Source organism: Camelus ferus, chromosome 4 (assembly GCF_009834535.1).
Source record: "Camelus ferus isolate YT-003-E chromosome 4, BCGSAC_Cfer_1.0, whole genome shotgun sequence".
Lineage (NCBI taxonomy): Eukaryota > Metazoa > Chordata > Mammalia > Artiodactyla > Camelidae > Camelus > Camelus ferus.
The window spans coordinates 69228540-69300329 of record NC_045699.1 but is presented as its reverse complement, the minus strand read 5'-3'; the positions used below and the strand labels follow the sequence as shown (position 1 = coordinate 69300329).

Here is a 71790-nt window from a genome sequence, read left to right as displayed (position 1 = left end):
TGGAGAAAGATGACTCCCCATCAACTGAGGCCACTGGTTGCTGGAAGCCTAGGCAGTGTGGCCACGGTGGCTTCTGCCTCCTCTTGCATCAGGGGTCTGTTGTCTCACATCCTGAGGGGCTCTGGGCTAGGCCCTTGCCAAGCCTGTGGTTCCTGCCCTTACAGGGCTCACAGGCCTATGTGAGAAGCAGATAATCAGGGCCTGAGCTTGAGGTGAGACACCCAGGATGGCAGGAGAGGACCTGCTGTGGCATCAGGGCGGGCTTCCCAGAGGAAGAGGCACTGAAGGAAAGGCCACACCCTGGCAAAGTGTTGAAAGGGAAAAAGTGTTGGGTTCGAGAAGCTGCAAGAAGTTCTCTCCCACCTGCCCCACCAGGTACAGTTTGCTGAGTTCTGTCACCTACACCTTCTCACTTGGTGCCTCCGTCCCTCAGTCCCCCAGAGGACAGAGGGCAGGAGCTCTGACTCCCAGCTCACAGATGGGGAGCCCAGTCCCAAGAGCGAAAGTGACAATTCCTGGCTGGGACTAGAGCCCGCATCGCCTGACTCCTGGGTCAGGTGACAGAACTTACATGCAAATCTGGACCCAAAGCACCCCTGGACTCTGCCTATGATCACCATCCCCATTTTACAGTTGAAGAAACTGAGGCTTAGTGAGACCACAACATCCCTCCAGTCCTGCCGTTTCTGTCTCTCTCTGGGGACCTAGGACAAGCCTGAGGTGCCCAGATACCCTCCCCAGGTGGGGCAGGAAACAGCCCGGAGCAGGTGATTCGGGTGAAGGAAGGACAGGAGCGTGGATGGGTTTCCAAAACCAACATCAGGCAGGGAAAGGCGGAGGAATGTGGGTGGGGTTAGGGGTGGGCCTCAATGGGAGGCCAATCTGGGAGGGGCCCAGGGCCCCAGGTAGCCCCCTCACTCACCGGGGCGGGTGAGACCCTGACTTCCGGGAAGATACACCACCACCACCACCCCCCAGCTGGGCGGGGAGAAGGACCACTGCCTCCTGGCCGCCCAATCAGACGCACGCCCAGTCTGATGGGGGAGGCGGCCTGGGCGGAGGGCTCCCAGGGCCTGCCTGGAGGAGCGCCCCCCATCCCCGGGACCTGCCCGGGACTCGGCCGCCCACTGCCCACCGCCCACCCCCAGCCTCATTAGCACCGACGCCCGGCGTCCTCCCCTCGGCTTTCGGTGGCTCCAGAATTTAAAGGTTAAATCCTAACCTCGTCTCAGCAGTTTCTCCCGGCTTTGCCTACCCAGCGCCAGTTGCTGGTAATTATATGCATCTCCGAGCAGCCAATCAGCTGTCAGGCTGACAGATACTGATCTTTTCGTTTTATTTTTAGCTCTGTGCTTCCCCCTCTAGTTGCAAAAAAAAATTCTGTTTGTTCTGTGTGCTGCTGCTTGGCTCTCAGCTCTGCAGCCGGCTCTCATCTCCACCAGCCAGGCGGGCGCAGGAAGCCGGAGGGGCTGTGTCCCTCCAGAAAGGGGGGAACAAAACGCACCCGCTGCCCCCCAGCTGCAGACCCTGGGCTGCGATGGGAAAGGGAGGAGGCTGGTGCTGCCCAGAGGCGCCCTTGGAGGCCCAGGGAGCAAGAGAGGAGCCGAACTTGGCTCGGAAGGGGAGCAAGTCCTCACCTGCAGGCTGGAGGCTAGGAGAGACAGAGACACAGAGATAGCCGAGAAACAGAGAGACATGCAGGGGCAGAGACAAAGCTAGACTGAGAACAAGAAAGAGAAGGCAGTAGAAGAGGAAAAACAAGCTCTAGACCCCTGGAAATATTCTCCCCCTAGAACCGAACAGAGCGTGGCTGTCAACCCAGCAAGCACTGGAGTGGGAGTCAAGAGGGGGCTTCCCAGCCAAGCCTGGGGCTCAGGCAGGGGACCTGGGTGGCCCTTCACAGGCCTGCATGCCTCCCCGACCTGGTGAAGGGCAAGTGAAATGCATTTCAGAGTCCTAATGTGGAACATTCTGGAAGGTTCTGGGACCTCCCTGGGGGCACCAGGAGGAAGGCAGGTGTGGGGCCTGGCCGGCAGGAGTCCCCTGTTCACTCAAGGTCTTTAGAAGGAGAGGAGGAATCTGAGGACCATGCAGGCCTATAGGGCCCAGAGAGCCTCCCAGTCAAGGGCCCAGATCCAGGAGGAGTCAGCAAATGATCGTGCTGTTTCCTTCCATCATGACAGCACTCTGCAGTTACAGAGCACCTCCCCATGGGGAGGGCCTCCATTCCTTCCCCATGGTTAGCCTCAGGATGAAGTGACATAGGGGCCAGGAGGCCTGGTGAAGATCACCTCTATTCTGATTGGCCCTGGGGGAGGGGAGGCAGTGTAGCCTAATGGTTTGGGGTTGAGGGGGCACAACCATCTGGGGTTCAAGCTCCATGAGGCCGAGTGAACGCCCCAAGCTCTCTGGGTCCCAGCATCCCTCTCAGGAAGGTGGGCCCCATGCCACCCCCACCTCACAGATGCCCAGGTGCCCCTCACGGCCCCAGCACCCACGGGGCCCTGCGCACTTGTGAGCAGGTATGATTCACATCTCTGTTTTGCTGATGGGGAAACTGAGGTTCATGTGACTCGTAATTGGCAGAACTGGGACTAGAACCCGCCCACCCCCCTTCTTGGCTTCTCTTTCTCTGACACCACAGATGGCGCGCTGAGAAAAAAGAGAGCGGAGAGCGGGGAGAAGGGAATTCGGAGACCAAGAGAGATGGAGGGAGGCAGCAGCGCCGTGATCAATTACTTGGGCTATAAATTTCTGCTGTTTTGCAAAGTGAGCACACAACCTCGGAGAGGCATCTCTCCCTCGTCTGCTCGGGAGAAACCAAACAGCCAAGCCCACGGCAGACCCTCCGATGGCGGGAGCCAGAGAGAGAGGAGCACTCCAGGGTGGGGTCCAGCTGGTGGACAAGGGCCCCAGAAAGGGGCAAAGGAGGGCGAGCTTGGGAGCTGCCCAGAGCTTCCTTGGGAGGGGACTCACCTTCCTCTTCTCTTCCCAGCAGCTTCCTCTCCCACTGTTGGGAGTGGGAAAGCCAGTCCTGGGCAGCCCTGTCTCCCAGCACACCCACCCCCTGGCCAGACCCTGGCCACTGCCTTCACAGCTGCTCCTGGGGGGCTACTGGAATGGGGACTTGGGGGAACTTCAACTTCCTCATCTGTAAAATGGGGCTGTTGATATCATGGCCTTGACCTGTCTCCATCTCCCAGCATGGAGGGGCAGGGGGCGCCGACCAGGGTGCAATTTGTGCTTAGGACCTGAGGCCAGAGCAAGGCAGCCCAAGCCCAGACTCCTGGCCTCCACCGTCCAGGAGTCTTGTTATAGTCCATTAGGAGATGAGCCACAGGCAGAGTCCGCCTTCTCCCTCTGGAATCCAGGTGCTCCAGGAAAATGGGATTCTAGCAACTTCGCTCTCAGGGCTTTCCACGTGGTGGAATTGCAAAGACCACAGGCATTTCAGAATCACCCCGTGCACGCTCATCTTCTCCCAGGCACCAGGAAATTCAGCAGTGAACCATCCCCAGACCCTGCCCTTAAGGAGCTATTTGGGAGAAAAACAAATAGATACAGCTGACTCTGAACCCTGATCTTTGGACTCCAGACAACAGCCCAAGTAATGAGAGGCCACGTGGTGGAACAGGGAGATCACAGACTGCAGACATCGTGAAATGAGGAAAGCAGGGCTGGTGGGGCCTGAGGGCAAGGGGTGAGGCCAAGACTGACAGTAAATCAGGGTCCTGGAGAAGATGCTTTGAGTTCAGGTGGGCACCAGGCACAGGGTCCTCGGTGCACACTCTCCAGGCTTGGGGATCAGAGGCGGAGGCAATAGAGAAGCTTGCTACTTTAAAGGAAACTTAAGATGGATTCCTTTAAGACGAAGAGCAGTTCCCCTGGATGGAGATAATAAAACGTTATATTAGTCACGATGGGCTAACAGATGTAACAAATAACTCCCAAATAAAAGTTTATTTCTTATTCACGTTACAGTCTACTGTGGGCTGGTGGAGGGTAAGGGCTGGGGTCCTGCTCCAGGCAGTCATTCATGGCCAAGTCTCCTTCATCTTGTAGTTCACCATCTTCTAGGGCCTTTTCCTCCTCTGCAGTAATCTTGTGGAAAGGTAAAGAGAGACTGTGGAGGTCAGCACGGGAGGAATTTTATGGACCAGGCTAAAAGCACATCAGCTCACATTGCATTGGCCAGAGGTCAATCACGTGACTACACCTAACCACAAGGGAAGCTGGGAAATGTAGTCCAGCTGCATGCCCAAGAGGAAAATAATGAACCAGGCTATGTTTGCTGAAAACATAGCCATCTCTACTACAAATGCTATCCTCTTCAGGTGGATGAGCTGATGCTCACAAAGCACCCGGTGTAGGGCCCAGACCCTGTCTTGTGTGCCAAAACTGGTTATTTGTCCTCTAAATCCAGGGGCTTCTCACCTGAGGGTCAGGACAGGCATCTTGAGCCTGTTCCTAGTTCTCCTCCTGAAACTGTACACTGAAGTGTGTGTGTGTGTGAGAGAGAGAGAGAGGAGATGGAGAGATATTTTTTGGTCCAAGGAGAGCATCCAAAGCTTTCACCAGACTCTCAAAAATTTGAGCATAATGGCTTAAATAGAGGTGGACAGCTCTCCGATTAAAGCAACCGCTTAGCTGTGCAAAGTTGACATTATTTGGGATTTAGCAAGGCCTTGGTACCAAGTACATTGATTTTTATGGCCCCACTATTCAGTAGCAAGTAGAACCAAGGATTCTACAGCTACCATGTCTCCTCTTCCTCTAAACACATCCCAGAGACCCCAGGGTCAAGGCAGAGAACGCCTCAGCTGATCCACGACAATGGACACATCTGTTCCAGTCGGCTGCAATGGCCAAAGCAGCTGTGGGGTCATGGATGTCAGTACTGGAGGCCAGCTGAGATGTACAGGTGGAGAAACTGAAGCCAGAGAGGGGCCATCCTGCCCAGGATCACACAGTAAATCGGGGCAGAGCCAGGACTGACATTCAGATGCAGTTGGTCAGGTTTCTGTGGTTGTAAGCAACAGAAACGGGCTCTGTCTGCCTTGAGCAGAAAAAGGCTATATCACTAGATTGAGGTGGGGAGTTCAGAATGAAAGAAAATTTGGGAGAAGCAGGCAGGCCTCAACGAGGACGCAAGCAGAGCATCTTGGAGAGCAGGGACAACTCGGTGACCACCCTCAGGGCTGGCCATCAGGATGAGGGGTGAGTGCCCCATCCTCAGGAAAGGAGGATTGCTGATCCAGCCAGGGCTACAGGCCCATCCCTTGGCCCAGAAGGATGGAGCATCTGGACTGACAGCCCACTCCCCAGGCTGCACACGTAGGGGGAATTCCCCATGAGGCAACTGGGGGACTTTTGCCAGAAAGAAGTGGGGCATGGGTGCTGGGCGGCCAAAACAGCAGATGTCCACTCTGGCCTCCTGCTCCAGGGTTGTGCAATCGAAACAAAACAACCATGGGGTTGGTTTCCTGCAACCCAGAGCTACAGCCTAACCTGGGAATCCAGCCCAGAGCATGGCCTGGAGGCCCGGAAAACAGGCGCTCAGCAGACTGCTGTCCTGGGCTCTGACGGCTCCCCCAGGAGACCAGCAGCTCCCTGAGGGCAGCAGGCAGACTGGTGGCTCCATATCAGGCTGGGCTCACATGGGGCTTGCCCAGGCTGGTTAAGGGAGATTTCACAAGCAAGGCTGGAGGAGGAGCTGGGCCGAGGGCTGAGGGTCCAGGAGGGTTCATCACAGGAGAGCTGGGAGCACTGCCCATCTCACCCCTGCCCCTGGTGGGTGCTGTTTGAGAGTGGTACTCAAGCTGGAAGGGGCTAGAAACCATTGACAGAGGAAGAATATGTATGATGGTTGGTGTCAACTTGGTGAGGCTGCAGACCCCAGTTCTTCAATCAAACACTAATCTCAGTGTCACTCTGAAGGTGGATGTGATTACAGTTCATAATCGGTTGACTTGAAGTAAGAGAGATTGTCCTAGATATTCAGAGTGGGCCTGATTCCACCACTTGAAAAGCCTTAAGAGCAGACCTGAGGCTTCCCTGCTGGGGAAGAAGTTCCTCCCGTTGGCGGCAGCATCAGCCCCGGCCCAGAGGTCCAGCCTGCCCTTCAGATTTCGGACTTGTCTAGCCAGCTCCACGACTGCATAACCAGTTCCTTGCAGTAAATCTGCTCACATGGGTCTCCTGCTGGTCCTGTTCCTTGAGTGGAAGCCTGAGTGGGGCAGATGGAGGTAAGTAGGCTGCAGGGGTGCACAAGGAGGCTCCCAGGTCTCTCTTGGGGTAGGGGCACCCACGTCCTTACAGATGAGTGCTAGCTGGGTCGGGTCCTAATGCCCCGGAGGACAGGCACAGTGCTGCCTGGAGGGGCCACACAGCCCCTGGGTGTCGGTGTGCGAAAGGCAGCTCAGAGCCCCGGGGCTGGCCTCACACCCAGTCCCCCCTGTCCCTTGCCCCCTGCCCCCTTGTATAGCAAACGCATCACTGAGCTCAGGCTTGCAGAGCTCTGTTTTCTTGAGCTTTCAGAACCAAGGGGCAGGGAGGCAGCACTAGCCTCTGGGATAGATGAGGAGGCTGAGGCCCAGACTTGCTCAGATGGTCCTGAGCTCTTTGTGCCCCCACCTCTCTCAGTGCAGCCCCTCCCAGCCCACCCCACGGGTGCCACGGGTGTGGACAGAGGCAGAGGTGCCCAGGGGACCCGCAGCCCCCTCACAGTGGTGCCAGGGGCTCTGAACTGCCTCAGCGGAGGGATCGCTGCAGAGGGACTTCCACACTCCCACGGGCAGAAACCGGCCCGGCCAGCTGATGGTCCTCCCGGGTCCTGGTGGGGAAGAGACCCCGTCACTGTCACTGTCAGCCTCTCCCCACCAGGCCAGGGGTTTCCGGAGACTTCAGGCCCCATAAAAGCTCACCCACACCTGTTAGTAGGAGATCACAGGCAGGGGCTTACAAAGCACCCATTCCACCTTCGAAGGACCTCAACCATCACCAGGATGGGTGCAGTGGGGGTAATGCTCTGCTTAGCCTCCCTTCCCCCTGTGACAAAGGGTGGGGGTAGGGGAGAGGATAAAAAAAAAAAGGGACACTCCCCAACTTGAGCCGCAGGCCTGCTCCAACAAGCAGCTGGGCAGGCAGGCTGGCTTTGGGGACACGCCCACAGGTGGGCGGGGCTTTCACTCATTTACCCATGAAACGTGAATGCAGAGCCCACCCTGCCAGGCTCAGCGCCAAGTGCAGATGGCTGTTCACTCCTTTCATCCTCACGACCACCCTGAGAGGGAGACAGGCTACTAGTATCTTCATCGCCCCCGTTTTACAGAAGGGGAGACTGAGGCACCAGGAGGTTAACTTCTTACCCAAAGCCCCACCGCCGGCAAATGGCAGGGGAGCTCCGCTGCCCTCTGGCTCAGCCCTGTCTCACTCACCCCAAGGTCTGGCCCACCTCTCCTTCTCAGGCCTCCCAGAGACCTCCCCCAGGAAGTCACCCCTCCCCTGGGGCATCACCTAAACCCCCCCGGGGTCAAGAGCATTCTCTCTGTCTTCTGTTATAGCACATGCACAGCCCTGGCCCCGTTGTCTCTCTCTTTCTCATCATGCTGTCTGTTTGGTCTTTTGGGCTCCCACCCCCCATTATCAGAGCAACAAACACTCATGATGGTAAGTTTGGAAAGCACAGAGACCTCACACTGTGGTGTAATTGATCTGTTCCCACACCCACCGGTTCCCTCCAGAATACAGTCACACCCGTGGCTGCTTCTGGTGGGTGGGGGGCCCAGCCCAAACAGGGGCGGGAGTGTCCCTGCCGCCCACCGAGGCTTTGCAAATCTTGGGTTGGTTTGTTAACCCAGCACCCAGTGACATCCGTCATAGCTGTCATCTGGGACATCTGCTGTGTGCCAGTGCCGGGCCGGGCGCCTGCCTCCCCTTGTCCTCCCAGCCCGCTGAGATGTGCTGTTGTTACCATCCCTACTTTTCAGATGAGGAAACTGAGGCTCGGGGATGCTGGGCAGTTTGCCCAAGGTCGTATGTCTGCCTGGTCTCAGCACCAGCGCTTGTCAGCAGCCCGGCCTCCCAGGGAGAGGCGCTTGCAGGGCCCTGTTAGTTACTTATCGCCGGCTTAGTGCAGACGCATTCTGCCCAAGACCTCACAAGGCTCAGACAGAAACAGGAGGCTGCACTGAGCAACATCCGCTCGCTACAGAAAACAACCATGGGCAAGTGGTACCCCGAGATGAATGCACCCAACAGACCCTGAGGCTAACCAGTATTCTTACCTTAACTGTGATCCCAAAGATTCCCATAAACCCGGTTTGCTGGAAGCAAGGGAAGTGGGGATTAACTGGGTCTGGGCGGTTTCCATGGAGCCCAGATTGCACAAAACAACATTTAGCCTCTCCTGGGGGTGCAAGGACCACAGGTTGGAGCGGGAGCCCTCCCATAAGAAGGAACCTGGGAGATCACCCCACTGCCAATTGCCAGCATCAACAAGATGTCTGGGTCCATGGACCATCTCAGCAGGTGACACAGGGGCCATTGGGCACTGGCTGTATTTTCTGAGCACTTTCTTGGGCCAGGAGAACATGGTTTTCATCGGCATGCTGGCTCCTGCCCTCCCCTGGCTGCAGCAGCTCTGCCCAGGGCTCTGTTCCCCAAAACCTGTCTAGGGTGCCAAGGAGACAGAATTTCACTGTCAAGCCAGGAATTCCTCAAGGTCTCCAATGCAATCATTCATTCATCTATTCATTCATTCTTTCATTCATTCCATGTATTCATCACAAAGCCTTTAATTGTTAGTTTCTTTCTCATCAGTGCCTAAAGGGTTGAGGGCAGTCATTCCCTGCTCCCTAAATCCCCCAAACCATCACTGACCCTCCATACCCTCTAATTCACAGGGGCAGGGCTGATGGGTGTAATGAATCGCAGGCTTACACAACACCTTCTCCGGGCATTAGATTCTATTAGACAGCATCCTCTGTGGTAACAGCAGAGGCTGGTGCAGAGCTCTGACCGTGGGCTCAGCGCGTCCTGCGTTAGCCCATTTACAGTGGCCCAGGAGGTAGGTGCTATTAATATTAGACACTGTATTCATGATCGTAAGATATTGTATTCATTCATTACTTCTTCCAACACATTCTTATTGAGCATGGGTTCCACCCACTACCCAGATCTGTGCAAGGCCCTGAGGAAGCCCAAGGTGAATAAGGCATGGCTTGCCCTCAAGGGGCTGCGGGTACAGAGGCCAGCTTCCAAGATGGCCCTTCCAGGTATTCATGCCCTTGAGTCACGACCAGTAGAATGGAGGTAACCATATGTGATAACACGTGACTTCCAGGGCTGAGTCACAGAGGACACTGTGGCTTCCGCCTTGCCCCCGTGGATGGCTCACTGTGGAGGAAGCTAGCCGCCATGCTGGGAGGACACTCAAGCAGCCCTGTAGAGAAGTCACAAGCTTGCCAGGCTGTACACAAGCCACAGTGGACATAGCTTCTCCAGCCTCATCCAGCCTTCAATGACTGCAGTCCCTGAGGACACCTGACTGCAAGTTCCTAGGAGACTCTGAGCCAGAACTACCCAGCTAAGCTGCGGCCAAACTTCTGACCCATGGAAACAGTGAGATAATAAGTATTTATTGCTATTCTAAGCTGTTGTGTGTTTGGGAGTTATTTGTTACACAGCAACAGATGAGTAAGTCTGTGTGACAGACTTATAAGCAAATCAAGTGCAAACACATAGGAAGGGGACTATCCAGGGAAGGAAGCATCCCTGCAAGCTGAGTGAGGTTGCATTCCTGACCATGGTCTCCTCAGAGTACAGCAGAGGAGACACACAGGAAGTAACGATTCACAAACTGTTTTCTTCGTTCCAAAAACACAACTGTGAATTTGTTGTGGACTTGACAGTATTAGGAGTTCCAGAGTCAAGATTCTTAACTTAATCACATCGGCAAAATTCCTTTTGCCCCATAAGGTCACATAGAATTGAGTGCCTTCCACTCTTTCACTCTGCTGTCCCTGGGTTTTTTGTTTTTTGTTTTTTTTAAATATCAAATTTGTCACCTCATGGTTGCAAGATGGCTGCCACAGCTCCAAGCATCACATCCTCACACACCAACATCCAGAACAGCTCTCTCTATATTTGTGAAGTTGGGGAAGAGACTCTTTCCAGAAGCCCCCAGAAGACTTACCTTTCTATCTCGTTGACCAGAGTTGGATCACATGCTCACCCCTGTCCCAGTTACTAGAAAAGGGGAACAAGATTGCCATAAGTGGCTTGAACTGATCATGATTGATCCCTTGAGGCTGGCCTCAGTGTTCCTCAAAATAAGCCTGAGATTTGTGAGCAAGAAGAAGTGACATAATTATGTAACTGTTATGAATTCTTCAAAACAGAAGTACCTGACATCTTCCTAAATTCTGCACGTGTTTGTCCTGCACAGGCTGCGTCCAGTGGTGGGAGAGAGTGAGCCCCTGAACCAAGGAGCCTGCAGAGGTCGTAAGCAGCCTGAGGAAGTGAATGATTCCTGAGACCCACATCCACATCTGAGCAGATTCAGACCCTCCATCATCCAATTGGCCTCTCCAAACACTGGCTCCAGCTTCTGGCTCCCATTGCAAGCAGGGAGTTCAGGGGACCCCGCCACCCTTCCTTGGCAGGGTGAAAATGGCAGGTTGATGCTATTGCTCTCCTGGTCACTCTGATATGAGAAGACAGCCATACCTTGTACTCCCAGGTCTTTGCCAGGTCATACCTGCTTCCCACGCCCTTGTCCCCTGCCTCCCAGAGAGATCAGTGTTTCTCTAAAACATTCTTGGGAGCCTCCACTTGCAGCTGAGGAAACCATCATAGCTGAGATGATATCTGTTCTTCTCTTTGTGGTTATAAGAATTTCTACTGAGCCCCTGGCCACCCAACTGAAGACCACATTTCCCAGCTTTCCTCGCAACTTAACAGTGCTCGTGTGACCAGGTTCTGGTCAGTGGCATGTGAATGGAAGTGATATTTGCAACATCCTTTCCTGCCCTTAAAATAAAGGTGGACCCTCTTTCTTATCTCTCCTTCCTGCTGGCTGGAGGAGGGCACAATGGCAGGAGCCAGAGCAGCCATTTCATACCATGAGGTGGAAGCTGTGTGTTGAGGATGGCAGAACAGTAAGCTGGCGGGAGGCTGGGTCCTTGACACTGCTGAGTCCTGTATCACCCCTGAGTTGTGTATGGTGGGAAGTGGCTATTATGTTTAGGTTAACACTCTGGGGTTTTGTTAAAACAGTTGAACCTCCATCATAAGAGTCAAGCAACAAGTTTGAGTCCAGTTTTGCCTTCAAGTCACAAAGCCGAGTGTCATCCACATACACAGCACCCTCCACTTGGCTTCGCAGAGAGTGGGAGGCAGGACTGCTGCTTGCAGATAGTACCCAATACAACTGAGCAGATACAATACGTGTGCGGCCACGCCAGAAAGGCTGTGATGTTTCCAGGGGATGCTGAGAGCCAGGAGGCTGAGAAGCATCGTGAGCCATGGAGGTGGCAGGGCTAGGCTCCAGTGGGCTCACCCTTCCCTCCAGCTTGGGCAGCCCGATGCCAGTAGCACACTCAGGCCGGGAAAGGTGTGTGAGCCAGCACGGTACCTTTTTTTTGGAGTGCAAGAGAGAAACTCTGACTTCCACGTGGAGGGGAAACCCAGACCAAACTGCCAGGCAAGTGGTGGCAGGGAGCCACCATCTCACCACATAGCTGTGAGTCAGGTTGCTGTTCCCTCTCATGCCTCAGTCTCTCCACCTGGTAAGTGGGAGTTTTCTATATATGATCATTTGCATATTTTGCATTCAATGCAGATACATTCAATGCATTTCACTTGCATACTATGACACTCTAAGTACAAAGCCCTCCACCAGAAATTACACTTTCCTTTCTGGATTTTACTCTTACTTAAGTGCAACAGGATTTTATCACTGTGGCTAGGGACTCTCCTATCAATAAACAAAAAGCTTTTTTAGAGAGGAACTCAAAAAATGTTCAAGCGCTAGGTGCCCAATTACTATGTATGCAATCAGACATGCATCCCAAGAGCCATCTCCCTCTAAGGCAAAGAAGAGCCCAGGCTTATTGGCCCATCTCCTTCTAACACATCACAGATCTGCTTACATGTTAGGTTTGTTGTTGAACTCAGTGTATTAGTTTCTTATGGCTGCTGTAACAAATTACAGAAAACTTGCTGGCTTAAAACAACACAAATGTATTATTTTATGACTCAGGGAGGCAGAAGTTTGAAATGGGTCTCACTGGGCTAAAATCAAGGTGTTCCTTCTAGAAGCTCTCAAGGAGAATTCATTTTCTTGCCTTTTTGAGCTTCTAGAGGCTTCCTGTGTTCCTCAGCTCATGGCCTCCTTCCATCAAAAGCATCATTGCAACATCTAGTTCCATCATCACATGGCTCTCTCTGACCTTGACCCTCCTGCCTCCCTCTTATAAGGACCCTTGTGATGACATTGGGCCAACCCAGATAATCCAGGAGAATCTCTCCATCTTGGGATTCTTAATTTAATCATACCTGTGAAATTCTTTTGCCACATAAAGGTCATTATAAGACAGGATAATAAACAGGGTCATTATTCTAAACAGCATCATTATTCTGCCTTCCACAGTCCGTGTCCTGTCACTAGAATGTAAGCCCCTGAGGACAAAGGTATTTCCCTGATGTGCTCACTCACATATCCTAAGAATCTTCAGGGCCTAGGACATAATAGTTGCTCAATGAACATTTGGTGACTTATGAACACAGGAATGAAAGTGCTCCAAATTTCCCAAGGAAATCTTTACAGAACTGTGTCTGGAACCAAGAAGCTCCATTCCCAGGCCAGCTCTGATTGTGGGGAGCAGGTCAGTGGTCCTCAGGGAGAGGGCAATTGAGGCACAACATTTGTCCTTGGCACGGCAGAGGACGGCCTATCAGAGGACACATGAATCAAGCCAGTTGTGCCAGTGATGGAGAGAGAGCAGGTGTGAGCTGGCGTCCAGCTACCAAGAGGCAAAGCAATGCTGTGGCAGTGCCAAAGGGCGCCTCCCATCCCTGGAACGTGGGAGAGCTTTGCCTTGACTCTGTGAGCAATTACAGTCAGGGCAGCAAAGAGCCCATCCCTAACCAAGCGAAGTAAAAAACCTGTGGGTCCTTCATAGAGCTGGGGGACGTGCATGTTGGCCAGGATTCTGCTGTAATGCCTGCTGACCTGTTCAGTGTTATTCTGAATCTTTGTTTACAGTTCAGGGTTTTTTAAGGTAAAATTTGCATATAGTGAAATACACAAATCTCACACGTCCAATTCTATGAGTTTTCACAAATACATAAACCTGTGTAACCCACACACTTATCAAGACGTTGAACCTTTCCATCACCCCCAAAAGTATCTTTGTGACTTCCTAGCCAATCCTACACCTCCAAAGACAACCCATATTTTGATTTTTTTTTTCCACTATTGAATAGTTCTGCTGGTTCCAGAGCTTCATATAAACGGCGTCATACAGTTTGTGCTCTTTTGTGTCTGGCTTTTTTCGCTCAACATAATGTCTGTGCGATTTGTCTGTATTGTGTATATTGATAGTTCATTCCTGCTTTATTAATGAGTAGGATTGCATAGTACAGATACGCCAGAGTTTGTATATCCATTCTCCTGGTAATGGACATCTGGGTTGTTTCCAGTTGGAGGCATATTATAAATAAAACTGCTATAAACACTCACATACACATCTTTTTTGTGAACATAGGCACTTATTTCTTTCAAGAAAATACCTAGAAGTGGAATTACTGGGTTATGGGGTAAACGTGTGTTTTACATTATAGGATACTGCTGAAACATTTTCCAAAATACTTGTAACGTTGCGTGTTCCCAAGAGCAATTTAGGAGAGTTCTGGTTGTTTCACGCCGTTACCAACATTTGGTGTTGTCAATCTTTTAAAATTTTAATCATAAAATATCTTAATTGTGATACTGTAGTAGTATCTCATGGACTTTAATTTGCATTTCCCAGGTAGCCAATGATGTTGAGCACGTTTAAATGTTCTCACTGGCCGTTCGTATACATACTTCTCTAAAGAGTCTGTCAAATCTCTTGACCAGAGATTCTGGCCTGCTCGTATGTCATGTCGACTTTTTTTTTTCTTATGTTTTCTTCAAGAAGCTTTAGAGTTTTGGTTTTCACATTTAGATCTATGATGCATGTTGAATGTTGTGGATAATGTGAAGTCAGAGTCAAGTTCCATTCTTCTCAATATGGACTCCGTTTATTCAAAAGACTTCTTTTCCCCATTGAAATGCTTTGTCCCCTTTGTCGAAAATCAGCATGCCGTGTAAGTATACGACTACTTCAGGACTCTCTAATTAGCTACATTAATCTATTTTTCATGTCTTGATTCCTTAGTTTTCCATCCCTTTTTAAATAATTTTTTATTGAAGTATAAATTTCTTAGTCTTGAAATCAGGTAATGTAAGTTGATTTGATTTGATTCCTTAGTCTTGAAATCGAGTAATGTAAGTTCTCCAACTTACAGCAAGTTTTCTGGTTGCCATAGGCCCTTTGCATTTCCGTATAAATATTAGAATTAGCTTGACAATGTATATATTTTCCCAAAACTGCTGGGAATATAATCGGGATTGTGCTGAATCTATTGATCAATTAGGGAAAACTGACTACTTAACAGCACTGAGACTTCCAATCCATGAACACATTATTTCTTTCCATTTATCTTAGAACCTCTTTAATTTTGTTCTTTTGTTAAATTTATTACTATTTCATGCTTTTTGTGTTATTACAAAAGGAATTCTAAAGTTTTTCATTTTCACCACTATACACCTATCAAAATGGCCAAAATCCAGACCACTGACAACACCAAAGGCTGGTGAGGATGTGGAGCCACGGGAACTCTCCATTCATCGCTGGCAGGAATGCACAAGGGTACAGCCACTTTCGCAGACAGTTTGGCAGTTTCTTACAAAATTAAACATACTTTTCTCATATGATCCAGCAATTGCACTCCTTGGTATTTATCCAAAGGAGTTGAAAACTTATATCCACACGAAAAAACTTGCACATAGATGTTTATAACTTCATTCATAATTGCCAAAACTTGGAAGCAACCAAGATGTCTTTCATCAAGTGAATGAATAGATAAACTGTGGTAATCCAGACAATAGAATATTATTCAGTGATAAAAAGAAATGAGCTATTAATGAAAAGACATGGAGGAAATGTAAGTGTGTGTTACTAAGTAAAAGAAGCCAATCTGAAAAGGTTGAATACTGTATGATTCAAACTATATGACATTCTGGAAAAGGTAAAACTATGGAGACAGTAAAAAGATCAGTGGTTGCCAGGGGTTAGAGGGACACAGGGTATAGAGAGAGCATTTTTAGGGCAATGAAAATATTCTATATAAAGAATACCCTTTATGTATCTGATGGTAGACATATGTCACTGTGTATTTACCCAAATCCATAGAAAATACAGCACCACGAATGAGCCATAATGTAAGCCATGGACTTTGGGAATAATAATGAGTCAATTTTGAGTCATCAATTGTAATAAATGCACCACTGTGGTGGAGAATGTTGATAAAGGCAAGGGATGTGTGGGAAATCTCAGCAAATTTGAAAGAAATGAAATCAGAGTATGGTCCCTGACCATAAGAGAATCAAAGTAGATATCAATAACAGAAAGACAACAGGAAAATCTCCAAACACTCGGAAACCAAACAACACACTTCTAATTTAGCCATAGGTCAAAGAAGAAGTCTTAAAGGAAAATTTTAAAAAACATAGAACTGAATGAAAACAAAAACACAGAATATCAAACTTTGTGGGATGCAGCTAAAGCAGTGTGATGAGGAAAATTTATAGCACTAAAATACTTACATTAGAAAGAGAGAAAGTCTTAGATCAGTCATCTAATCTCTTACTTTAAGAAACTATTCTTTAGAATAGTTTTATGTGAATGAACTGTCCCACTCCCAAAGTATAAACTTTAAATCCAGTGTTACATTGGGGGAAAATTGTAAAGATGAAGCTAGAAAAAGAAGAGCAAAATAAACCCAAAGCAAACAAAAAGAAGGAAATAATGATATAAAGAAAAAAATCAATAAAATTAAAATGATAGAAACAGTAGAGAAAATTATAGAAGCAAAAATCTGATTCTTTGAAATGGTCAATACAATTGAGAAAAGGATTGACAGAGAAAAACACACACACACACACACACAAGTCACCAATATCTGGAATGGAACAGAGGATACTCTACAGACTCTGAAGACATCACAAGGATAAAAAAGGAATATTGTGAATGGCTCTACACACATGAATTTAACAAAGTAAATGAAACGGACCAATTCTTTGGAAAGTACAAACTGTCCCAACTCCCCCAATATGAAATAAATCATTTGAATAACACTATAACTATTAAAGAAATGAAATAAGTAGAGAAGGGAACATTTTCAATTCATTTTATGAGGGCAGTATTACCTTGATACCAAAATCAGACAGATGGTTAAAAAAAAAAAAAAGAAAGAAAACTACAGACCAACATCCCTAATAAATGCAGATGCAAAAATCCTTAACAAAATATTAGAATTCGGCAATATATAAAAAGAATTATACATTGTGACCAAGTGGGGCTTATTCTAGGGGTATAAGACTGATTTAATATTTGAAATAAATCAATGTAATCCACTGTAAAGAGGCTTAAGAAGAAAAATCACAGGATTATACTAATTAATATAGAAAAAATTTTTACAAAATTCAACACCCAGTCAAAAAATGCTCTAAGAAAACTAGGAATAGAGGGGAATTTCCTCTATTCCTACAGACCATAGACCCAAAAAAATCTGCAGCTAACATTATACTTAATGATGAAATATTTAATGCTTCTCCCTTCTAAGAATGAGAAGGATGTCTGCTCTCAACAATCTGTTTTTAGTGCTAGAAGTTCTACCCAAAGCAATAAGGCAAGAAAAGGAAATAAAAGGCATATAGATCAGAAAGGAAGAAATTAAAATATCCCTATCTGCAGATGACAAGATTGTCTATGTAGAAAATCCCAAGAAATCTATAAAAAATCTCCCAGATCTAATAACTGAGTTCAACCCAGTCACAGGATACAAGATCAACACACAAAAATCAACTGTATATCTGTATATTAGCAACGAACACATGAAAGCTAAAATTATACCGTTATAATGACTCCCAAAAAATGAAATATCTAGGCATAAATAACATACATGTTGAAAAGTACAAAACATTGATGAAAGAAATTTTTTTAAAGATCTAAATAAATGGAGAGAGAATTCATGTTTATGGATTGGAAGAATCGGCATAGTAAAAATGTCAATTCTCCCAGAATTGACATGTAAGTTTAATGCACTTCCTATCAAAACCCAACCAAGATTATTTTCAGATATGGACAATATTTTTCTAAAATTTATATGGAAAAATCAAAGGAATTAGAAAATCTAAAACAATTTTGAAAAAGAATAATGAATTGGGAAGAATCACTCTACCCAATTTAAAAATGCTATAAAGCTATAATAATCAAAACTGTGTGGTGGTGGTGGAGGGACAGACACATAAATCAATGGACCAGAACAGAGAACCAGAAAAAGACCCACACAAATATATACAAGTGATTTTGTATAAAGGTACAAAATAATTCAATGGGGAAAGGATTGTCATTTCAACAAATGATGCTAGAACAACTGGACATCTATAGACAAAAAAAAAAAAATTGAACTGCAAACTAAACCTTACAGCTTATATAAAAAATAACTCAGGATGGATTGCAAACTTAAATGGAAAATTATCAAATGTTTAGAAAAAATTAGGAGAAAATCTTCAGGGGCAGGTATCAGGGTCTAGGTAAAGAGTTCTTGGACTCAGCACAAAAAGCACAATCCATAATAGAAAAAATTGATAAATTGGACTTTATCAAACTTTAAAAGTTTTGCTCTGCCAAAAACCCTGCAATGAGGGAGAAAAGACAAACCACAGAATGGGGGAAAATATTTGCAAATCACCTAACATCTAACAACACAAATCATCTAACAAAGAACTTGTATCTAGATTATATAAAGAATTCTCAAAACTCAACAGCAAAAACCCTACAAAGAATCCAGTTAGAAAGTGGGCAGAATATTTGAAGAGCTATTTCAATGAAGGTATATAGATGGCAAATGGGCATGTAAAAAAGATGTTCAACATCACTAGCCATTAGGGAAATGCAAATTTAGTCCACAATGAGGCATCACTAAGCACCAATTAAACAGCTAAAATTAAAGAAAAAAATAAAATAAATAAAAAAATCAACTTCTGGTGAGGATGCAGAGAAACTGGGTCATTCATGCATTCTTGGTGTGGAAAATAATATGGCCACTCTGCAATATAGTTTGATAGTTTCTCAAAAAACTAAACATACAGTTACCATATGACCCAGCAATTAAGCTTCTGGGCATTTACCCCAGAAAAAATGAAAACTTATATCCACAATAAAAACCTGTGCATGAATGTTCACAGCAGCTTTATTTGTAATAGCCTAAAACTGGAAACATTCCAAATGCCCTTCAGTAGGTGAAAGGATTTAAAGAAACCGCAGAATAGTACTTAGTAACGAAAAGGAATAAACTATTTGATATACAGAACAGCTTGGATGCATCTCAAAAGCATCACATGGAGTGGAAAAAGCCATTCTGAAAAGATCACATAGTATCTGATTTCATGTACATAACAGTCTCTAAGTGACAAAATGGTAGAGGTGGAGAACAGAGGAGTGGTTTGCTAGGATTAAGGGTGTAGGAAGCAGGGGTTGGATTTGACTGTAAAGGGGTGACATGAGGGCGATCTTCCAGTGAAGGAACAATTCTGTATCTTGATGGCCATGGTAGTTACAGGAATCCACACATGTGACAAAACAACAGAGAACTGTACACGCACATTGTACAAATGCCAATCTCCTGGTTTTGCTATTGTACTATTATGCAAGATATAACCACAGGGTAGAGTAGCTCAGAGTACCCTCTCTGTTTTATTTTTGGGACATTCTGTGAATCTATCATTATTTCAAAACTAAAAGTTTTTTTTTTAAAGGAAGGGAAAAATACACTTCAACCCAATAATTCTATATCCAGCAAAAATATCTGTTAAGAATGAAAACAAAATAGTCATTTGCAGATTTCATAAAAGTTTTTTAAACAAAGAGACTTTTTCACTGGAAGACATGGACTATAAGCGATGCTTAAAGGGAAAGCATACAAGATGGAAATTCAGATCTTCAGGAAGAGCATTAGAAATGATAAATACCTCGGTAAATAGAAAAGATCACTTTTTTCCTCTAAATTTCTGTAAACTCTCGAGGATTGCCTAAAGCAAAAATGATAAACATTTACATATGACAACAATAGTGTAAAGGCAGCAGTGGACCGCCATAGTTGCCAGGAGTCTGCATTTTATGTGATGCGGTTCAATGTTAACTTGAAGTTGAGAAGTTAGCGATGTAGGAATGAGTATTTTAATCCCTTAAGCAACTACTAAATAATTATAATAATAACAACAATGCAAAGAGGGTAGGAAAGGAGGTACAGAGGAACAAAATGCAGAGCTGCACTTTAAACACAAGGGTGGGTTGAAAGTAAATGGACGGGAAAATGCACACGTGCACACAGTAAGCCAAGGGAGGCTGGCGACTTGTATAAATATCACAGCAATGAAAGCACTGTCCCTGGTGTCCTCAAGACCTGCTCCCTAACTTCACGCCCAACTCCATCTGGGGTCCCCTCCCTGGGGAAGCCTTCTGTAACATCATAGAGGGTGGAGTGCCTGCCACCAGGGCTGGGCTGTGTGTGAACTCAGGCTGGCTCTTCCTCAAGCCCCTTTCCACCTGCTGCAGAAGCCCAGCCTCGGTTTGGCACATACGCAGTGGGTGCTCAGCGAGGACTGGCAGATTCTGTTGGTTCCTGGGTGGTTTCTTGGTACCTAAGTCTGTAATTGCCTTAATGTACCGGCTCCTGACCAGAGCCGGGGGTGGGGAGGGATTCAGTCAACAAAATATTTACTGAGCACCTACCACGTGCCAGACCTACCTGAGCCAGGTCCTGGGGTTTTATCAGCGAACAGAATAAACCCAGACTCTCGCCTCAAGGAGCTTACATTCTGTTGATGGGTTGAGGAGGGGAGACACTGAACGGTAAACATCATAAACAATAAATGATGGAGTTAGGAGGAGACTAGTGCTATGGGGAAACCGAGGGAAGTAGGGTGAAGGGTTGGATGTGCAGGGGTGGGACTGGGCAGGATGCTCTGGGTCCACTTCTGGAAGAGGTGAAGTTTGAACCAGAACTTGAAGGAGAAGAGGGAGTGAGCCCCCTGATATCTGGGGCAGAACTCCAGGTAGAGCCAACAAAGGGAGGCTAGAGGGTGCCAAGAACATTGGGGTCTTGGGGGAGGGTGAACACCGCCACGATGCGCCTGCTACTCGGGGACCCCAAGGCCAGGCTCTGTCCCAGGACAGGTGATCCACCAGGTGACTCCCGCTTTGCAGGGAGGCTGGGGAGAGAGGCTGAGGGTCTAGTTTGGAAGGATTTGTTGGGGAAACAGCCTTCCAGTTATCTGGGGCCAAGTCAGTTCAGGCTGCCCTGTGGCCGTGCTGTCAGAGTCCATCTGCTGCCCTTCCCAAACCCAGGACCCATTTGCCCTGCCCGCCATCTGAACACACCCCCAGGTGTCCTCCCAGTGAATCTGGAAGATGTTTGCTACAGGTCTCATCCTTGGACGCATCTGCTCCCAAAGCCTCCTTATAGGTGTCTGATGAACCCACAGTCTAGGCCAGGCCTCCAATGCGTCCATACCCTGTCACGTTCCCCTCCTGCTAGGCCGGGGCCCAGCCCGGCTACTTGACAACCATTGTGGAGTCATCTCCCTCTTCACTTGCCGATGGGCCTGTCTCCCTCCAGAGGCTCCCTCCCACCACACTTCCAGCGCCAGCCTTATCCCCTGTCCCCCTTTGGCTGGTATTAGCAAACCCCATTAAGGAACATTCTACATTATACAGGTATTTGATATTCCAAATAAAATCTCGGCAGCCCCTGTGAACCATCTTAACTGTTGAAATGCCCACAGGACTTGGGATTAGAGGCTCTACAGCACATGCAAAATGAGAGGATTTTATTTGGTGTTTAGGATTTATACATGTATATTGTGTGCGGGGAGGGGTCCTAAATATGTATTTAAATCAAGTAACTTAATCCACCAAGTTCAAGGCTAAAACCACCATAGAAAAATGGCATTTGCATATATTAATCTCTTAACATCCACAAGGGAGAACGCATGGGAGAGACCCAGAACTGGAGGATCCCAGGGAAATCACCAGGTGGTGTTTGCTTTCTGTCCTCCCCTGCTCAGCCCCTGTCTCACCACATCCCCTCCCCCAACATACATACCTGGCTGGACACAGACTCACAAGGGTAGGGGCCGGCATCGACTTTGAACTTCCCAGGGCCTAGTGTATTTTGCTGAATGAACAAATGAATGAATGAATGTGTGTGTCTTGAGAAGGATGTGAGTTTAATGTTGCAGTCCATTTACTTGTTCTTTGAACAGATACTGAGTGGCAGGACAGGAGATGAAGATGGAGCCTGGAGGAAGTTCTGCTCCGGTGGGGGAGGAACAAACAAGGGGCTGAGAGAACCCTGGCGGGGGTGCAAGATGCCCGGTGTCTGTTGGGGACCTTCTCTGGGGAGACTGGAGGCAGAAACGATGCAGCCCCGGGGAGAGGCTCCGGTGGAGGGCACAGCACAGGCAAAGGCCTGTGAGGCAGGAAGGAGCTTGGGGTGCCCGAGAGTGGCCATGGGGTGCACACCGGGGCAGAAGCCAGCTCTCCGGGCATCAGGAAACTTGGGGGAGTTTGCGTTTTATTCCAGGCACGTGTGAGAGACAGTGGTGACAGTTTGGGGAGACAGCCATCTTTCTGGAGCAAAGACAGCCACTCTTCCTCAGCTAGGTGACGAACTGAGAGGTTGTGAGGTCCCTCTTCCCCAGACTCCACACCCCCTACACCTCCTTATCTCACACACACACACTCACACACACACACACACACCAGCAGCCCAGAAGACAGCCTCAGCAAGGTCAGTGGGGAGCCCAGCCTTTGACTGACCTTGACCATGTTGCCCTAGGCCAGGTAGAGAGGCTGTTTTCCCTCCTCAGCAGCTCCCAGTTGAGGAGCTAGAGACCAACCCCCCTGCCCCCCGAGCCTGCAAAGATGCCTGGGGTCTCCTCAGGGCACAAGGCTCCTAGGCTCCAAGGGCAGGTCCCCCCCCCCCCAGGGAAAAGACGGCCACGCCCTGTCCCTAATCACCTTCAGCAGCAGCAGCATCCACAGCTGGCACCTTTTGGGGCCTTGGGATATCTGAATTCATTTAACTCCCTCCTTAGAGATGGTGAAACCGAGATACTGACTTGTCTGAAGACGCAGAGCCCATCAACGGCAGGAGGTGGATTTGAAGCCCTCCTGCCTGCCCTGCTGGTGCCCCTTCACCAATGACCTGGCCCCTTCACCTGCCCCATCACGAATTGCAGTTCAGCAGATTCTCATTCATTCAAAGCCTCCTTAACTCAGAATTCCTGCGAGGAGGAAATTCTTTGCACCAAATGTGGAGGGAAGCAGGGTTTACTGAATAAATGAACGGCATAAGCAAGACCAACGGGAAAATGGTTTACCTGGGAGAAGAGGCGGCTCAGAAACTTGAGAAATGCACACAAGCGTTGGCACAGTAAGTTGATCATCATTAGAGCCGCAGGAGCCTCTGCAGTCCCAGTTCCCACCGCGGGGGCGGCGCTAGCCCGGCTGGAGGAAACCCTGCGATCGCTCCGGCTGCGTGACCTGCGGCCGGTACTCCCTATCTCTGAACCCCAGTTTCCCATCGAAAGCGGAAATAATAATGCCGTCCCCACAGAGCTGTTGTGAGAGGTGATGTGTATAAAAATAGCCTGAGGCTTGGCGCATAGCTGTTTTACAAGAGTTAAAAAAGTACCTCTGGAACCAAATCGCCTGCACCTCGTCTTCTCGCTAATTCACACGGGTCTTCCCCCAAATGAACCAGAGCTCCACGCACAGTCCTTCCACCTGACTCGGTGGGTTCCCTGACGCACACTTGGCCTATCAATGGGTGTTAATCCAGCACCTCCTCCATGTCAGGTTCTCTGCTGAGGACCGGGCATAGGCAGCGGCCTGGACGGACAGCATCCCTGACCCCAGCGCTGGGGGTTCACAGTCTGGCTATTGAGCGTGCCCGACAAGGGGGCAGAGAGGCGTAGAAGGTGGTAAGGTTTAGAGATTAAATACAAGATGCTGAGTTACGTTTGAATTTCAGAGAAACAACATATTTTTAGTGTAAGTATATCCCATTCGCTATTTAGGATATACTTATCCTCAAAAGATTTTGTTGCCTATCTGAAATTTATGTTTGAGTGTGCTGTATTTTTACTTTAATTGCTAAATCTGGCAGCCCTACAAAGAGAGTGTTTAGCTTTTATCAGTTACCCAGCACCTTCTCCAGAAATCCCTCTCGTGGATGAATAGAGCTGTGGGCTCAGAGGTGGACAGAGGGATGAGCTCACAAAAGCAGCATAAGGAGTGGTCCTGGAGGGCCTTGAAAGGTGACCTCTGAACTCTGACCTAAAGCGTGGAAAGGAAGAGAAAGGCTGCTACATTCTATGAAGAGGAGCAGGGGTAACAGAGCTGGGTGAGGCCAGGCAGGAAGCCACCGGCTTCAAAGGAGAGAGCCCGGGGCCAGGATAGGGGGATAGCGGGCTTCATGGAGGAGGCAGAATTGAGCCAGGCCTTGGAGCACAAGGTCAGGGGAGCTGGACAGAGAGGAGGGTGCTGAGGAGGGTGCTGAGGAGCCCCAGCCTGAAAGGGGAATGGCCTCCCCTCCCTGGTAATCCAGGTAGTAGGCCCCTAAGGTACCGTGTCCCACCCCAGGCTCCACCTGTCACAGGGAGCTTTGGCTCATGGGGACATGCCCACGAGAGAATGTTGGGTGAGACGTTCAAGACACAAAATAGGCAGCAGCTATGGTGTTGCCGGGGTTGACCCAGACCCTCTGACCTGGCAAGAAAGGCAGTTAAACCATCGTTTTCTCATTTGCAGACAAATTCAGGGGAAGTAGAGGTGTCTCCAAGGGGTTTTTCTTTCAGTTTTGAGAGTATTTTACTGAATGAATGAATGAATGAATGGATCCAACAGATGTGTGTTTAATAGGTCTCCTTCCAGAAACCACTGGTCCCAGACTTAGAAGGTAATAAAACAACGAGGAAAGACAGAACCTGCCTCCTGGTCCCGGACGGAAGCCATGGCTCTTGAGCTTGAGATAATTAGTACGTTTGCAAGTTCCCGCATCCTCCTCAGCCTGCTGGGTCTGCGAGGCCTCCTGCCAAGCACAGCAGGAGAGATCAGCTCCACGGCTTCCAACACCCCAGCCCCGTGTCTCAGCCCACTGGGCCCGAAAGGGTGTAAAATCCTGGCTCACCATTTGGAGGAGGGGGGACCTAGATAGGGGGCTCTGCCGGGAGGCCATCCCGCACAGACTGGAGGTCTCACTTGCTACTGTCCTCCTATGTGTCCTTGGGCAAGTGGCTTCACCTCTCTGAGCCTCAGCGTTCTCTGTGAGGTGGGGGTGGATTATGGTGATGCTGCCCTTCACTGATTCATGACGGTTCAGGGAGCACCTGTTCCATGCCCGGCACCACAGCAGGGGTAGAGCCACAGAAAGAGGGTCCGGGGACACCCAGCTCCGGTTCTCCCACAGAGACACCAGACAGTGAACAGGGGCTCAGCCCACCAGATGCCCACGTCGGGTGGTCTGGGGAAGCCCCACAGCCACGCTGATCTTGGAGCTCAGACCTGAAACTTGGGAAGGAGGAGAAAAGACAGATCCCTCCCTTACAGGCTGCAGGTGAGAGGGTTCCTGACACCCCACTCCTGTTGGATACAAGGACCCCCAGCCCAAAGAGCCAGCTGTTGTGCTTAAAAGGCCCCTCTTGATCCTTCCAGCTTTTGGGGGGGGGCATTGGCCATGACTTTTTTTTATTGAAGTAGGGTTTATGTACAATATTACATAAGTTACAGGTGTATAATACAGTGATTCACAATTTTTAAAGGTTATGTTTCATTTATAGTTATTATAAAATATTGGGTCCCCTCCAGCTTTTTAAGCACTTTATTATTAATGATAACACATGGGTAAAGTTTATTAAGCCCTTACTGTGTGTCCACCTCCATGCTTTGAGGGGTTAACACGCTCACACCACACAGCTGGGTGGTGGGGACGCCCTGCCAGGGTGACAGCCGCAGGCAGCAGGCATAGCCAGAGAGTGGCAGCGTGGCCTGGACCCCCACGTTGGCGCCTCCTGGGACCTCTCCCAAGCAGAGGAGGGAGTGAGGGCTCAGGCTGGAGTCCAGGGCAGGGAGGAGCCCTTCCTACCGCGCAGCCCTACTCCATCAGACCATCCCCCGGCCATCGGGCCCCACCCCCTCCCTCTACAGAGAGCGGAGAGCGAAGCTGAGGCCGGCCCCCCTCACCAGGCTCAAGGCTCCCAAGCCTGACCCCACGGCTCCCCCCACACCGCTGGGCCATTCCTCAGCACCCGCTACCCAGCAAAGCCCCTCCGCAGCCCCTCCCAGGATGCGCATGCAGTGGGTGTGTCTGGGTGTGGGAGGAGAGAGGCCCAAAGCTCTGCTCTGAGGCCAGAAGCTGGACCTGGGTGCCCACTGCCCCTCTAGGTCCACCCACATGTGCCAGGCCAGCGAGCACCAATGCCCAGCACAGCAGCCTCTCCCTCCACACACCCCCCACCCCGAAGTGTCTTGTTTGATGCCATTGTGTGTCTGAGAGGCTGCAATGGGAAGGGGGCCACCTGGTCGAAGGAGACCCCGGTAGAATGGAGTGATGGGAGTGGACATGAGATCCAGTGAAGGCGGGATCCCTAGGGAGACAGCTCACCCAGTGATCTTGAGTGGCTGCTCCTTCTGACGCCCATACACACCACCCAGACTCCTTTCTGTCCCCTAGTCCCTCCCCGCCACAACCCACTCCCATTTCTCCACACCCTTCCCTTCCCCTTCCAAATGACTGGGACAAGTAACCACTAGTCCTCTCACTGTGGGAGGTGAAGTCAGTGCCACTCCCAACTCACTGGCTCACCTGGACACATCACTGGCCCTCTCCGATCTGCTACCTCACCTTAAATGGGGGTCACGCCAGCCCCAACCTTGCAGGGCTTTTGGAGGAGGGGGAGTCCCAGGAGATGCACTCAGCACAGACACAGCACCAAGTGCCTGAACCCCTCCTGCCGAACGTGTCATCACCTAGTTTCCTTTCCCACTGGGGCAAACTTAAAACAAGTGTCAACCTTGTCTCCTGATTAATGACTTATAAAGAGCAAAACTTACCCACGGATCCTGGTCTTGGCCCAGCCCTTCAGGTACCATCTTCACAACGTTTTGCTCAATCTGAATCATTGTATTGTTTGTTTGGTATCTTTCTTTAAACAAGTTCACTATCCTTACCTAAATAAATGTAGCTATTCAGGAACTTTAAATAATTGCTGTTAAGTGGAAAACTAGATCCTATGCCATCAAAAGAAAATCAAAGTAAAGATAAGTTACAATTAAAATAAGACAATGTTAGCAAATTCTATCTGGCCATCATTGCTTGCCACAGCGCTTTGTTATTAAAAAAGAAAAACAAAAGTTGGGGAGTGTGAGCTTCTCCTCCAGGAGATTGAGGGAGAATGAAGAAGGGAGTCTGTGCAGGTCCTAGAATCACCCCCTCCTGTCACCCGGGCTGCTCACCCACACTCAGGAAACCCCAACTAGTGGGGGACACCTCCAAGCCCCTGAACCGGGCGTTGGGCTCCCTGCAAGGGACCCGACCTCATTTACAGCTGACTGGTACTACCTCCCCGAATGAGGCAAGTACCACTGCGGTCCTGTTACAGAGGAGGAGCTCAAATCCTGGATAGCAAGACTGGTCCCTGGTCTCCTGCTGGGAGTGGGCAGACCACAGCCCTCAGCCCTCTGCTCCCTGCACGCTAGTGTGTTCTCTGCAAAGGCTCCACATTTGGGGAGGCTCCTGTCCACTGGATGCACCCCGCCACCACCTGGCACCCCTTGTGCAACCCTACCCACATAGGGGCCTCCTCCTCCAGCCCACAATGGCTCCCCGGGTAAAGTACCATCCCACTGAGGACCACGGGGTCTGCAGGGCTGCTCTGCAAGCCAGACCCCGCTGACTGTCACCCCCTTCACACACACACTGCAGCCCAGAGCCTTGGCCAGAGATGGAGGGGAAGGAGGCCACATCCCAAATTCACAAACTACTCCCTTGATTTCTAAGTGAAGGAGGTAAGTCAGATCATAATCATCCCGTATGCTAACAATTTCGCTTATGAGAATGCAGTTACGAGTCTCAGAAAGGAATGTGTGAATTAAAATGTGCAGTGTGACAAAGGGGGTAAGACTCTCACAAGGGTGCCAGGATGGGCCCCAAAGTGTTCTAGGGGCAGGAGGTCAGCCAAGATGGAGGCGACGCTTCACTGATGAAAGGACTGGCAGCTCTTCTCCCGTCTCATCCCCACAAAACAGAGACAGACAGTCCATGCTCTGCACTGGCTGGCAGAGTCAGGGGCCAGACATGCAGGCTGGTGGCTTATGTCACAGGCAGCAAATCTGTCACTCGGCCCAAATAGGGGCAGGGAGGCCTCTGTCCACATGGGTTCCACTCAGCCATGACCAGCTTCTGAAGCCGGTAATGTTCCCTATTCTGACCCCACAACTTCCCTGGTCCCCCTCCAGCGAGGAGAACACCCTGGACTCCCTCTGAGACCAAGAGCCTCCCTAACCCCCTATAAAGTGCGATGAGCCCTGGGTGGGGAGACGGTGGTGCCAAGGGGGCTCCTAAGCAGTCTCGCTGGGCAGGGGGCTCTCAGACTCAGTCTGGGGAGGGTCTGCCTTAGATCCAAATCACAGGATGAATTAGAAGGTGAGCCCAACCCTTTGCATCCTAGAATGGTGAGTCAGCAATGAGAGCCTGGCTGGGGCAGTGGACAGACCCTGTGCCTGCGTGCAGACCACTCATGAGAAACGCTTGGTCCCAGGACCCCACCCCCAGGGTCCCAAGAGCCATCCTGCTCTGCTCAGGGACCAGGAATGCAGGCGGGCCAGTGGTTGGTAGGGGTAGTCCCCAGGTATCCCACCCCACCCCTCAGGTCACCCTGAGCAATTGCCACCTTGACTCCTTCTAGGTCTTAGCCCCAAGATCACATCTCAGTAAGCGAAACAGGAACCCCTCTCTCATAAAGGACTCCCTAGGGCAGAGTGGCTAAGAGGCAAAGACAATCAATCACCATCAAATACAGACGGCAATCGGAAAGCACTCTCCTAAAACCTTCAAGTGCTCTATGCTAGCCAAAAGGAGACAGAAGAGGTGGTGGGTAAAGCAAGGGCTTTAGTGCTACCCAGACCTGAGTTCAAATCTCAGATCCACCCAAGCCAGCTGTGTGACTTTGAGCAAATGACCTCCCTTCTCTGAGCTTCAGTTTCCTCTAATAGGGAAAATCATTAAGACAATCAGCACTGACCAAACACAGGTTTTCTGTAGATGTCCATACATGTGTGTAGAAAGCGTGCGGTGCCTGGGATGTGTAGATAAAATTAGTATAGGTGACAGCAATGATCATTATTGAATATCACATACAGACAAATATTGGCAGGTGTTAAATGTATAAGAAAATTTTAAGTAAAGAAACTTAAAAGTGAGAATTTCTATGCATTAATTCAATTTAGTCTGCCGATTGGAACAGATCCCTGCAGTTCTATTTCTGTTCAGCTCCTGGTGTAATGTCATGTCAGAAGCAAGAAGCAAGGCTTGTGGCTATCTGGGGAAGAACGTGCTGAAGGGGTACTTAAGCCTCCCCCCAACCCCTCCGCACAGGCTGAGTTTGAATTCGGGTACCTCGACTCCCAGACTGGGACAAGTGGACAACCCTTCCTCAAAGCAGAGGTGAGGCGCCTGCGGGACCTACTCCAGGCTGCCAGGTCTTGCAAGTCTGGGCTCTTGGAGCTGGATTGACTGTAAGAGGGGCGTGACTTCAAGGGGCGTGGCCTATGGTCCCTCAGCCACGCCCACCAGGTAGGGGAGGTGAACGGAGAGACCAGGGAAGGTAACCAGGGCTGCGTGAGGAGATTCACACAGGTTCACGAGGGTCTGGGGGCACTACAAAACTTAGGCCCCTGGGGCGCCCCCGCTGCAGAGGAGAGAGTTGGCAACCAGACCAGATGGATGGTTCTGGAGACTGCACACCTGGCCAAGGAGAAGGGGCTCAGGGGCCAAGTACACGCCAGGGCAGGCAGAGGGACAGGAGGAAGCTGGGCTGGGCTCCAGTGCAGGGTGGAGCCTCCCAGGGAAGGCCAGTCAACTGTTCTTCATTTATTCATTCATCCAATTTGTACTGATATGCAGCCTGGGTGCAGGTCACTGTACCAGGGAACCGTCCAAGACCAAACACACAGCCCTGCCCTCAGGGCCTCAGACAGCGTCTGCACAGTAAAAAAGAGGTGGGATCAGGTTGGGCCTGATCAGGGAGACAAGGTCTTCGGCTCTTCCTCTCCCTGCCATGAGATGCCACTGGAGGATTCCGAGCCTGCAAGAGACACGATGGGACTTGCATTTTAAAAGGATAGTTTGGGTTTCAGTGTGGAGAATAGACTGAAGGGGAACAAGGGTGAAGCCTGGAGAAAGTCAGTTAATACAGAGAAGCAGGATGGCTGCTGCTCCCAGGGGGTCCCGGGGGGACCAGGAGAAGGGTCCAGATTCCCAGTGTGTTTCGAGTTAGAGCTGACAAGACTCGCTGGTCTGGATGTGGCTGTGAGAGAGACAGGAGTCGAGGACAACTCCAAGAGTTCTGACGTGAGAAAATGAAAGCACGGTGCTTCCATTTGCTGTGAGAAGAGCAAGCTTGGGGGTAGCAGGTGAGACGGGGCGGGGAGGCTTGAGCCATCCCTTGGGAGATGCTGGGGAGGCCTTGCTGGGGAGCCGGTGGGATGGGCAGGCCTGGAGTTTGGGGGCGGGGCCAGCTGGCTGGAAGCAGGCATCTGGGAGGTGCCCCTGTAAAGCTGGTTCTCAACCCCATGAAATAAAGAGACCACCCAGGGAGAGCGCAGACAGACAGGAGAAGTGGGGTCAGGACCCAGCCCTGGGGCAGGTCCAGGTTAACGGGGAGAAGAGGAGCAAGAAGAAAGGTGGGAGGTCAAGAGAAGGGAGTATTCAGAGATGGAGGCAGTGACCAGCTGTGTCCATTACTGCTGGCAAGTGGACAAGGGGTAACCTTTGGGATTAGCAACCTAGTGGTCAGCACTGACTCTGCCGAAGGCTGTTTGGGTGGAGCGGCCCCGGCAGAGCCTGACTGCAGTGTGCTCAGGACACCACAGGAGGCGGGGCATGGAGAGAGATCACTAAGACCCCCCTGACAAGGCAGTGTCCTGGAAAAGGGTCAGATAAACAGGGCTGGAGCCGGGGCAGGGGGAGGGTTGTGGGGTCAAAGGGCGGCTTGTTTAAATGTGGGAGGCACTGCTGCATGTTTGTTGCATGCTGATGTGGATGATCCGGGAGACTGGACAGGGGAGAGATGGCGCAAAGCTGCGAAGAAGCCTGGAGATGGTAAAGCAGATGAGAAGGCCCAAAGGGCCCACCACCAGTTTCACTGCCTGGGTGCCGGAGCACCAGAGGCAGCACGCTGAACTCAGCCAGGACCAGGATTTGGCAGGTGAATAGGAAGTGGGAAAGGGCAGGAGCTAAGGGTGTCTGCAACAGAGAGAGGGTGTAGGCAACAGAGAGATTCAGCTGTAACCAGAGTGAGGAGAGAAAGAGGTGGCAGGGGGAGGGAAAGGACAAGGAAAAAAGGGTCAAAGATTGTAAGGGGCAAAGAATTATCAGAGTCAAGGTCACAGAAGGAGTGTGTGGAAAGATATGAGGTGGGAAATACTGGAGTCATAGAAGGGGAGGCTGGAAATGGAGACTACAGATGGGGAAGGGTGTTCCTGGAGAAGCCAAGAGCCAGATGTGGCCTTGGAAGTGGCAGCTGAGGGAAAGGATTTCAGGGAACTGAGAGGTGAGGCCAGGTGAGGGAAGGATGAGGACAGAGGAAGCCCCAGAGCACTCGGCCTTTTCTGTGGTGGGGTTTGGAATGTTCCTGGGGGCCTGGCTCCAGCTGCAGAGCAGATGCTGCCTGATGCAGACCATCCTCTGTCCCGCTAAGCAAGGACATCTCTTGATGGTGGCTCCTAGCAAAGGCAGTCTTCAAAGCCTCTCTCTCTTTTTTTTTTTAATTGGAAAATACACAAAACACAAAATTTACCACCTTAAGCATTTTTAAGTGTAAGTTCAGTGGCATTAAGCACATCAACACTGTTGTGCAACCAACCTCCAGAACGCTCTTCATCTCCTCAACTGAACCTCTGTCCCCATCAAACACTAACTCCCCACTCCTCCCTCCTCCAGCCCCTGGCCACCACCATTCTACTTTTTGACTCTATGAACTTGACTACTCTAGGGACCTCAGATAAGTGGGATCACAGCTTTGTTTTTGTGTGACTGGCTTATTTCACTTAGTATAATGTCCTCCAGGTGCATCTGGGTTGTAGCACGTATCAGAATCCCTTTCCGTTTTAAGGCTGAACAATATTCTATTATGTATTTGCCACATTTTGTCGATCGCTCACCTGTCAATGGATATTGGGTTGCTTTTACACCTTAGCTACTGTGAATGATGCTGCTGTGAACATGGGTGCACAGACATCTCTTCAGTTCTCTGCTTTCAAGTCTTTTGGGTCTATACCCAGATGTAGGATTGCCGGCTCATATGATAATTCTAGGTTTAGCTGTTTCAGGAACCGCCATACTGTTTTCCACAGCAGCTGCACCATTTTATATTTCTACCAGCAGCCCACAGGGTTCTGATTTATCCACATTTTCTCCAACACTTGTTATTTCCTTTTTTTTTTTTTTAAGTTAGCCATCTGACATCAAAGTTCATTGACAAGCACTGTCTTACTTGGTAAGGTGAGAGCATCCCAGGTGGAAGGGACAGGTTGAGTGGAACAGGGAGTCTGGAAGCTGGGCGGGGTTGGGGCGGAAACAGCAAGTGACATACACGTTTGGCTGAAGCACAGGAGTGTGATCAGAGACGAGGCTGGAAGTGTGGGTGGGTGAGGCCAACCTCGAGAGCTTCAGGTGCCACAGGAGCCTGAATGTCACTAGAGAGGCAATGAGGAGCTTCTGCAGGGCTCTGAGCAGAAAGTGATAGGGCCACAGATGAGAACACTGATTAATCCTTGGGTGAGGGGTTCCAGGTGGCTGGAGGGGAAGAGATATGAAGTTGGGAAACCAGATGAGAGATGCTTGGAACAGTCTGGAAGAGAAGAGAGGACGCTGCTGAGAGACACCCACCACCATCAACTCCCACTGCTATGAAGCCTCATGTGGACCCAGCCCCAGGCTAAAAAAACCCTTTGCCTCCATCCTCTCAGTGTCAGGTGGGTACACGGTTACCCCAGTTTATAGATAAGGAGAGTGAGACTCGGAGAGTGTAAGCAACTCCCCCAAGATCTCAAAGTCAGTAAGTAGCAGAGCTGTGACTCAGACCCCTATCTGCTTTTCATAATTCCACAAGCATTTATTGAGCACCTAGTGTGTACCAGGCCCCACACTGAGAGCTGTTTGACATCAAATCCATTGCTCTTACCAGCTAATCTACACCCCCTCAAACAGTGGTCAACCTCTAAGCTACTCTAAGACACGAGGCATGAAGGTAATTCACCAGGCCAAGGAGAAATTGAAGAACAATTAGAAACTGGAGGAAGTGGCTAAACCACACGGGCTATTTTACCATACATGCGCTGCCTCACCCAATGCAGAATCTTCCAGGCATGGAAAGATTGATGGCCAACATCAGAGGGGAGACAGGGAGCCCAAGAAATTACAGATCATCCGCAGCCTCTCCTCCCCAGCAGACAAGCTGATCGTTGCCCAGTGATGGGGTCTGCAAGAAAGGAAAGCGTGGGAGGGCTTCAATCATAGGCAACTGAGATTTTGGTAGGTGAAAAACAACCAAATTTAGTTGGCAAGTTCACATGGTTCAATCTAATACAAAATGATGTTGTGTCACTGTCACCGGCTTTCATCCCTTCACCCAGAATTCGGTGAGTTACTGCCAAGTGCCCACAGTGGAAACCCGGAGAGGAACAAAGCACGTGTGGCTCCTGTCCTCCGGGCCCTGTGGTCTGCGGAGGGTCACAGACGTAAAACACATAGTCACAAGTGCACTGGTTGATGGCAGCATGTTGTCCGGAGGTTATCTGTCTAAGGAATCAGGAACAGCTTCCCCCAGTGAAGTGTCGTCAGAGCTGAGACCCAAAGCATGAGTAAAAGTGTACAGCAATGGGGTACGAGGGAAAGTGTCCCAGAAGAAGAAATCAAGGGCCGGGAGCCTTTGGACGAACAGACAGGGCTGTACGGTCAGGGTTCACTGATGGAGTAGAGAGACTAGCAGATAAAGGGAGACCAGGGTTTTCATCTGTTTAGACTTTCAAAGGTCAAGGCAAATAGGGTCTAACATCAAAAACATTTTAACAGGCGTAGAATCTTGGAAATCTTTCCTGCTGTGTTTTTCCCTTTTGCTAATTCAGTATTTTTCTCTCTCTCTCTCAAATTGCCACCACCATGAAACTCAAACCATGAGGCCTTTGCCCCATGAAGGGAGGGTGGATAACATTCGTAGCATGGAATAGGGAAGAGGGAGGCTTCGACGTGAGAGTTGCAGCTGGACAGTCCGGGGAGTGGACAGGACAGGAGACGTGGTGGGAGGAAGGCCAGACTTGAGGGTCCTAGGGAAGTAGAAGGATTCAGATAAGTTTAGGGGATGTGAGGACATCCAAGGTGGCATCTGTGCCCCCCAGGATGTGTCCACGTTGGGCCTGACACTGTACCCCACGTGGCAAGGCTGCAGGAGAGTGGAAACGGCTGAGGGTCCCCAGGTAGGTGGGACTGAGGACAGCCTCATAAAGACCCTCACTGTCACTGAGTGGAGGACGCCCAGGAGCTGAGAGGATCCAGGGAGGTCACTATGGATTGAACTGTATTCCCCGCAAAAGGTTTGTTGAAGTCCTAGCCACCCCTCACCCCATACCTCTGAATATGAACTGACCTGGAAATAGGCTCTTAGAAGATGCAACTGAGTTAAGGCGAGGAGATTAGGATGGACCCTAACCTGGTATGACTGATGTCCTTGTAAGAAGAGGAAGAGGAGCAGGCAGAGATTGGAGTGATGCATTCACAAGCCTGGAGATACCAGAAGTGGGAAGAGACAAGGAAGGATCCTTCCCCGGAGGCTTCAGAGGAAGCAAAGCGCTGGCAACGCCGTGACCTCAGACTTCTAAACTCCATTACAGATAAGCATGTGCTGTTTGAAGCCACTCAGTTTGGGGAGCTTTCTTACAGCCGCCCTAAACCAACACAGATGGAAAGAGGCTTGACTCTGAGATGAGAGGTTTGGTACAAAGCAAGGTCCACGGTTACCATCAGCCAAAGTCAACGTGATGCCCAGAGACTAGAGCATACCAAACCAGCCACACCTGAGCAGGTGCGGGGACAGCAAGTAGGACGAGACACACCTTTCAATCCCTTTGGACCACATAAGCTTATCCACGCAGCCAGATACCACCTTCAAAAGGAAACAGAAGGGAGATACCCTGAGTGCAGAGGAAGAGCCCTTACAAGGAGTTAAGGCTTTACATTGACCAGATACTTGCCTGGAAGATACTGTTTTACAAAAGAAGAGACTGACTTTCAGTTTTGTCATCCCACCTCCTCCACCACCACGACATCAGTAGGAAAGGGGACACAAGAGCAAAATGAGATCAAGTCTAGAAAAATCAAAGTTTGCGCACACCATTGTCCAAGAATGTACATTTCATCCCACTACACTCGTTTCTTCAGATAGTCTCCATGGAATTGGGGCATCTCCTTAAGCACAGGCAGAGGAGAGGCTCAGAGGCAGGAAACAGAGGTGGGATGAACTGGTGCATCTCCAGATAGGGTGACCCAATTTTTCATGAGAATGCTCACTGGAGCATGTCTTACAAAAGCAAAATGTTGGAAGCAACCTAAATATCCAACCATATGGGATTGGGTAAATAAATAATTATTGTGGGCTACCATTAAGATCGTGCTGTCCTAGATTATTTAATAATGTGGGGGAAGGTTATAGTAAGTGGTAAGTAATAATAATAATAATAATAATAATAATAATAATAATAATAATAATAATAATAATAATAATAATAGTAATAGTAGTAGTAGTAGTAGTAGTAGTAGTAGTAGTAGTAGTAGTAGTAGTAGTAAATCAGCCTAAAAACTGTACCTACAGTATGATTCCAATATTGGTGTGATGTTTCTGTATCAGGCTAACTGCTTTAACAAGCAGCTCCCAGAGTCCAGTGACTTAACATAGCCAAGATTTATTTCACTCTCGTGGAACTATCAGGGAGAGAAGGGGTCTCTACTCCACTGAGTCATTCGGAAACCCAGGTGCCCTCAGACTAGTGGTCTGCCTGCCCCCTAAGGGTCCTGGAATCCTTTACTGAATCCTTCACATCCTATGAGCAACAAGACGAAAGAAAGAGCACGGAGGCATTTGTGGTGCCAGGACTAGAAGTGAACACATCAATTCCTCCACATCCCATTGGTCAGAACTCAATCACGTGCCACCCCACCTACAGGGGAAGCTGGGAAATGTAGTCTAGCTGCGTTCCCGCAACAGAAGGGAGACGGGATTTGCTAAACACGTTAGATCTGCCACAGTTAACATGCATTGGAAAAAAAAAAAAGCAACAAAGAAAGTACATTTTAACAGTAATTATTTCTGGGTGGTGAAATTATAGCCATTAAAAATTTTTTTTTCTTGTCTATGTGACTTTGAATTTTCCAAAATTTCTAAAATAAACATTTTAGTACTTCTACAGAGAGAGAAAAAAATGTAATTTCATCGTTGACACAGTAGTGTCCAGGCTTCCTGCGGGATTTGGACAGGCTTGCTTAGCAGTCAGGCTTTAGGGTCAGACTTGCAGGTTATACGATCTGAGGAAAGTTACATCACCTTCCTAAATCTTAAAGTCTCCACATCTGTAAAATGGAAAATAAAAATCTATGTCACATAGAGTTGGTGGGAGAATTAAATGAGAAAACGTGAGAAATATCACTCACATGGTGCCTGGCACAGACTAAATCCGCAGCAAACGACAGCTGTTTTTCTTTCTGGCACTCACACCTCCTTTCCTGGTCCAATCATTCGCCCCTCTCCTAGGTTACCATTGTGACTCTGAGAGCCTTCTGCCCACTCCTCAGACCACCAGCACCACCTCCCCTGACCCTCTCATCTGATGGCAGTGTTCTATTTCAGAGAAACAGGAACAATAAGGACACTATCTGGGGACTGCCACCACCACCCCGACTCCCCACCTGGCCCACTCCCTCTGCCCCTCCTGCCCTGAGTAGCAGCTTTCACCACCTGCCCTCAGGGACATGCCGGAGCCACCTCCCCTTTCCACCCTGTATCATCAGATTTCCCCTCCCCGCTGGATAATTCTCACCCGCATACAAAAGTGCAGTAACTACTCCCATGTTTACAAAACCTCTGACTACATGACTCTCTTCAGCTCTCACCCCATTTCTCAGCTGCCTTTTATTACAAAATTCATCAAAAGAGTTATCCGCCTGCTGTGCTTGCTTCTTCTCATCCCAGTCTCCCAAAACTTACTCCAAACAGGCTTCATTCCTACCACTCCACCAACATTGCTCTGGTCCAGATCACCAAAGTCTTCCCCGTTGTTAACCTGATGGTCCGTCTCCATCCACCTCTTGTTTGACCTGAAGCCACCCTGGCACTGACCATCACTCCCTCCTCAATACTGACGGCACAGTTTCCTGATTTCCCTCCACCTCCCTGCCGCTCCTCAACCTTCTTGGCTGGTTCCTACTCATGTCTTATGCCTCAGTATTGGAATGGCCAAGACTCAGACTTCCGACTCCAATGATGAGTTGAATTGTGTCCCCCAAAAAGATATGTTGAGGGATATTATTCAGCCTTAAAAGGGAAGGAAATCTTGACTAATGCTACAATGTGGATAAACCTTAAGGACATGATGCTAAGTGAAATAAACCAGTTACAAGAGGATAAACACTGTATGATTCACCTTTTTGAGGAACCTAGAGTCATCAAATTCATAGAGACAGGCACTAGAATGGTGGTTGCCAGAGGCTGGAGGGGGAGGGAATGGGGAGTTGGTGTTGAACAGAGACAGAGTTTCAGTTTTGCAAAATGAAAAGGGTTCTGTGAATGGGCAGTGGTGATGGCTGCGTAAAAATGTGACTGGTGGAGGGGAGGGTATATAGCGCAGTGGTAGAGCATGTGCTTAGCACACATGAGGTTCTGCGTTCACTCTCCAGTACCTCCACTGAAAAATAAATAACTATGAACAACTATGTGGAAACAAATTGGACAACCCAAAAGAAATGGACAAGTTTCTGGAAACATACAGTCCACCAAGACTGAATCAAGAAGAAACTGACCACTTGAACAGACTGATCACTAGAAATGAAGTAAAATCAGCTATAAAAAAAACCTCCCTACCAACAAAAGTCCAGGACCAGATGGCTTCCCTGGGGAATTCTACCAAACATACAAAGAAGAACTCATACCAGTCCTTCTCAAACTCTTCCAAAAGATTGAAAAGGAGGGAATACTCCCAAACTCATTCTATGAAGCCACCATCACCCTGATACCAAAACCAGACAAAGACACTACCAAAAAAAGAAAATTACAGGCCAATATCACTGATGAACATAGATGCAAAAATCCTTAACAAAATACTAGCAAACAGAATCCAACAACACATAAAAAAGATCATACACCATGATCAAGTTGGATTCATCCCAGGGACACAAGGATGATTCAACATATGAAAAAGAAAGAAAGAAAGAAACGTAAATATCTACCCCTCCTCTCCCAAAATAAAATAATTGCTTAGGAAACATTTTTAAAAGTCTGACTGCTTAATGCCACACTTTAAAATGATTAGGATGATAAGTTTTATTTCTTGTGTATTTTTCCACAGTACACACAAAAAAAGATAATGTTGAAAGGTTTTTAATAAAATATTTTTCAAAAAGATATATTGAAGTCTTACTCGGTAGTACATCAGAACTTGACCCTATTTGGAAATGAGGTGGTTACAGGTATAATTAGTTAAGATAAGGTCATACACACATCAGGTGAGTAACATGACCTTGGGCACAGCTTCCTCAAGCCTCAGTGCCTCCATATGTAAAATGGAGAAGCCAGTGTCCCCTACCTGATTCCAAGTTGAAAATAAGAGTTGACTGTCCATACCCAGCGCAGTACCTCAAATTCAGGGGTCACTCAACGATTGTTGCCTAGTTTTAAAATTATTATTATTATGGGCGGCACTTTCCAAATGTTTACCCTTCCACGTCCATCACCCATGGATGTCCCATCAAGGATTTTTACTACATGATTTATTAGCAATAATAGTGACCACATGGCCCAGTCTCATTTACTAATGAGTGTTGAGTGTTGTTTGCACCACCCAGCATCTCCCAGAGCCCCGCCCAGGGTGCTTCAACCCACCTCCCTTGCCCTGGGCCCGGCCCTGCAGAGACGGTGAAAGATACAGGAAAAATGAAGCTCGTCTCTGAGATCCTGAAACTTACATGTAGTTGTGAGGATGGGGTGAATTTGCACCCAGAACCACCAGGAAACACTTCAAGCCAATGGCAGGAACCGGACAGAATTCACCCTAGAGGTGGCAAGAGTTCTTGCTGGTGGCTCTGTCAGAGGCCAGGTCTGTCCCCAGCCTTGGCCTGGGTGGCAGGCAAAGATTCGTACATACCCTGGGATTCAAGAACTCTGTTATCTTCCTCTTCCTCTTTTTGGGAGTTAAATGCTGCTGAAAAGATCAAGGGCAAACATAGAACCAGAGACCTGGCCCAGTTTCCACTGGAGGATGGGCCCGACAGAAGGCAATGATTCTGAAGATGTCTGGGCTGTGAACGGAGCCCCAGAAAACCAGAACTGAAAAGAGTCCTGCTGACCTTACCCACTCCTGGCTTTACAGAGAGAAATCTGAGGCCGAGGAAGGGGAGGGGATCTCCCCGAGGTCACAGAGAAAGTCAGTGTCGGGCTGACACAGGTCTCCTGGCCTCACATCCAGCCCTCTACCCACTGCAGCACCAAGAGGGGGCACCAGCAGGACTCTGGAGGGAATTTTAGTTTTGATGGTGGCCAAGGCCCCATGCTAAGACTTTACAACAACATCTCATCGAATCTTCCCACTGCACTGGGGACGACACTATTATCGTCCCCAGTTGCCAGAAGAGGAAAGTCAGTGATGGAAATATTTACCCAAGGTCTCACCGCAATCAGGAGTTGAGCCCGTTTTAAGCCCAAACTCCCAACATTTCCCTACACTGCACCTTGGAACTAGAGGCCTACCATTTTTAAACACAGCCTTAGCACTTCCAGCCTCTGAGCCACAGTCTCCTCAGCTGCAAAGGAGAAGGCCACCTCTCCTGGAGGAGAGGTCGTTTCCAGGATGAAGCGAGGATGCACATAGCCTGGTCCCTGGGAGGGGACTTGAGAAATGACAAAGGTGCAGTGGAAGGCCGATCTTCAAAAATTCTCCAAAAGTGAAACACTTTTCCTTTCCTTTCCTTTTTTTTTGGGGGGGGGGGGTTAAAATTGTGGTCAAATATACATAAGATAAAAGCTGCCATTTTAACCATTTTTAAGTGTACTGTTTAGTGGCATTAAGTGCATTCACATTGTTGTACAACCGTCCCCACCATCCATGCACAAAAAGTTTTCACCTTCCCAAACTGAAACTCTATTCCTGTTAAACACTAACTCCCCCTTCCCCTTCCTTTCCTTTTGAAAATGAACCTCCTGCCTTTATATCCTGGTTGGATGTGCGTTGAGGGGAGACGATGACAATAGGCTGGCAGAACAATGAGGAAAAGGAAACAGGAAGTGAGAGGAAAGAAGAGGCTACAGGAAGTGCATCCTGGAAGCTGTTCCTGAGGGGCCAGGTCAACCCCACCCAAGGCCAGGCCAGGCATAGCCCCCTGCCTGAGGACACTTCCATGGGCTCCCATCACCCTTCCAAACAGGGCCCAGGCCACCTTCCTGGCCCAGGGTCTCTTCTGAAGCCCTCTCGTGCTTAACCTCACAAGCTTTAAGGTCCTCAGCTATAAAATGGGGGTGCGGATGATGATTGGTATCTCCTAGGCTGTTGTCAGAATCAGTTGACAATATGCATGTCAAACTGTTAGCAGATCCCTGGTGTGGACCAGCCTGCAGTGTCGGTCCCGTTATCGCTGCTGTGATTACCCCTCCGCCCCAGCAACCAGAAGCAGAGCAAAGGTCCTCTTGCACCAAGAAGGGAAGGGCTTTTCCATTCACTTTATCCTTTGCTTCCCAGAATAGCCCAGCTCGTCCCTGCACATCCACCATCAAGTTCCTGAGCTGAGTGCGGCCAATGCATGATGGGCAGTGTGACCAAAGAGGCAAATGAGATGCAGTACCCATTCCAGAGGGATTACAGAGACAGGAAGAGGAGACACGGGTTCAAATCTCTCGGGGCCACCGTGGTCAGTGATGAGCACATTTAGGTTCTGGGAAAGGCGCAATAAAGGGGCCCTTAACTCAACCTAGGGGTTAGAGAAGGTTTCTCAAGGGAGATAAATAAAAGTGGGCAGACAACCCAGAAAGGCCAGGGGATGTCAAATGCCCTGGGGAATAAAGAGCACCGGAAGTGATTTAGTATTGCAGGAGCAAAGGCGTGAGGCAGATTGACAGAGAGGATGGGTCTGGAAGCGCCAACAGGGCGGGGTGAGTAGTGGGGCAGGTCAAGGGCCCTTGGGCCCAAGTACAGAGTTTGAACTGTCGCCTGCAGGTGATCAGGGCCATGGAAGGGGCAGCATCTATATTTTGAAGCACTCACCCCGGGGGCTGTGGACAGACTGGGGTGAGAGAAAGGAGGACAAAGGACAGGTGGCTACTGTAAGCATCTTGGCAGAGATGTGGGCAGCCAGATAGGGAGAAGAGAGGAGGTGGACTGTGGAGAGATTTTGGACGTCAAACCATCAGGGGTGGTGTGGTCAGCAGAATAATGTCCCCAAAGATGTCCACGTCCTGATACCCAAACCTATGACTATCTTATGTCACATGACAGGGGGAATTAAGATTGCAGATGGAATTAAGGTTGCTGATTCCCTGACTTTGAGATGAGGAGATCATTCTCAACTATCAAGTTGGCCAAAGTGATCATAAGTGTTCTTACATGTGGAAAAGGGAAGAAGAATCTGTGTCACAGTAAAGGAAGACCCCACTGCCCACCCCTGGCTCCAGAGGTGAAATGGGGCCACCAGCCAAGCAATGAGGGCAGCCTCTACATTTGGAAAAGACAAGGAAATGATCCTCCTTCAGGGTCTCCAGAAGGAACGCAGGGCTGCCAACGCCTTGAATTAAGCCCAGTGAGACCTGTGTCAGACTTCTGACCTACAGAACAGTTAAGAGAGTAAATCTGTGCTGTTTGAATCACTAAATTTGTGGTAAGTTGTTACAGCAGCAACAGGAAACAGATACAACTGGTGATGGAAATAGGGGCTGGGGGAAAGGATCATTCAAGGCATCTGGCCTGGAGACTAGAAGAATGGTAATGCACCCAACCAGGAGAGGCCACATGAGAGCAAACACATGGGACATGATGACTACTGCACTGACTTGAGTGGCCCAGCTCAGGCCCTGGCTGGGAGCAGAGCCAAGGAACCCAGTGAAGAAGCTGGGGGTAGGGGAGCGGTTTACATCATCATGACTGGAGATGCAGTAGCTGTTGTAAGATGGATGGATGGCAAGATCTCCCACAATTCCTTGGATCTCATTTTTCTAGCATCAAAACAACCATACTTTTTAAGCTTTTGCTTCCAAAACAAGCCAGAGAAAGAAAATAGAAACCTCAAGGACTGAGGTCAAGGCGAGGTTAGACAGGTGTCTAAGTGAGGACACTGTGGGCTCTCGGGCCTCAAAAGATGCCTGTGTACCAGTATTTTCCTGGAGAAGGGAGGGTTGGTGGGACTGGCTGGAAACAGTCTCCTTCCTCCTAGCATCAATTTTTTTTTCTTTCCTCCAAAATACAAAAAAAAAAAAAAAAGGCGGAGGTGAAGGGCTCCTCCTCCTCGCAGGAGGATCGTGGGGCTCACCCCTGCCAGCCCGTGGGGCCGGCCGCGCTGGCCTCTCCACCGGCTTCGTTCCCCACCTCCCTCGGCCCTTTGTCTGGCTCCCGCGCTGCCGCGCACGTGGTCGCCTGTCAAATTCCTGGCGGCTCCGGGGGACACGTGTAGGGAAGCCAGACCGCCACAGGCCCCATGTAACCATGGAAACGGCAGCCAATGGGAGTCCTGCGCTGCCCGCGGGGGCGGAGCCTAAAGCAGCCGGGGCAGGGGGCGGGCGATGGGCGGATCCAGGGCAGGGCCGAGGCGTCAGAAAACTGGGGGCGGGGCCCAGATCAAACTCGCCGCAGCCTTGGCTGTCCGCAGTGCCGAGGATGCTTCCCTGGCCATAATCTGACTATCAGTACCGGGCAGCTTTGCATTTTGGCAACGTTTCCTTGCACTCTTGGGATTTTCTTTAAGTATAAGGTTAAGATTCTAGACTTCAGTAGATCTGGGTCAAGATTCCACCACCAACAGTTACTAGCTGTGTGCCTTGTGTAAGTGACTGCAGCTTTCTGTGCTTCCATTTCTTCATCTGGTAAATTGAGTAATTGTAAAGCTCCAGAGAGGTAACAAGCGATTCGCCCAGGGCTGGCATAAGGAGCAGTGACCCTTATGACTAAAGTCCTTCTCCTGACCTTCCAGAAAGGGGGACCTTGTTTGGGTGAGAAGAAGCCACCCTCTTAGCTGGGGTCCAGGGTGCTGACCTCTGACTCACTTGCCCAAGGCTGGTTCCAGCATCAGCCTCAATGCGCCTGTCAACAAAATGCGACGATGGGCCTGGAGTCTGACAATCCCCATAGCTGCGTTCCTGGAGACAGATACAGAGCTGAGCACCTCTGAGTGCAGGGGGCAGAAGGAAAGCAACAGTTCAATGCCAAGGGCTGGGGACCAGGAGACAGGATTTTGACACTGCTGCCAACCAGCCAGGTTAACCACAAAAGCGCTTTTACCTCTCTGGGCAAAAGCATCTTGTAAAATAGTGAGGATGCTGCCTGCAGATCTCCCACTCAGGGTGGTGGAGAATCTGAAATGAGGAAATGGAATCTCAAAAATCTTTTTTGTTTCCAAGTAAGCCTGGGAGAGTTCATTGGAAGCAGAAACGGATGGTAGACTGCACTGGGAGACCCAGCCCCTCTCTCCTGGCTTCCCCAGTGCTCAGCACAGGGCCTGGGACAAACATCCCCTAGCCAGGAGCTGCAGTTGGCTGGAATATTTTTTTCACTTTTATGAAGTGAAAAATGCATTCATTCATTCCTTCAATAGTTTGATCAACCAAGTTTTCTACAGGTCTGTTGTATGCCAGGTGCTGTGGCCAAAGCAGTGAACAAAACACACAGTTCCTGCCCTGAAAGACGTCAGCATCTGGCTGGGGAGACAGGCATTAAAGAAATAAACATGCAAACAAACACATGGCCATAAATACAAATGCCCTGAAAGGAAAGCACAGGGGCCAGGAGCATGAAGAAAAGAAAAATGAGTCTGGGGGAGAGGGCAGGAAGTGACATTTCAGAGGAGCCTGAGGACTGAGCAGGAGTCAGCCTGGTGAGGACGGGAGGAAAGATACTCAGGCAACGGGAACAACATGTGGATGCCCTGAGGCCAAAAGGAGGTTGGGGCATTCACAAGACAGGGTCTGTATGACCCAGAGGCCAGCGAGGGGAGGAGCCGGCAGGTACTGGCTGAGTCAGGCAGGGTCACACTACAGATCTTGATTTTAGAAAATGACCATGACATAGGCTCGTGGGGACTTACATGAAAATACACACTCTGTTTTTCAAAGTTACCCCCTGGTATTCAGCTGGTTTTCAACCTGGTCTCACCTGCCTTCTACCTTTCCCAGCCTGAAGGCACTGGATGATCCAGAATCAGATGAATTTCATTATTACTCAGCATGCCCCACTGTCTACGACAGAAAAGGAGACACACATTTACTGAAAGATGTTTAAGACTAAGGTTAGAATTAAGGTTGGGGTTGGGTTTCGGTTAAGGGTAGAGTTGGTATTGGGTTTGGCCAGGATAGGATTGCGGTTAGATCAGGATTAGTGTTGGGTTTGGGATCAGGGTTGGCATTAGGATTAGGGCTGGTACTGGGCTTCAGTTTGGGCTTCGGGTTGGTGTTGGGTTAGGGTTTGGATTGCAGACTTGAATTCCATTGAGTATACTTAAATCACTAGCACCCAACAGAATATCTGGGAGGTAGTAGGTGCCCAGTGGGTATTTTTAATAAATGAATTACTGTGGTTTATTGTGAACCCGAAGGGCAAGGTGCCAGGCAGCGCCACTTCCCTGATTATTCTGGTTATTTGCCTGTATGTTGTGCTGAGTGTGAGCAGACTGGTAAAACTCACCTGCGCGCTAAGTTTATATTCTTGTCTCTAAGACTGCATTAAAAATCATACTAAGGTAGGAAACCAGAGGAAAATAGTCTGGGCAGATCAACCTAGAGACCGAGGGAGGGAACAGAGAGCCCAGGGGATCAAATGCTTCTAAACAGTCCGGGTGTTGGGGCAGAGGTCACAGCAAGGTTGCTGGGAGGTCAAAGGAACTAGGCCAGGCTGGAATGTGGGGTTTGGATGAGGAGTTAGGGGAGAGGAAAGGTGAAGAGATGAGTGATAAAGTTAAAAACATGGGCAGACCACAGATCACGGAAAGCCCCATAAGCCATGCAGGGTAACCCAAGTAACTCCCAGGGCCCATGTGGCCGCGTCCCTACAAAGTCTCATTAAAAGGAGCCTGGGACAGCACCCACATATTATCTGCAGGGATCTCCAGGGTTTTTTTGTCTTACAAAGAATATCAAGGAAAAGCCAGTTTCTACCCCCCAGCAATACTTCCCAGCCCCCTCATCTCTCCCTCCAGGGCTTTTATATCATGTTCTACTCCAGAACCCCTCGCTGGCAGCTGCCCCCCACCTCCGATTGTGGCTCTTCTGCCTCTCTCTGCTCACTCAGTTCATCATTTACGGCCCAACTCCAGTCCCTTTCTGTTCTTCCCATTTCACAGAGCCCCCAGTAAAGAACAGCCCAGAACTGCCCCAGCCCCTGCCTGTCTGCTCTGCATTCCCGCCTCCCCCTGGAACCAGGCTGGGAGAGGGAGAGCCCTCTGTGGAGGGCAGAAAGAAGAGCTGAACAGGCAAGATCAAGCCCTCTTTAATGAGGACTTGGTGAGTGGGGGACGGGGCTGTGCCTCGTCCCTGTCACAGTATGAAGATTGCACGGTCGCCAGTGAACACTGGCGGGCCAGGGTGGGGCTTCAGCCAGAGAGCGCAGCAGTCAGATCTGTGAGCTCCTTGGAGGTGGGGCTCTGTGTGTTTGGGGGATGATTCCCCACCAACACCAAGAGGATCCTTGTTCAATATATCATGAGTGAAAAGGTCAGTGAAGAGTGAATGAGTGAACGGATGGATAGATGGATAGATGGATGGATGAATTATTGAACTCTATGAGGATTCTGGACTTTCACACAGGCCTCAAGGACCCCAGGACAATTGCACCCTCCCCGCAGCCTCTCTAAGTCCTTGTTCCTCATCTTTGTGCCAGCCAACCAGGGGCCTACCAACAGTGACCTCCAGGCTCTCAGGAGGCCAGGGGCAGGCTCCCCGACCCACACAGTGGAGCATCTGGACGGGCTCCACGAGTCTGCTGGGAATGGCCCGTGCTCCCCTGGGCAAGACCCGCAGCGCACGGGAAACCTCCCAGTGCTTTTGGCTCTGTCTGTAATTCTGGTTTCCAGCAACACATAAAAATAGCTTCAAGGACATACAGGGGGTGGGAGGAGGGAGACTTGGTCCCCTGGCTTCCACAAGAACCAGATAAGCATGACTCCCATCTCTCCCTCTACAAGGGCCTACTGCTGCCTGTATGACGCCAGATTTGAACCTGGGTCTAATCTGTCTGTGAACCACAGGCTGAAACTTACAAATCTCCACAGTTACCAGCCCCCATCACCCAGCTTCAGGCAAAGAGAGGCAGATGTAAAAGTTGTGCAGGAAAAACGACTGAAAACCCTCCCACGGCCAGCTCTGAGCTCGACTCCTGCAGGTCCCCAGCGTAGTGCATGGTGGGAGGGTGGGAGAGGCTGCGGTTCAGAGCAGACCTAGGGAGCCTGCGGGGTAGCCGGGGAGCCAGGCTGGAGAGGGGAGGGGAGGGGGCTGCCTGGCTGCAGGGGCTTGTGGGTCTCTGCCAGGGCTCCAGAGCTTTGATTTCCCAAAACAGCGATGATGCCAAAGTGCCACAGACCACCTTCCAGGCCCTGCAGGGCCCACCCCAGGGCCAGGCGAGACCCCAGGGACTGGAGCAGCCCCCAGTCTGGGGTGGGAGGGGGCAAGTGGCAGAAGCACTTTAATAACAGGCACGTTAAGAGCACAGACTCTTCCAGGCACCTTGCAAGCATCATCGGGGATCCTTAACAACCCGGGGACGGCTTGTCCCATCGCGCAGGCGGCACAGCGAGGCTCGGAGCACAGCCAGCAGGACGCAAGCTGGCGGGGGCAGAGGCAGGATTTGCACCCAGGGAGACTTCAGAGCCTGTGCTCCTGCCTCTGCACTAAGGGGTGGGCTGAGTGTGGAAGGTAAAGGACACCATCCATTTTCTTCCCAGCCTCCCAGAGGCTCCAAAATAAGCCTGCTTTCCTGACGAAGGTCTCCTCCCCCTCAGCTCCACAAATACCCACATTCCCAGGCCGAATCCAGGGCGGGGCCCTCAGGAGCCGGTGCCCAGCAGGACCTATTTCTGGCTGCAGCCCGGGCCGGCCACAAGCGACCTTCTGTGGTAGCCTCGGCCGCAGCCCACAGCCGAGGCCCAGGCCCTGGCCGGGCCTCCAAAGGGCCCATTGTCCCGCTGCCTGGGCTGCCGGGCCTGGCTCCTGGACATCCGGAGATGGGGGGCAGAGGGTGACCTAGGGCAGGGTGGACTGAGGGGCCTGTGTGCGAGCTGCAGCCGACTCTGAGGATGTGTCCCAATGTCCACAGTGCCTGCTTGAGAAAGAAAACAGACTCCACCTCAGACAGGCCGCAGGCTGGCCTCAGACAGGCCGCGAGGTCACGCACACACACGTGCGCACACACCCCAAAGGTGACAGCTGCTGAGGGCAGCCACCACGTCCACAGGGAAGCAAGAAGGTGAGAGACAGCGTTTAGAGCTGAGCGGGTTCCGGTTCTAATACTGGCTCCTTCCACGCTGGCCGTAAGACTTGGGCAGGTCACGCCACCTCTCTGAACCTCAGTCTCCTCATCTGTGAAATGGAACCAGTATCACCCCCATTTTATAGCTGTGCCAATCCAGCTTCAGAGAAGGAGCTTGCCTGAGGCCACACAGGCAGGATTTTCCTTTTTAACATCAAAAAGATTTTGATTAGGAACATTTTTAAACATACACAAAATAAAGAGTATAAAGCTCCATAGACTGTCATTCAGATTCAATAATTATTGAGAATTTACCTGTTTTATTTGTCCCTTTTGATTATCTTGTGGTTGCTGTCACTAAAGTGAATTTAAAGCCAATCCTGGACACGTCATTTCATCCCAACACACTTCAACATTGCTCGAAATCTGAGGACACAATGCCATTGTCACACCTAGCAAAATTAGCAGCAATTCCATGGCCTCAGCTGATATCCAGTGCGTAACCTTCTTATCCTGAGAGACAGTCTCATCAGTGCGGTTTCCAGGTGATTTGTTTGAATTAGGATCCATGGAAGGTCTACACATGACATTCAGTTGTTGTAGCCTATTAATTTAAAAAAAATAAAAATAAAAATAAGTCATGCTATTGCCTTACTTTTTAAGGGATATTTATTTATTTTTGTGATGGAGGTACTGGGGATTGAACCCAGGACCTCGTGCCTGCTAACCACGTGCTCTACCACTGAGCTATACCCTCCCCACTGCCATTGCCTCATTAAAGAAACCGAGTCAGTTGTCCTGTGGATTGCGCACAACTGGTTGTCTGTTTGCATCCTCATGGTGTCATTGAACTTGTTTCTCTGTCCCCATATTTCCTGTGAACTAGAAATTGAGCCCCCTCCCCTTTTTAATAACTTTTATTGAGATATAATTCACATACCACAAATATCACCCTTTCAAAGTACACAATTCAATGCTTTTTAGTATATTCACAGAGTTGTGCAACCGCTACCACTATCCAACTTCAGAACCTTCTCATCAACCCGAAAAGAAACCCCATACTCGTCAGCAGTCACTCCCCATTCCCCTCCCCCCAGCCCCTGGCAGCCACTAATCTACTTTCGTCTCTCTATGGCTTTGTCTACTCTGGACATGGCGTATAAATGGAATCACACAATGTGTGGCCTTTTGTGATGGGCTTTTTTTACTTAGCATAACAGTTTCAAGGTTCATCCGTGTTATACGACGTGTGAGGACTTCAGTCCTTTTTTTTGCTAAAATAACCTGCCATTATATGATTATATCATATTCTGTTTATCCATAAATCGTTGATGGACGTCAAGGTTGTCTCCACTTTTTGGCTCCTAAAAATAACATAGCTCTGAACATTTATATACAAATATTTTTGCGAATATATGTTTTCAATTCTCTTGGGTGGGTCTACATAGGAATGGATGCAAGGTTATGTGTAACTCTATGTTTAACATTTTGAGGAACCACCAAACTGTTTTCCAAAGTAACTGTACAATGCCACCAACAATGTATGAGGGTTTCCGTCTCTCCACATCCTCACCAACACATGTAATTAACCATCTTTTTTATTTTAGTCATCCTAGTGGGGGTGAAGTGGTATCTCATTGTGGGCTTGATTTGTGTTTTCCTAATGATTAATAGTGTTGAGCATCTTTTCACAGGGCTTACTGCAAGTTGCATGCCTTCTTTGGAATTTTTGAACTGGATTATTTGTCTTTTATTATTGAGTTGTAAATAATTCTCTCTATAGACAAGTCCCTGATCAGATACATGATTTATAAAATTTTTCTCCCATTGTGTAGGCTGTCTTCTCACTTCCTTGTCATCCTTTGAAGCACAAGGCTTTAAATTTAATGAAGCCCCACTTACCTTTTTTTTTTTATTGCTGAGCTTTCGGTGTCACATGCCCAAGGTCATGATTTACTCCTTTGTTTTATTCTAAGAGGTTTATCGTTTTCACTCTAACATTTAAGTCTATGATCCACTTTTGAGTTAACTTTTGTATATGGTGTGAGGTGGGGATTCAACCTTTTTCTTTCGATGTGTGTATCCAGTTGTCACCACCATTTCTTGAAAAGACTATTCTTTCCCCATTGAACAGCCTTGGCACCCATGTCAAAAATCAGTTGAGCATAAGTACATAGGCTTATTTTGGACTCCCAGTTCTATTCCATGGATCTGTAGTCTAGCCTTAGGCCAGTGCCACTCAGTTTTGATTCCTATAAATCTGTAGTGAATTTTGAAGTTGGAAGGTAGGAGTTCTCCAATTTTGTTCTTCTTTTTCAAGATCGTTTGACTATTCCAGGTTTCTCACATTTCTGTGTACATTTTAGAACCAGCTTGTCAATTTTTATAAAAATGCCTACTGCAAGTTTGACAGAGATTGCATTAAATCTATAGATCAGTTTGGTTGATATTGCCATCTTAACAATATTAAATTTTCTAATCCATGAACATAAGATGTCTTCCCATTTGTTTAGGTCTCCTTTCTATTTCTTTCAGCAACATTTTGTAGTTTTCACTGTACAAATCTTACAGTTCTTTTGTTAAATTTATTCCTAAGTATTTTATTCCTTTGGATACAAATGTAAATGGAATTATTTTCTTAATTTAACTTCTAGAGCGTTCATTGCTAAGATATAGAAATTGGTTTTATATATTGCTCTTGTATCCTACAACCTTCCTGAACTCATTTATTTGTTCTAATATATATATATATTAGTCAATTCCTTATGATTTTCTATACACAAGATCATGTCATCTGCAAATAGAGATAGTTTTACTTTTTCCTTCCTAATCTCGATGAGCTTTCTTTCTTTTTCTTGTCTGATTGCCCTGGCTAGAACCTCCAGGACAATACTGAATAGGAGCGGGGAGACTGGGAACCCCTGTCTTGTTCCTGATTCGGAGGGAAGGCTTTCATTCTCACCACTAACTATGACGTTAGCTGTACGTTTCTTAGACGCAGTCAGGCAGAATTTTAATCCAGGTGGGAGAGACTCCAAAGCCCTGATCCTTATCTTAGCCCTAGGAGGCAAAAGGAGTGGCCTGGTCAGGGAGGCCAGCAGGGAAGAGGTTCAAAAGAGCTGTCAAAACTGGAGATGGGTGTGGAGGGTCTGGGTGATTTGAGATGAGTCAGTTCCAGCAGGGAACACCAAGCCCCACTGCTAGTAGGCCCTGCCCGCATCTTCACTGCAGCCTTCTAGAGCCCTTGAGCAGGAAGAACAAATGGGAAACTCAGAGTCATACCCCTCAGAGGCCCCCATCAATGTTCAGTTCCCTGCAATCTTACCACATACCCTCCCGCCTCCCATTCTGCTCAGTGTCCATGGAAAAAGGAAGTGGGAACAGCTGACATCAGCACAGGCAGAAGGGAGAAGATGGACAAAAAGGAGGCAGCCAGGTGGAGAGGACAAGAGACTTGGGAGCTGGACTTCTGGGTTCGAGCCTACCCCTCCCCCACATAACGTACCAATGAGGTGACATTGGACATTTCATTTCCCGGAGTTTGAGTTTTCCCATCTTTAAAATAAGGATTGGGGGAGGGGTATAGCTCATTGGTAGAGCACATGCTTAGCGTGCATGAGGTCCTGGGTTCAATCCCCAGTACTTCCATTAAAACTTTTTAAATAAAAATAAAATAGGGACAATGACAAAATCTGCCTCCCAGGGCCACTGTGAGGATGACATGGGATAATACTTGTCGGGTGTCCAGCACAGCAGAAAGCATATTCTTGGCGCCCCATAAATTCTGGTTATTACCACCTTTATTATTGTCATTTTTACTCTTACCTCCATTTAAACTATTGCTGCTGGTATGATGGTGGCTGTTCCAGCATCTGCAGGAGAGAAATTGTCTTTGTGAATGTTCAGCCCTTCTTTGGTGATGGCCAGTGGCCCCGGGTCTCCTGGGTTCCTGTGCTCACTGAACCCCATGTGTGGCCCAGTTTGAGAGAGGAAGCGTCTCTCTCTAGAGCCAGAGCCTTGTCAGCCCAGAAGTCTCCCCAGGGCCCCAGGGAGGTTCTGTGTCAGGCACTTTGGAGATGTTACCTCATGGAAGTTCACCACGTTAGGAGAGAATGATCCTTACTGTCTCCATTTGGCAGAAGAGAACACTGAGACTCAGAGAAGCTGAGCAGTCACCTAGTAAGAGATGGAGATGGATTTGGGTCACTGCTCACACTTACTGGGCTACATCCTCTCCTCAGCCACTGGCCAAGTTGGAAAGTTCAAGAAGCCTCCTTGGGACAAGGAGGAGGGGGCTGAGGTAAATGTCCCAAAGTGCCCCCAGAAAGGTCCACGACAGGACAGCAAAGCAGAGCCCACAGGGGTGGCAAGAGTGATGGATTAGGATCTACAGCTCTGACTCCCATCACCCGCAGAGACCCTGCCCTGGGTGGCTCTTGGGGGCTCAGGGTCCATCTGGGTATCTCCGGGGGCCCATACTATTGTGTAGCCACCCCAAGACCCTCGGAGCTTCCAGACAACCTGCCGTTAAGCCCCGTCAACAGACATGACAACGACCGCCATCCTTCAACTGACTTTTGGAGCCAAAATGCAGACGTTAACATTTCCTTACGATAAACTCCTCTTGTAAGTTGTGGACACCAGGGAAATCATTGTGAATTTTAATTCTGCCCAAACGGGAACCAGCCCCTCCTCTGACTGGGGACTTACAGAGCTGAAAACCCTCCCAAGCCCCTTTCCCAACCTGTTTGCTTGTGGTGGAGACTGGATCCTTCACTCCCTGTTCTTCACCCACAAAGTCACTCACCCCTGAAGGTGGGGGTGGGGGTTCCTAGGCAACAAAAACCACCGCTGAGGGTGGCGACTCTAACCCTATTTCTCTGTCTTGTCAATCTCTCATTCAAGCATTCAGAAGATTTACTGCCGAGCCGTGCCCAGCACGATGGGTACTTGGGATGCAGTTCCTTGCATCCAGAGGCTCCCAATCCAGGGGTGTGACTCGAGCCACCATCTTTAGCCCCTACTCTGTGCCAGGAGCCGTGTGCCTCGTGCTTTCAGACACCGTCCCCCTGAAAGCTCAGGACAACCCCACAAGGTATGTGCCATCACAACTTCATGGACGATTGTGTCTCCTTATCCAAAAAAAATATATGCACTGAGCAGCTGCTGAGTGCCTGGCCTGTGCAAGGGGGCAGATACGCAAGGATGACAAAGATTCCCCAGGTCGCTGCCTTTTTAGAAGATGCTCCCCAGTAGGAGAGGCAGACCCTGAACAAGAGAAGAAAGACAAGGAAGGGAGGGAAAGAGGGCCACAGAATGCAGTCAGCACTGTGGGTGACAAGGCAGAAAAGTCAACACGAAAGACCTATTTTAAGTACATTGATCAGGGTGGGACCCTCTGAGGAGGCGACGTCCAAACCACTCCATTCTTGTCTCCTTCCCTTCCAGAGTCACTTCCGGAGCTCCAGGTCATGTCACCACCCGCCCCTCGACAAGGCTGGTGGGCCAGCTGCACAGGCAGGCAAACCCTCCCCTCGTCCTCTCCCTCCTGCTGCCCTTCTTGATAGGGGAGGTGGGAGGAAACATGGCTTCCTCCACCAACTAGCTGTGTGACCTTAGGTAGTCACTGCCCCTCTCTGGGCTTGCATCGGTGAAATCATCCATCCCACCCTGTCCTCCATAACTGAGACCAGGTATGAGGATGTAAAGGAAGCATCTCATCTATTTTAAAGCACTTGACAACGTGTGAAAATGTTACCGGCAGAAAACGTGCTTCTCCGTCGCACCCAAGCTCTTGCTGACGGGCACCTGGGGGCCATCAGGATCCTCCCAGCGCCTGGCGGGGGTCACATCACACTCTCCTCTTGTTGAAGGGGGACTGAGGCTCAGTCACAATGTGGTCAGCCTGAAGTGCCCCCAGATTCCAGGTGGGGAGGAAACCCCGAATAACACTAGCTGCAGACACCACTGAGCACTTGTTGGGTCCAGGTCAAGGCCATGGACTGGCGCCTTTCATCCCCACATCAGTCCTGCCCAGAAGGCTTTCTGGCCGTCAGCTCTGTTTTATAGGAAGGTGGACAATCAGCAGCTGTTCAGGACCCTCAGGTTAGACACAGCAAAGAGCAGAAGGTCCCCAGCCCGGATCTGAGACAAATGGGAACTCATTCATCCAGTCCAACCCCCACAGATCCTGTCACGTGCCAGGCATGTTCCGGGAACTCAGGGACCACTGACACAAACTCCCGCCCTCGTGGGGCTTACATCCTGGCGGGGAGACGACAGTAAATGAGGAAAACGTGCATGTGTTAGAGGCCAAGGAGGAGGAGCTCCCAGATCCTCTTGCTCCAAGCATCATGCCCACGGGAGAAGTCGGCACTTCGCAGCAGCTGCTGCTGGGAGATCAGGTCACCTGCGTCTACGGCTGCAGCTGCCCTCTTGCTTTGAGTGTCTGGATTCCCAAGATAGGCGGAGAAACTGAGGCAGCCAGGAACGGGACTTCATCCAAACTCCACTGCCCAGCGGGGCGGGCCGTAGGAACCGAAGGTGGGCTCAGAGCTCTCCTGCGAGGCGGGGGCCGTGCCTCCCTCATCTCGGAATGAGCATGTGATTAAGTAATCTTATTATGGAAGTCCCACATGATCCAAAGCCAGGCTACACTTGGAATGAAATTAATTCCAAGATTCGACCAACTCCCTGGCTGTTTTCCTTCCAGGGAAGCTGCTGGGAGGTAAATGAAGTCTGCACGTTTCGGGGACCCCAAGGAACAGGCCCCAAGTGCTGATGCTGCTAGAAGTCTGGGAGGGGGTTCAGCAGGTCATCCGTCACCCCTCAGTCCCAACTGCCCTCATGGACACTCGGTGTCTTCACTTGGCTGCCCCATGTGTATCTGGATCAAAACCAGATTCTTGGTTGCACCCTAGTCGCACAGGCTGCTCCTCTAGGGTCCCTGGTTCTGCAAACAACCCCATCATCCTCTCAGCTGTCTTCTCTGACCTGCGAGTCCTCCCTGCACTGCAGCCTCCCCACGTCCAACCTGCGGCCAGGTCCACCTGCACAACATCTAAACGCCTCTCCAATGTCCTCCCTTGTCTCTATCCCTCCAGCTTCTTCCCCAAACCCCGCCCCCTCACAGACACTGCCTTCCTGGCTACAGACTCTTCCGGGGCTCCCCGGCACCCCGCAGGCCAGGTCCCAAGCTGGGTGCTGGGAAGACTATGTCTCTGGTCCTCAGGTACACCACCCCTACGCCGCAGCTTCAGGGGACAGAGAGGAAGAGGGCAGGCCCACCCAGGGCCTCTGTGGAGCGGGCCTGTCAGGCTGCGAAGGCTGAATCAAGTGAAACCAACTAGCTGTGTGACCCTGAGGAGTCACTCTCCCTCTCTGGTCTTGGGTCTCACCTCTAAATGATCAGCACACCCTGCCCTCCATCACTGAGACCAGTATGCGAATGAAGGGGCAGCACTTTATAAATTTTAAAGCATTTTACAGTCTCTGGGAATGTTACCATCACTCCTGCAAATCTCAGTAGGAGAATATGTTTCTCTGCCACACCCCGCCCCCCAGTCCCACCACCCTCCTCCAAGTGACAGCCAGGGATCAGGGGAGACAAGAATCACCAAGAGGTCAGACCAGCAAACAGCTTTCATAGGAGTCCTTGTCCTGCTGGGGAGTCTGGGACACACCCCAAGAAACAAGAGAACAGGGGCCTTGCAGGTCTTACTCGTTGCTGCATCCCCAGCACAGGCTCAGCACACAGGAGGTGCTTAATCAGTGCCCCACGTGAACGGTGAGGCCCCACCCCACCTTGGTGCTTCTTGCCTGGTGGAGGATGATGCCGGCAAAGCTCTGCGTGGACCAGGGTGGCCGGCACGAGCTCTCCAAGGAGCGGAGCCTGGCCTCGCAGGACGAGGCAGATGTGACTAATCAGGAGACGGGAAAGGGCATTCTGGAAAGACACACAGCACGAGCAAAGGCAGAGGGGCCAGAAGGTACATGGTGGGTGGAACGGGGAATACGGCAAGACAGTAAATAGAATCTAGTGAGAGTACCCCGTCATCCCGGCCCCCATCAGTCTCCGAGATGAATAATACCCTCTCCCCTGCAGGGAAAGTCCCACAGTCAGGGATCCTGCCCAAGCCGGAGACCCAGAGTCCTCGGGCAACATCGCTGCCCTGGGCACTTCCCTGCCTGGCTCTCTCCCGGCAGCAGGTTTTAGAATTTGTGTGCCCAGTAGTGAACTTTACAGGAAATAGGGCTTCCCATAGTTTCGAATTAAAACTTCCCCTTCTAGTCTATTCTCCTGTTCCTGGGATCTACAGCCCCAGTTCTTGACTTAGGGGCCAGGGAGAGGGCATGAGCCTCAAGGGAAAGGTATGTGAGGAGCCTGGAGTCACTCTGTGCAAAGGATTGCGCAGGTAACATGGAAGGGGAATAAGGGAGGAGGCCCTTTTGGTCAGGAACTACCAGTTCATGTGGTGGGTAGGGAATGGGTTCCCAAAGAGTTGGAATGATTGAAAACGTCAGGACAAAAGTGAGAAGCCATCCATCCATCCATCTATTCATCATCCATCCATTCATCCATACATACATACATACATTCATTCAAAAATGTTAATTAAGCTCAGAGTCTAGTGGTCTAGTGGAGTGACAGACAGACAAGCAGGTAATTACAGTCCAGGCTGGTTGGTGCTATGATGGGGGTGTGGTGCTGTGGGAGCCCGGAAGAGGCACGTGACCTAGCAAGAAGGTAGGGTGGTGCAGTCAGGGAAGGCTGCCTGGAAGAGGCGGTTTTTAGCCTGAGACTTAGAGGGCTAACAGGACTTCGTCAGGCCACAGCCTAAAGGAAAACCAAACAGTACTTGCCTATATCCAGAGATGAGTGGCTTTCAGGGACCAGAACAACTCAGTGTGACTGAGGCAGAGGGCGCAAGGGAGGAGGGGTGAGAGGTGAGCTTACAGAGGAGGGTAGCTGGGGCCAGATCTGCTAGGACCTTGGGAGACACAGGCAAGAGTAGGGTCTTTATTGGATGGCAGTGGGAGCACATCAAGGCTTCTAACTGGAGGAAAGATGTGGCCAGATTTCCTGTTTAGAATGATAACTCAGAGTTCTGGTAAGGGAGAGCTGGGTCCTTCTGACAAGGCTTCTAGTTGAAGATAACTTTAAAAATTGAAGTATCTCATATAGAGGTAGAGATATATATTTGCAGAAGCATTAAAAGTTTACAAGAGAATAAGAAATTTCCAAAGTATACCTGAAGAGCAAACAGGAACTCGGAGAAGTGGAGGGATCAGGGGAGACAAGAATCACCAAGAGGTCAGACCAGCAAACAGCTTTCATAGGAGTCCTTGTCCTGCTGGGGAGTCTGGGACACACCCCAAGAAACAAGAGAACAGGGGCCTTGCAGGTCTCAAGGTCTTCCCTTTGCCAGTCATGAAGAACTAGGGGGACAGAAACAAAAGCCCAGGACCTACAATCTAACAGGAGATCCTCCCTACAATTAGCTGGGACCCAAGGGCTACATCCTCAGCGAGAGGGTGACCAGAAGTGGACCAGCCCTTCTGGGGAACTACAGCTGGGTTTGAATAACTCATGTCTTTCAGGTAGCCTCAAGCTTGGGTGAAGACGGGTCCAGACAGGGAGCACATCCAAGTGTGTGGTAGAAGCAGCCGAAATTCTGGAAGAAGGTAACTTCATCCCATGCTTTAAATTATCCCTGTACTCACTCAAGTTTTCAAATACTATGACCAACTTACAGAGAAAATCGGCACACAGAGAAATAAAGCACCATGAGAAAAAAAACAAAACCAACAGAAACACCTGCAAAGTTTTCAGATATTGAAATTAACATAAAACTACTATGCTTACTATGTTTTTAAAAATAAAAAGGCAAACTTGAAACATCGCCAGAGAACATAAAAATATTAATGTGACATAGTAAATTGACAAAAGAACCAAGTGGAAGCTCTAGAAATGAACACTGCAAAAACTGAAATTAAAAACTCAAGAGACTTTATTTCTTGATCCTTTGGTGATGGTCCCATGTTCTTCTGCAAAGCTGTATGTTTACGATTTATGTGCTTTATGCATGTGTCTATATTTCATAATAATAAAGGATGAAAAATAGAAATGCAGGTTGAAACTACAATGAGGAACCACCTCACACCAGTCAGAATGGCCATCATTAAAAAGTCCACAGATGATAAATGATGGAGAGGGTGTGCAGAAAAGGGAACCCTCCTGCACTGTTGGTGAGAATGTAATTTAGTGCAGCCACTATGGAAAAGAGTGTGGAGATTCCTTAAAAAACTAAAAATAGAGTTGCCATATAATCCAGCAATCCCATTCCTGGGCATGTATCTGGAGGGCACTCTAATTCAAAAAGACACATGCACCCCAATGTTCATAGCAGCACTATGTACAATAGCAAAGACATGGAAACAACCTAAATGTCCATCAACAGATGACTGGATAAAGAAGTTGTGGTATATTTATACAATGGAATACTACTCAGCCATAAAAAAAGAACAAATAAGGTCATTTGCTGCGACATAGATGAACATGGAGATCATCATTCTAAGTGAAGTAAGCCAGAAAGAGAAAGAAAAATACCATATGCTTTCACTTTATGTGAAATCTAAAAAAAGACACAAATGATCTTATTTACAAAACAGAAACAGACTCACAGACATAGAAAACCAACTTATGGTTACCAGAGGGTAAAGGGGGTGGGAAGGGATAAATTGGGAGCTTGAGATCTGCAGATACTAACTACCATATACAAAATAGGTAAAAAACAAATTTCTGCTGTATAGCACAGGGAACTATATTCAATATCTTGTAGTAACCTATAATGAAAAAGAATCTAAAAGGAATATATGACTGAAACATTATGCTATACACCAAAAATTGACACAACATTGTAAACTGAATATACTTCAATTTTTTTAATTCAAAAAAACAAAAAACAAAAACCTCACTCCATGGGTTTAAGGAAAGATTAAATATAGACAAAGAAAGAATTAGGTCAAAGAAGATAAGTTATAGATATATTTAGATATATAGATATAGATCTCCAGAATGCATTGAAGAGAGACACAAAGATGGGGAAAAGGAGAGAGTAAGAGACAGAAAGGAGTGAAAAGACAGAATTTAGTTGAAGCCCTAGAAGAAAGAGAAATGGGCAAAGGCGATGTTTAAGAGACGATGGCTGATAATTTTCCAGAACGGATAAAAGACACCAAATCATATATTCAAGACACCCAAAAAGTCCCAAGAAAGATAAATAAAAAGAATCCACCCGTCAGTCTAGCACAGGGAAGCTGCAGAAAAACAAAGGTAAGGAGAGCACATACCTAACGGCAGTCAGAGACAAAAGGCCAGATTCACTTGCAAGGGGCCTCTCATTAGATGGACAGCTGACTCCTCCACAGCAACAATGGAAGTCAGGAGCCGTGGGAGGTACTTCCCACCCGGAGGGTTAGAGGCACTGAAAGGACACTGTTGCTAAGCGGAGAACAGCGTGCGGGGGCCAGACCAGAGCTGCGGAGCCAGCCAGGGGCTGAGACGACAGCAGCCTGGACCAGGTCAGCGGCAGTGTGGAGGAGGTGAGTGGAGGGTCTGAGAGAAGCTAAGGAGGCAGGACCAGGATGAGCTGGTGACTGACCATTTATGGGGGATGAGGTGAGGGAGGAGGCAAGGGTGAAGGGGCTGCTGGGCTGGGCGGGGGGTGGGGTACTGAGATGAAACCAAAGAGGAGAAGCAGTTTGGGGAAGGGAGGTGAGACTAGTTTGGGATGTGATAGTCATGAAAATCAAGGCTGTTGGTACCCCCAAAAAAGAGAATCTCCCAGGCAGAAGGAGACAGGAAAGACACCCCGAAGAGGAGGAAGCAGCTCTTAAGGGCAGGAGGAAGGAGGGGCAGGATCTACAAGGTGGCAGGTCTGCGGAGCACAGCACCCACTGCTCCAGGAGGCAGTAATGTGACCGGAGGCCAGGGGAGAGAGCAAGCCCCTGGCAGCGAGGCCGAGCGGGCAGAGTTCCCGCGACCAGCAGAGCTCAGCCAGTCCTGCTGAACAAGTAAAGAGCCGACTGCCCCTGCGTACAGTCAGTGATTAATGTTAGTGGCCGCGGGGAGGCCAGCGCTTCACCTGGTTTCCCTTCTCCATCCTGGTGCAGAGAGCCAGACCCGCTCACCTGTCGTCTCCCCTTCAGTTGTGATTCCCAAACCAGAAACCTGCTTCCTGCAAACTCCAGCGGGTATAGCACCAAGTCAGAAAATCAAGGCAGTCAGAAACAGAGACTGCTTGGAGGAGCTTTTCATTTTTACTTTTTTGCTTTTTTTTTTTTAGTAGGAGAAGAAACCAAGCACCCGGCCCCTCCTGCCCGGCTCCCTGCTACCCGCACAGGCCCCCACCCCGCAGAGGGCCTCCATGGGGGCGGGGCGCAGTAAGTATTCACATCTCTCTGAAAAGCCATCAGCTCAGCCTTGCTGGCATCCTCAGGGGTCCCACCTCCAGAGCTAAATGCACAGTCATTTAAGGACACAGAGACCCTCTCCTCCTGGAGCAGAGAACCCCCAGGGGTCCCCGAAGCCTGTGAAACTGAGGGAACTGAAGCTTCTCGGAGCCCTCTGCTCCCGCCTGCCTCGCGGCTGCTCGCTTCTACAAAATCTGTGGGCTGAGACTCTGGCGTGTGACTCACCCCCCTCCCTTCCTCTCTCTGAGTAAATGTCAAGTTACATTAGTTATCCTGTCTCCCTCAGCAGCCCCACTCCCCCCAATTTTTGGCGGTGCTGTTTACCTCGGCTAGATCAATCAGCGTTTGGGGAGAAAATAGAAACCCTTTTAGATCCAATTAATGAAAATTGGGCAGCAGGAATGTGCCTGTTTAAAATTTCACTACCTGGGCAGGAGAAGGACTGGAGATGCAGGGAGGTGGGCTAGAAACTGGTCTGGGCCCTGTTATCAAGCCCCCGATTCTTCCAACCTTCAGAAGAGAAACCCAGTTTCTGCAGGGAAACAAGCTGGAAGGCTCCCCATACTGGATGCTGGTCAAACATGTCTTTGTGAGTAGAGAGCTCGAAGCAGCCTCCTTGCTGGCTCCTTGGAGGGCAAGCAGGGAAATGAAGATGGGGGGGGGGGTTCAAGTCAGGTGGGAGCCAGGGGAGTAGAATGAAAGCTTTGGGGAGACTCGGCGTCCAGCAGCTGCTTTGGGTGGGTCCCCTGGCTTCCCCTGGCCACCAGGACCCTAACCTCAAGAAGGTACATTTCACTCATGATCCAGTATGTCCTGGGAACTGTGCTGGGTACAGAGGCCTCTGCCCTTGGGCTCATGGTCCCATCTGCCCTGCGATGGTCAAGAGCAGTCATGACCTTGGGCCGGCGGCTGAGCCTTCTGAGCATTACACTTTTCATCTATAAAATGGGATAATAATGTACATGCTTCATAGGGCAGAATGAGAGACAGCGTGAAAAGTCCTTGGAATGGGGTGTGCCCTCCCCCAGCATCCTCCCCTTCCCTCCCCATGAGCTCAGAGTCTGTCCTTCCCCAGCCCCGAGGTTGTCCAGCCTCAGGAAAGCCCCACTGCACACCCATCTCTCAGCAAAGACCCATCGATACTTGGGAGTTTCCATTGAGCTTGGGGCATCTGTGTGTTCATGGGACCCTCCCCTTAGCCTGTTTTACAGAAGAATCAGAAAGGTTTCCACAGGGTCCTGCCCGACCCTGGAGCAGGAGCCACTCAGAGCCTGGAGGACCATGAGGACCCAAAAATCTCACCCACAGGACCGGAAGCTGCTGGGCAGGACGCGCGCATCTCATTCACCATGTTAGAGCCCATGTGCGGCCAGGAGCCCAGAGTGGGCGCTGGGGTGCCATTTGGAAGGACAGAAGAATGAATTGTACAGTCTTCAAAATGTTTGTTCATCTGTGCAGGAACGGTAGGAACTAAGCAAGTGATGTCACCTCTCTGGGAATCAGTTTGCGTGTCTATAAAGTGGGAACTGAGGCTGATGCCTCCTGGGCCTACGTCACATCACATCTCTGCTGCAGGTGGCTCCAGGCAGGTACAGATGCAGGCGGGCTTGGACTCAGCACCTCCTCCCTGCCCCCACCGTGCACCCTTCAGTTCCCTTTCCATACCCACCCCGATACAGCAGGTGGGGTGCCGACAGGAGCCCTCCCGAAGGTGTGCACAGTGGGAGTGCAGGAAATTTCATGCCTCCCAGGGCAACCCTCCTTCAGTGGGTTTGGGGCGCTTGTGTGGACGGAGCTGGCCGGCTTTCCAGATGGCCCTGGGAGGGCCCAGCATGATGCAGGCCAGCTGCCTGCAGTGGGGACCAATGCTAGGGCCGACCCCTGCCCCCGAAACGGGCCTCTGCTCCTTCCCTGTCTCCCTCTCCTGCCCCTCAAGCAGCCCCCTGGGAGCCTTCCCAACAAAACATCTGCCCCCGGGCTCTCACCAGGCCCTACTCACAGTGCAGCCCAGACTCTGACAGGAAGGAAAACCAGCCACAGTCTTGCAAGCCTACGTGCTGATCACATGGGCCGATGTGGCACAAGCGGGGCCCAAGCCCAGCGGGTGTGTGACGGGTCCAGCGTGGAGCAGGTGCAGCTTCCCAGGGCGGGGTGGGCGGGCATCCACTCACCCCCTCCGCACGGATGGGGGATCACCTGGAATGGCACAGTCCCTGCCCTCGAGGGCCACGGTCTCCTAGGACAGATGGACAAGTCAACTGAGGGGTGCAAAGCTACGGGAGTGACAGGGGTCGTGTCAAAGTTGCAGAGGTGAGTAGGGTGTGATGGAAAGAGAGGAGGACACCCTCGGGTCCCCTGCGTGGGAGGTGGGAGAAGGCGTCCGGATGTGGAGAAGGAGGCCGGAGTGCCTATAGGCACACGAGGCAGGAAAGGCGTTCCAGGCAAAGGGGACACTTTTGCCAAGGTCCCCAGACAGAGGCCAGCATCAGGCTGGGGGAAGAGTCGAGGGGGATGTGCGGGGATGAGGCTGGGTGGCCTCCCAGAGCCACTGGCTCCCAGCAGACCATGTCCTGCCAGCCAGGCCTACGCTGGCCTAGGGCTGATGCCCGGCTAGTGTGGCACAGATGTCCCTGCGCTCAGCCAACAGCAGCTGGGGCTTTTGTGGAAGCGCCTGGCTCCAGAGGGCAGCACACAGGAAGGCCCCAGCTGTGCCCAGGTTCCGTGCGGTTCTGCCAGGTGCGGAAAAGCCCCCCAGAGAAGGGAGGCTGCCCCGTGCCAGCCTGGAGCGGCAGGCCCTGCAGAGGTCCTGGCGTGGACAGGAGGCCACTTCCATGCGGGCCAGAGTATCCTGTGCAGCTGTGCGGCTCGGCCTGGCGCGGACGGTTCCAGGAAGCAATGACCACAGGGCAGGGCTGGGAAGCAGGGTCCAGCCATCCCCTCACACAAGGCAGGTGGGGGTCTGGGACATGGAGGAGTGTCATCGCATTAGTCGGGCTCAGCTGGACTCTGCTGTGGGAACAAACAACCCCCACATCTCAATGGCTCCCAACAACAGAAGTTCCTCTCTCGCTAACACTTTCGGGCCACCGCTCCACACAGCCACTCAGGGACCCAGGCCAGGAGGGGCTCCCCCATCCTGTAGCTCCCCACCTGGAACAGGGGGCCTTCTTGGTCTCCATAATAGAGGAAGAAACCACAGGGAGGTGAGAGCTTCAGCCCAGAGGGGACCCATGTCACTTCAAATCTGAGCCCACCGGCCAGAGATGCAAGAGGGCTGGAAACGTGAGACAGAGATGGACCGCCTGGTGGGTGTGACTACCACTGCCCCAAGCGTGGGGTGAATTCTTAGTGCGGGGTCCCAGACCTGGTGGCCTCCAGCATGTGACTTACTCTCCAGATTCTCAATGTCTTCACTGGTGGAAGAGGGACAAGGGTGGTCTCGGCCTCGCTGGGTTGAGCGGGGGACTAAGAGGTGGAAACAGCACAGTGCCTCCCACAGCACCAGGCCCACAGGCAGACATTTCCTGTGTTTATGGTCTCTCTTCCCATCTTTAAGTGCTACGTTACTAGTGAGAACTGTCAAAACACTGTATTGCGTTTGCTCTTCTTTTATAAAAAGGAGTTGAGCAGCACCACGAGCACGAAGGGAGGGGGGTGGGCTGGGTCAGTGGAATGAGACCGAGGGCGAACGTCAAGAGAGCCACCAAAGAGCCACGGATCCTGACCCTCTTTGCACGTGCCCCAGATGGAATCCACACAGTGGGGTTGGAAACAGTGATGGGAAATGAAAAAATTAAAACATGCACAAACTCCTGGACCTGGCACCTTGATGACTGTGCCTAAAAAGACAAGGAGATTTTATATTCTCCTGCTTTGGGGACACAGAAGCCCCATTATAACACTCAAGTCTGTACGACATTCACACATTCACCTCCCAAGAGTTTCCACAGGAATATCATATGTTGAAAGGAAGAAATTCTTGTCACAGGATGTCCCTCCAGGAGCCCCAGGGGCATGGGGCAGAGGAAGGGATGGCCAGTTGCCAGGGGAAGCTGGCTTCACAGAAAGGTAAAATTTGGGGTTGTCCTGAAAGGGTGAACAGGGTCACATCCTGGAGAAAGGAGATGAACAGATACTGAAGGTCAGCTCTCCCTCCAGCCATTCCCAAACCTTCCCCCCAAAGGCCTTCCTGCCATCACAGAGGCTAAAAAAGTCAGGTGTTTATTTTCCCAGCCTCCCTTGCAGCCAGAAAAGGCCATGGGACCATGTCCTGACCAATGGTATACAAGGCAAACTCTGCAGGGGCTTCAGGGAAAGATCTGGATAACAGGGGAGAAAGTCCAGGAGAAGAACATGTCTCACCACCCTCGCTGTGCCTCCTGTCACTCTCTCCCTTCCCACCTGGGGATGTGGTCCAGTGAGGACACGGAGCCTGGAGCTGTGGCAGCCATCTTGTCACCAGGAGAGTGATGCCTGGAGCGGAACAGCCATCTTGTCACCATTAATTGGTTTTATGGTCTAGACCCCTGGGAATTAGGTTGTCTGATACCTGCGGCTGAAGGCATTTCTAAGAGACATAAGGTCCCACTGAACAAGGAGCTCACAATAACGAGCAGACTTTGCTTCTAAAAGCCATCTCAGGGAAGTGAGTAAACTCCCATTTAGGCAAAAAATGTTTTCATTATATCATCTAAAAGCAGAACTAAGAATGTTCCTAAACAGCACCAAGTCCAAGTGCATCCCAGGGCCCCCGGCCCTTGAGCTGGACCCCACCCACAAGCCTCCCCCTGCTGCACCTCCCCACTGCCCTCACTGGGCTTCAGCGCACCGTGACGCACGGCTCCTTAAACACACCGAGCTGTGTCCCACCTCCAAGCGCCCGTGAGCATCCTCTGTTCCAGTCGAGGCTGGAATGATCTATCCACAGCACCTCCCAAGCCTGAACCTGGCTTCCCTGGGCACTAGCCCCTCAGCATCCAGGGTACCTTCCCACAGGGTATCCTTTCTGAAGCCTCCCCTATGTCTTATGAAGCCCTGGAGAGCTCCTCCCGCCTGCCCAGTTCTGAGCTTGGCGCTGGTGTCACGGTCATGCACAAGACACAGAGGTCACAACTCACCAGGGACAGACATAAACTCAGCACACACGACTCACTAACTACTGAATTACAACTGTGACAGATGAAGAAATGGCGGATGACAAGAAAGAAGGTAACTGGGGACCCAGCCTTGGGGTGGAAGAGGGCTTCCCCAAGGGGGTGGCATTTAAAGCGACACCCAGAGGACACACTGACCTTCTCCACTGGCTGAGGTTGGACAGGTGAGCCCACCTCTCTGAGCCTCAGTTTCCACATCTGTAAAATGGGGTCGTGATGGGCCTTCCTCATAAGTCAGGCCTGACTTGTGCTCAACAGACACAAGCTATGAGCATTATTCATTAGGGAGAGCAGGGAGTCTGTTGGTCCCTTGTGATGGGCTAATTGGAGAAACAGCTTTTGGCAGCGTGTCTTCAAGCTGAGGGGCTGTGGAGCAGCGGGCAGGAGCCCTCCTGTTTGATGCTTGGGAATGAAAGACACCCCTCGAGCCCTGCTTTCCTGGAGGGCAGAACATGGGAGACAGAGCACCAGGCCCAGAGCAGGCAGGATGTGAAAGGCAAGCAGAGGCCAAGGCCAGGCCAGCAAGTGGTCAGGGGTCAGAGGTCAGGAGTCAGAGAAGAGACTCCAAGGCTGGGAGGGACAGTGGGTCCTGGGATTGAGAGGCCCAGGCCCTGGAGCCAGACAGACCCGGGTGGGCTCCAGCACCCACTCGGCCACCCAGAGCTGGGCAATGGGGCAGGACAGGACCTCAGGAGCTTCTATAGTCTCGACTGGAACAGAGGATGCTCATGGCACCACCTCATGGGGCCCAGGAGGGTGGATGAGGATGGGAGCGCACAGGTCAGGGTCTCACCACGTGTTCCCAGTCCGATCACTATGGGGGAGCAGCTCTGGGTCTCCGTGGGAACTGTGCTTTCAACATGCTGTGAAAACTGCCTTATTCCTCCTTATCGCTCCACCCGGAACCCCAGCCCTTCACCCAGAGACGCCCACATCTCCGTGGTCCTTCCTGTCTGCCCTCAGTTTCAGGAAAAAGTCCTGATGCCAAGCACAGGGGTGAGGCAACCCCCAGTTAATTCCAGAACCCCGTGGCCAGCTATAGCCTTCCCATCTTTGCTGGCCGCCTCTCCCACCCTGGGCTGCAAACTGGGAGAAATGTTCCTTCTGGAGTTGCCAGATTTAGCAAATAAAAACAGAGGATGCCTTGTTGCAACTGAAATTTCAGATAAACAACAAATAAAAGTTTAATTCAAGTATGTACCATGCAATATTTGGGACATAACTTCCAACTGAAAATTATTGATTATTGATCAGAAATTTAAATTGAAACTGGGTGCCTTGTATTTTCTGTAGCAACTCTAATCCCATTATGTCCTTCTGTCATGTCCTCCCGAAAGATCCATCTATGGCTCCCCAGTGCCTCAGGCCAAAGTCTTGCTGCTGCACCTGTAACAGCAGAGACCTGCACGCGGTGGCTTCTGCTCTGTGGCAGCCTCAGCATGGGGGAGGCAGTGGAACCCAGTTCATGAAAGGCCTTGAAGATAGTTCCAAGCGGATGGGGTTTTTTTTCTGAAGACAGTGAGGAGACATAGAAGGAAAACTCCATGCCACCCACCCAATCCTGGCACCCTGCCCTCATCAGAGAGCAAAAAGGGTCAGAAAAAACCCTTTTATGTTGCGGTCGCCCCCTGACGTGAAGGGCCATGGAGAGGTCCCTCTGTTCACTGCACAGTGACCAAGCTCAGCAGGGGCCTGGCGACCCTCCCACTGTGGCCGCCCTGGGTTCCCTCCATGAACCTCATCCCATCACAGGCTTCTGCCTAAAAAAGGCATTTCTTTTTGTTTTAAGCCCCACCCTCCTCCCCACTTCCTCCTCTTCATGGGTGGGAAACCCCTGGTTTCAGATCAAAAGGACCCAAAAATTCACATGGCATTTCCAGTTGAGTCCGCAGCAGAATCTCTGACTTCAGAGGGGTCCCAAGAGCATGGCTGGGCACAGCTGTCCTGGCCTTCACCCTGGCGCCCGAGGGAGGGAGAGACGCCCACTTCCCAGAATCCTGGACCAGCAACAAAGGCCACAGGCCTCTCTGCCATTAGACTGAGCAACAGATCAACTCGGGGGGTGACCTGCAGGCGCTGCAGGGATGAAACCCCAAAAGAAGGGATTAAGGCTGGCATTTATGAGGTGTCGTGAGTTTAGCATGCAAACCTAATCCTTTAAGACTTGCTCCAAGCAGACTTCCCCTCACCACCACCTCAGAACAAGCCAGGTCTCCAAGGGACCTGCACCTGAGCACCCTCGCCGGGGCAGATCAGTTTCACGCACTTACTTGGGGGATGATGGCTTTGAGGTCTGGCAGGCCCACTGCTGGGGGGAGTGGCAGATGGCCTGCCTGTCGACCTCGCTGCCCTCCTCCAGCACCCAGCATAGCGCCTGACTAGGTGCTGAGAACACATCTGAGGGATGGAGGGAGGAGGAGGACCATGTCCTCCCCGAGAGCGGGCACCTTGCCTGACTGGCTCACCGCTCTGCCCCGGGTTGCTCCAGGCAGCACCAGGCACACGCGTGGTGGATGCCCCAGGAAGCTGTGTTGAAACAAGGGCTCCCTCCATCCGCACCATAAAACCGGTTCCTAGAATTTAACCGATGAACCATAATCAGGAAATGCAAAACCTCGTTCATACATTGTCTCCCCTCCTTCCCCCTACTCCCCGCCAGCAGATGGTGGCCCGGGGTTGGGCTCATCAGGCAGATGAAGAAGTAGACAGCATCCTACTTCCTGGTCACAAGCAGGCAAACCTGAACTCTGGATCCAAAGAGACGCTAAAGAAAGGCAGGGAAGTGGTTTCTTCTAAAGTTAGGATGAGGGTTACCTCTGGCGGAGGAAAGGGGGGTGTGAACAGTAAGAAACACACAGGGGGCTTCTGGATGCTGGTGGCAAAACTCTGCGCCCTAACCTATCCACATCTCCATGGCGAGTGTGCGAGAGAGAGACAGAGAGAGAGTTGATGACCTATAAAACTTTGCCTTCTGCCCCATCCAGCTGCTCCTTTACACCCCGCTCCTCCTCTGAAGGTCCCCTAATTGTCTACTCCTTGGAGTTCTGACCTGGGTCCTCTCCTCACTCCTCCATCCCCCAGCTGCCACCGTGTGGTCCCCTCCTTGCCTGGTTCCAGCCCGGTCCACACACTGATCACTCTCAGTCTTCTGTTTCCAGCCCAGCATGCCAAACAACACAAGCTTCTCAGGGGCCCCCTTGACGACCAGGCTGAGGCCTGGAGATGCAGTGCTGGCGAGCTGACCAGATCAAGGAAGAGTATTCTAGGACCAGAAACAGCGTGTGCAAAGGCCCTGGGGCAGTCGTGCACCTGCTCCATTCCAGGAACTGAAAGTTACTCCTCGTGGCTAAGGAGGGAAGAGAAGTGGGTGAAATTGTGCAGCGGCAAGATCTGTGGGGCCAAGGGAGCACAAATTCCCCTGTTTTCACCAGTTCACACAGGCCTCGTGTCTTCTCACAAGTGGGGTTTATCCCTCCACCCCATCTCACACTCTCACCTGCCTAAACGCCCTCTCCCTCTCTCCTTCCTCTTCTCTCTCCTCATCCTCAGCCTTCTCCTCCTCACTCCCTCCTATTTCACATACCTCATCTGAACACGGAAGAAAGGCATAGCGCACCTGCCTCCCTCCCCGCCAGCTGGCAGAGCGGACACCTCAGCCCAGGACCCCGGGAGCCAGGAGGTGTGTTTGGCGTCCACAATCAGCCTGGAAGCTTCTTTCAAAGGACAGCTTCCCTCTGCTTCCTGCTCTCTCATCCCACCTCTCCTCCGGAGGGTGCACCCAGCACGCCATCCACTTCCTGCAGGGCTCCAGCTGCCGAGGGTGGTCAAGCTCAGGCCTGGCTTTCGTCAAACGCCACCCATCCCGAAGGCCACAAGCCGATGCGGAGGAGGAAGGGGTCAGGGGAGGGGCTGGGACTCTCCAGATCTCCCAGCCTCCAATGGGCCTCCAGAGAGGTGGTTATATGAACTTTCTTTTTTAAAAGCGTGGAAAGGATTTTTTTTTTTTAATATTAAAAATTGCCAGCCTGAACAAGTGACAGGTGAACACCCTACCTGTGGATACAGCCATCCTGAGCCAAAGAAACCCCAGCAGGTCCTCGTCCATCCTGTCACCGCTGGGCGCCCAGACCAAGCTCGGTGCCAGGCAGGAGGAGGCACTTGGCACATAACTGCAGAGTTAGCAAATGAAATCGAGGAGAAAAGAGTTGACAGGAGGAGAAATAGGCCAGGACTGGAGGTGAGAGGAGGGAGCCCACGAGAGAAGACAGGAGGGTGGCTCCTGATGGGGATGGGGCTCGGGTGTGGGGAGATGGCTCGGAAATCAGGAAAACTGCTGAGTAAAAACCGTCTTTGAAAAGGCCCCAGATTATTCATCTAAGTCCTCATCTCGCTCAATTTCAGTTCAAGCGGCTGCAAATATTTGAAGTGAGTAATTTCTCCTGATGAAGAGAGTCTGATTTTGATTCTGCCTAATTTATTTCGAGATTTAGGGGAGCACCCAGAGGAGAGGGGTTGAGTCAAGCAGCAGCTCCCGGCCAGCCCTCCCTCCCAAGCTGCCTCCTAGTCCTGCCCTGTCCTGCCCCGAAGTTGTGATCCTTGGGAGAGGAGGGTGGGCTGGCTCATCTGGACCAGCGGAGGGTACTGCCTGCACCATGCAGGAGCCCAGGCAGCAGAGGGGCCCCCATCAGGGCACAGAATCAGAGCCAGGTGGCCCCAGGCCTGCGTTAGCTCCTGGCCACTGCAGATTCCTCTGGGCCTCCAGGCCTTCTGGTCCAGGCCTCTGGACCCCTGTGTCATAGCTGCCAGCCCTGTATACAAATCTCTTAACCCAGCTAGTCTGGCCCCAGTTTATCTCCTAGTCACACCTCCTCCACGGCCCCTCCCTCCTCCTTACTCACCACGGTCAAAGTGTCTCCAGGCTCTGGCCCCTTCTCATACTCAGGTGGGCACCTGGCAGTCCCCTGTTCCTCCTACAAGGCTTCAGCCCAATGTGTCACCTCCTCTGTGAAACCTTCCCTGCCCCATGGGAGGCAGGAGTCACCTGGAGCTCCCCTACCCAGCACAGACTTTGACCCCTGTGCAGCTACCGTCTGGAGGCCTCCCCACTTCCCTCACCAGAGCGAGGACCAGGGCAGCCTCGCACGTAGAATGTGCCAGGGAAATATCTGGGGTAAGAACTAACTAAAATCGCACAAATGGAGAAGTGATGAGTGTATGGATAAACACACGAGGGAACTAGCAGAGGAACGCAGGGCCCACCCAGAATGAACAGAGGCCCTGGCACCCTGTCTGGGTCCAGGGGCAGTCTCGGGGTCCCCAGGAGAAATCAGTACTTGGCACCTCTCTGGAGCCCACCCATCCAGATGTACAACAAACGACCAGACCTGGGGACACAGACAACATGGTGTCTCAGCAGCCCCTCACCACATACAGAGGGCAGAGTGTGGCTGACTCAGGGCCATCTGTCCCCACTAGGAAAAGGCCACTCCTGTGGCACACAGCGGGCACTCAATAAACACTTGACAAACGAGTAAATGAATGAATGGATAGATAGGGGGAGGGATGGAGGGAGGGAGGGTGGGAGAGATGAAAGGAGGGAGGGAGGGAGGGAGGGGTGGATGGGTGAGGAGGCGCCCTCTGATTCTGGATCCCCAGTAAGGGACATAGGCTCTGTGTAAGAGGGCCTGGGCTTGAATGAGGTTTTACCATTCCCCAGCCTCGAGACCATGTCAAGCCACCCAGCCTGAGGTGTGGGGCTTCCAGAGCCTCTGAGGTGCCTTCTCTTTTGAGACCCCAGGAACCCGAAGCCCTGACAATCTGGATAACAATGCCCATATTTGTTGAGCACGGCCTGGCACCTGGCCTGGCACCAAGGCCCCTCTGCACCATGTGACCCACAAGTGACACCACACTTGTGACCCCATTTCACAGATGAGGAGACTGAGGTGCAAAGAGGTACAGCAACAGGTCTCAGTGTAGAGAGGAAATATATACCCCAAAGTTAACTCAGTAAGGAGGGGAAAGAGTGCTGGAACAGGAGTCTGAAAGCCTGGGTCTAGGCCGGTTCCACCACTGCCAGGAGCCCCACAGCCTTGCGGGTCCTCCTGTCCCCAACGGTGAGTCCACTGTCCCACGGTCTGGATAAAGCAACACCCAACAGAGGCTGGGGAAGGGCGGGGTGGGGCAGAGCGAGCTCAGCCAGGACACACCAGTGAGTCCTGAGCCCTAGAGATGAGGCAGGTGTGTGCCCAGCTATGGGGTGGGGTGGGGGGGGAGCCGACCCTAGGAGCAGGGAGGGCAGCAACCACACGGAAGCTGGTGGGCGTGCGCATTGACAGCCTGGGTGCCGCGCCAGGTGCTCTCACTGGCCTGTCCCTTGTGAAGGAAAAGCAGCGTGTGGGTAGGGGGTAGAGGGAGTGTCATGGTGTTAAAGTCACCAGGCAGGTGGCGATAGGCCTTGTTACCCAAGTGCCCGAGAGCCTGAATGTGCTTCAGTGGGGGCCACTGAGGCTTGGGTTCAATTCAAGGATGCTGACCCGGCCCTACAAGGCTCCAAGCCCTGTGCTGGGGTGGGATTCAGAGCTGAGTGAGGGCAG

At 50.5% G+C, this 71790-nt stretch overlaps 1 long non-coding RNA gene across 1 annotated transcript; it reads right to left on the bottom strand.

The window, feature by feature from the left end:
* Positions 1-32849: 32849 nt before the first annotated feature.
* LOC116663284 lies at positions 32850-51440 on the bottom strand. The gene is made up of 3 exons (XR_004319523.1): positions 51393-51440; positions 47883-48171; positions 32850-33136 (listed from the first exon to the last, which is right to left on the bottom strand). It is a non-coding gene; the product is annotated as an uncharacterized LOC116663284 (long non-coding RNA).
* Positions 51441-71790: the final 20350 nt, after the last annotated feature.